Below are 60,948 nucleotides of genomic sequence, written 5' to 3'. Positions count from 1 at the left end.
TAGGGGAGCATGGCTCATGGGTCAGGAGCCTTGGGTGTATATCTTCTAGAAAGAAAAATAAATTCTGCTGCTCCAAACACACTCTGAGCTCTATTTCACTTCAAATATCACCTCGGCCAGTCTCTGCAGCTGACCTAAAACTACTGGCCCATATTTTAATACCTTTTAATATATGTAAAATCTGTCTGATTTGGTTGAGCATCCCCAATCACATCATGACCTTGATATTTACCTCATGCAGTTCATCTTCTGATAGCTGACATCCACATGTACTCACAGCCTTCTGTTTTCCCTAAAGCTCAGAATAGTATGAGTGCCCCCTACTGGCTACATGTCTAGATCCAATTGACCACTAGTTCTGACACTTGGTAAAGGGCCTGAAAACAGAAGATGCTGTTAGTTCTAATGACAAATGATTATTTCCAGCTAGGCCTCAATGAGTGAGAAATCATATAAATCAAATCAAATCAAATAAATGCATCAAAAAATTATTTATTACTACCATGGTTACATTAATGGGTGGCACAGTGGTGCTACAGGTAGTGTCACTGTCACACAGCCCCATGGTCCTGGGATTGTATGTCCAAAGCACACCACAGATCTGTGAGGATTTTGGTGTATTGGTGTGGGTTTCCTCTGGGTGTTTCATTTTCTTCCTATGGTCACATGTTAGCAGGTGGATTGGTTGTGTGAAATTGCCCATGGGGTAAGTGTGTGAGTGAATGTGTGAGTGTGTGGTACCCGATAATTGATAGGCTCTGGACCCATCAAGACCCTCAACAGTAAGGAACAGTTACAGAACATGGATGGATGAATGAATGAAAGATTATATTATTTCTCCCCCTATCCACTGATATATTTCATTCGTCTTTGCAGGATTTATTTTATGCACATGCCTTTAAAAACTAATAGCCTATTACAATTACTTTTTTATATACATTTTAACATGTTATTATACAACGGAAATGAAAGTAGTGTTCTCTTCACAGAACAAATTCTCCAGTGTTAAATCAACACTATTAGTGAGAGTGTTATATTATTGCACTAACCGTGTTAATGTAACACTAATTGTGTTGATTTAACACCGGTGAATTTGCTGTGCAGTGTTCATTTTATAAATAGTAGCACTATCCTGGGTAATTTCTGTCTTTTAAAAAATTTCAAATTAAGTACTTGATATAACGGCAAAGCAGCCTTCATTCAGTCATGGGAACTTCTTCCGTGGTCAGAATGGACATTATGTCATTGGTTAAATTTCAACATGCCTGCCTCAAACACACTGAGGGAATATGCAAGAGTTCACAGCTCTTACACCATTTGGGCTGAATGTCACAGTATATCTTGAACACCAGCAAATTGAATTACTAGGTAATTTATTACTGTATAATAATAAATATTATAAATACTGTTATTATATATTTATATGCTGTAAATTATTCCCACTAAACTAATGGCTGTTTTTCTAATGTCAAACTTAACTCATGGCTTGGTGTTTTGTTTATTACCCTGTTTAAAATTAATTCTGTGATTAAAAAACATAAAGGCTGTTTTTCAAACTCCTCGCCAGACCTGCTGTGTCAGGGGGAAAAGCTGTGAATGTGGCTCGGACTAGGTGTGATTTGAGAGACATTTCAGGATTGGAGGCAACGCTCCACACCAGATGGAGGACTCTGACACAGACGAGTCTGCCGTAGCAGGAGGGAACCGAGCTGAGAAAAAGGCGTCACGCACTCACAGGCAGGTTATTTCAGGCATGAATACCGTCAACCGTTAGCTTGGAATCATTGCACAACTCAATGGACCACAACATGGACTATCTCTCTGACTTATGACTCTCAAAGTGCCTGTGGCAGACTGACTCCACTCTTTAGAAACGCTCTGGGCCCACATGGCTGAATATTCTGGAAGAGCAGTGAGATGTTACAGTCATCTGGAATTTCAGAATTATCAGGTAGGCGTAAAGTAGGCTAAGATGCTGGAGGACAGGTGAAGCTGAGTACAGCTGGAGAGGTTTTGGTGTAGGATTATAGAGGTTGTAGGGCTTTTCTGTGCCCTTGACAGAATCTACTTCAGAGTTAAGTAACAGCTGGAGAGACTGAGTCAGTCTTTCCACACACAGATCATTACAGTAGCTCTTATAGGACACAAATTTTGCATGTATAAGTAAGTACATATGTCAGCTGTCAAGAGAAAGACTAGGGAACAGATTAGTCAGGTATGATGTACCCCTAAGTTTTACCCATCAAAAATGAGCTGAGGGTGCGCCATCTTGTTTTTGAAAATGACAGTTTAAACAATGGCATGTTTTTATAACAAACAAAATACAGTCTAGATCTGAGTACTAGTTAGCATTAGCAGCAGTAACCAGCAGCTACCCACCAGTACATTACTAGCAATGTACATTAATACTAATAATAATCTTTATGTGTATAGCACCTTTCATATATAATGCAGCTTTAAATGCTTTAGAGAAATTCTATATCATTCATTAATTATTTTTCTTTTAAACATCATGCTGTACTATATTTTACAGCACTTTTACTGTAGTGATATAGCTTTCTGACCACATCAAGAAGGAAAAATATGTGGTGTATTCATTCATTTATTCATTCATTCATTTTCTGTAACAACCTTAATCTGTTCAGGGTCACGGGTGGGCCCAGAGTCACAGGCTGCAAGGCAGGAACACACCCTGGTGCGCCAGTTCATCACAGGACATCACACACACACACCTATGGACTCTTTCTCCATTTCTGTGTTTTTGAATTGTGGGAGGAAACTGGACCACTCAGAGGAAACCCACACAGACACAAAGAGAACTCTTCACAGAAAGTTACCCAAGGTGAGGATAGACAGAGGACCCTGGAGCGGTGTAACAGTCACGCTGCCTATTGGGCCAACATGCCGACATATTTGATGAACTTTTCTATATCGAAATACAGAATTTACAGCTCAAATTCTAGAAACAGAAACCATGCTATATTAGAAATATTAATAAAATTACAGCAACTGACCATAATTGCTGGGATGTTCATATATAAGTGTCAGTACTGGACACTACTAGGTGGTGTTTACTCACGGTACCTGAATTAATCCCTGTAATACTGATAGTAGGGAGGCCATATCTACAGAACATATTGCAAATGAAAAAGTACTCATCTTGTAGATTCAGCATTAGATTCCTTCTCTATTGCTATTGGTAAAAGAAAAATGTATGTACAGTCTATGGCCAAAAGTTGGTGAAATTAAATCAAGGATATTAATATGGGACTTCTGTAACTTTTGCTGCAGCAACAGCCTCTAATCTTTTTGGCTTTACACTCAATGTTTTGTACATTGCTGTGAGGCATTCTGCCATAAGCTCGGGTACTCGAAAACATTACTTCATCTCATCCCAAATGTGTTGGATGTTTATCCGTCACTCTTGAGAATGAAGTTCCACTGCTCCACAGCCCAGTGCTAGGAGGCTTTATACCCTTCTAACCCACATTTGGCATTGAGCGTGGTGATATTATGCTCATGGGCAGCTTTGCTGAGGATCAAGCTGTGTTTGCACACTTTAACATCAGGGTTCACAGTGGGTGCACCCTAAAATACGGTGGAATTTGTTCATTATAAGAGGTGTCTACAAACAAGGTGTATCCTAAATAAAAGTTTGAGCTGTATAACACAAACAGTGAGTCATAGAAGCTGAGACAAAAACAAACTACAATGCTTCCCTGTTCCTCCTATGAAAATATTGGCTACAATTTCGCATATGTCTTCATGAGTCGTGTCTGTGATGATTCATGTTCTCCCTTGGTGATGGTAGGTGGTCTTATTTTGTCCATTTCATCTCCAGCTCCTGATAGAGGGAGACAGTAGACAGAGCAGTGATCAAACACAAAGTGACACCTTCATTCTGCTGATCACATCAAGGCCTTGTACCGAAGTCAGAGAAATAGTCATTTCACTCATTTTAATGCAGGGGTCTCATTCCACACTGATCACACAAAGATCTACTGACACTGAAAGGAAAAATGATCTCTACGTGTATTTTAAACGCCCGCCTTCATTCTCCATACACACATTGATCCATATCTATCTATGTATTCTGTAACCTGCAGAACTGCAGTGGCGCTTACAGGGTACAAATGATGACATATTTTTCCAGTGCATTAGCAGATTAATTTGGGGATCTGTAGTGCTTACCAACCCACACACTGTCAGAAATCATGGGATGAAATGAGGAGTTCTAATATTGTGCTGCTACTCACACAGAGCACCTCCTCGTCTGAGCCTCTCCAATCATAGCACTGGACTAGTGTTTATGTGAGAGCACGAAGGCAAGGTTAAATGGAGCAAAACAAACACAATAATCACAGAGAAACAAGAGTACTGATTAAATAGCTTCTGAGCTTCTGCTCCTCACTCCTCACTCCTGGACTCTCGTGCTGAGCTGAGCTGTGACTCATTCTCATTTAAAGGAAAAGACTGAAACTGAAGACTTCAAACAGAACAAAGACTGAAACTGAAACTGGTCATTCTGACCAGGGCTGGTTAAACAAAGAAAGAATGCTGATGTGTTGTTTGATCCTTGTGGTTTGACCTAAGTCTATCACATACCCCAGAGAACTGTGTTAACATGGGGGAGAAAAGGAGTAGAACATACCTGCTTTAATATGCTATTTGCCAAACACATGCTCATCTATCATTTATCATCAGACCATTCTGTAATAAATAGTATGAATTTTGTTGATGTTTTTAAATCTGAAATAATCTGAAATGTAAAACCAAAGGCTCTCTCCTCACTTTAATCATTATGATCAGTGATTGGATGAAGTCTCAACACTGTGGATTTTGTGGTTTTGGCTTGTGCCAAAAACTCAGCTTGGCTGTAATCTGGATCATCCTGGATGGAGCATTAAAAGTTTTTTTTTTATTATTTTTTTTATTTGGTGCTATACTTAGAAACTAGGCCTACATTTCATTCTGCAGCATAATACCTATAATCTATAAATCCTCCGAGGTGCTTGTGAAGTGATTCAGCTCTGGCTTGTGCTTTGCTCTCCTTTATAGAAACTGAAGATTCAAACTGAGCGGCTATGGGAAGTGTGTTTGTGGGTATATTTTTTAATATTTCTGCCTGCAGAGCCAGGCCTTCTCTCATGGCACAGTGGGTATTGCGTGGGTGCAGCCTGGTCTCTCATGCTGAAACAGTGCCATGGCTCCACCATCTGCCGCACTCTATTTTCATCCCTGAGCTAAGAGTCAAAGGATACATTAAAGGGCCTTTTATGGGTTTAATGGCTTACATTTACATGCTTTGAGTCTGAATAGATTCCTACATGTAAAACTAGAACTGATGCAAACTGCAAGGGTATAAGGGAGTAAGTGCCCCTCTGAAAACTTCCCAAAATCCCCCATTAAGCACAGTTACATTTAGCCTCTCAAATGGTGAGTTCATGGGAACTGTTCTTAATGTAGGTTTCGCTATTTTATTCCAAATTCTGGAGATTTAACACTGAGCCATTCTTCAAAAAATGTCAGCACAATTAGACAAATGTAGGAAAATAAAAATTTAACAAGTGTTAATTGACTGTGACATGACAGTAATGGAATCAAAATTTCGACACGTGCTAAACAAGTCCAAAATCAAGGGGTATCAGTAAAGTTTGAGGGTGCTCAATCACTCTAGAGAACACAGGTCCACTGCACTCTGGCTCCACACTGATGCAGACTGTTTTCATTGGTGTTCGTTGTACTTTGTTAGCATTTTAAGTTTATTAAATATTATTTTACATAAATATGTTTTATTAGGTGTTTAAACGAGATTTGAAGCCTTGTGTAAGATATAATTGTAATTCAAACTTCAAATAAGTGTTGCATAGTATTAAACATGAAGACTTTTTTTTTTTTTTTTTTAAATGTACCTAAAAAATGAAGTTATTTTAAAATGGCGAACAAGAAGAATGTAGGTGCACATAAAACGGATGATGAGTGTAGAAACTAAGAGATCGTTTTAATTAAGTGGCTAGCAAGTGCATCTATATATTGTTGCTGGCCAATTAAAAACTTAATTCCAATGGAAGTCAAAGTAATAAGATTTTATTCCAAGTAATTTTGGAGCATTTCTATCAGTCCATTCATCATGATATTTTCACACAATGTGAAGGACATCTGCTGTGTTCAAATAATGTAGTAAACTAATAATCCACAAAAAATGGACGTACATGTTTTTAATTGAACTATAACCAAATATAAACTTCTTATTTCTGTGTAACATTTGTGTACGGGTATGGGTGTACGTGGCCCTTGCAGCCACATACAGCCAATTGTGGCCCATTGTAGCTAGCTAGTTAAGCCAGATGACTATCTTTCACAAAAATTTAAAATTAAAAGTTTTAAAAGTTAAAATTTTCATATGAAAGTGTCAGTCAATGCTGTGTTCATGAATATTTGTCTTTGTTGGTAAGCTTATCCTTATTAATGAGGAGTGAAACTGTCAGGCTCACTTACCAGACTAACCTTGTCCCACCCATCTTAGCAAACTTAGACCAGTGTGTGTTAACAAGTGTTGTAGCAACCGTGCAAGATAAGTTATTGTGATTGGCTATTAAATTTTAATGAGATATGACGCTCTAACCTTATCTGGCCCATTTTACCCGATGGCCCACTTTAGCTGACACCACCCTATTCATCACTGAATTTGTTATGAGTTCCATTAAGGAAAAAGTGCTGCAAAAGCATGTGCATCGATTTGTTCTGTCCTTGGGGATAATATTGTATCCAAAAGAATATGTGAGTTATGGTTTTGACAATTAAAATAAGGTGATTTTGATGTTAGTGTATGATAATACTACAGAACAGTTACCATAAAATGATAAATGAGTAGAAGAACGTTGGAATATTTAATTACAATTATAAATCACACAAAAATGCTTTATAACTGTTCTATCTGTATTATTATTATTATTGTTATTACTGTAGTCAGCTCATGACATTGAGTTTTGTGGACTTTAAGTTCATGCAGTGTGGCTCTAGAGTGTAAGTAATTAAATGCTTGCGTAACAAAAAAGTCTCCCTGCATTGACTTTATTTAACATTATAAGAAAAAAACATACATTATGGGGGTCTTCATTTTGGACACAACTCAGGATGAATGGCAAAATAAAAAAATACAAAACAACACTGAATTGCCTCAGAGAAATACTGTCTAAAAGAAAATCTGCACATGGTACACTGAAGAGCAGGTGGGTGGAAACGCATGTCAAAATCAATAGATATCTCAGAGGCACTTTACAGTTGATGCTCCTGTGTCTGGGTGAAGTTTCACAGAACTATTTCTAAGGAATTTCACGTTCCATGACATGACAGATCATTTATTAAGAAACTACTATCCACTCTCTAGAAACTCATTTCCACATGTAGCTCTTCATTCCACCAATACTGTTAGGAGTGGCAAATCATTTTCAAATGAGGTTAACCTAACTGTTTTTACGCCTTGTTAGAACGCCTCAGTACACAAGGACCTATAGGAAGCAAAGCAGTTTGCACATAAAAACATGTCTGTTATAAACCAAGAACACAGGGACGTTATTCTGGCTAAAAATGTTGGCCTAACAGGAAGGGTTGCTGTCACACAACTCCAGAATCCTGGGGTTGTGGAGTCAAACCCTGCCTTGAGAAACTCTTTGTGAGGAGTTTGATGTGTTCTCCCTAAATCTGTTTTGGGGTCCTCCAGCTGTTTAGACTAGAAACACCTCGGAAAGGAGGAGTAACACAGAATACATATGAAGAGGAAACCTTAATCAAAGCTATAATTAGACCACATGGTCAGAAACATGAAGTATACACATGTAATGTGGTCTTATGTTAATATGTCTTTTATTAAGCAATTTTTTAGATTAAATTTCAGCATTACGAAGCAATTCTTAAAGATCACTACAGTTTCTCACAGAGGGAGATTTTGGCTTTTTCAAGCATGGTTCGTAATCTGCATTTAAATATTCTAAAAGCTAGTGCATATAGCCTTTACTGTCAGAATCACAGCAGATAAACCAGTCTCATTACACCTGTACATCTGTGGGGCTTTTCTCTCACAACGGTTCCCGTCTGCCACGGAGTATGAGGAGGACAGGTCTTCACTGTCCAGATTAGAGCAGACACACATGAGCCGTGTTCAGCTGTGATTGTGAATGTGGACAGGTTGTAATCCCGTTATCTGCATATTCACCTGGTCTTCTTGTCTCCAACCTCTCCAACCTCAGCAGAGAAAGCAGACACAGCTCCTCTGTGCCTGGCAGATTGAAGATAGAAAACCTAGCAGAGGAAACAGCAGACAGGCAAAAGCAGCAAATGCAGCAAAGAGAACATAACAGCAATGAGAACACAAACTAGAAATACAGCAGCAGAAAGAATAGAAACACAGTAGTGAGAACCAGGCAGAGGGAACACAGCTGAGAGCACTTCAAACAGAACAAAGTGCAGAGAATGTAGCAGAGAAACACTCAAGACTAATCACAGCAAAGTACACAGCAGTGAGAACACAGACAACAGAAGCAAAGGGAACATAGCAGATAACACAACCTAGAGGACACAGCACAGAGAACTCAACGGAGTCTAATTGCATTTCTTACACTGACCTTAGCATCTTTTTTCAGCAAGTATTCTAAAGTGTTAAGAAATTGTGCTGTCACTCAATAAGGTGAGCATTTAGAACTTGGCACTTGCTGCACAGCAAATGTTTAAGAGTTCTGAACTCTTTCTCACCAACAAGCTTTTCTTCCCGATGAGGCCAAATTAGCTCCTGATTCAAGGCAAATCAGTTGGCTTTAAAATGTGTCTAGAGCCTGTCATTTGGTGGAAGAAAAAACAATTCTTCCCATGCAGGAGCATTTGAGTATATGAGTATTTGGACAGTAACATCTATTACTGGCTGAACTTCATACTCCTGCACATTGAATTTGTTTGGAAACACATTATATAAAGTTGAAATGCAGAAACTCATTCTCTTATTTTTAATGTTGAAGGCATTTACATTTATATTGGGTGAATTATACAGAAACCAAACTCATATGACTCACCTGGCATTTGATAATTCATGAGACCACAAGTAATCTGAGTTCAAAAAACACTTCCTTAACATGAACTTTAAAAAATCTAATTAGAATGTTCTTTTAGCACTGATCATGTAATAATTGGTATTATTTCGTTAGAAAACCTTGACACCTGAGAGACAAGAGACTCTGCTGCACAAAGAAAGAGCACTAAACACACCGTGGTTTCGGATGTAGATGAAAAATAAGTAATTTCCCTGTTGTTTATGTTCAACCACCCCCACATGGTGATGTGTCTAAATAGTAGTAATAACGTAAGGTTTTGTGAGAAACGAGTGACAGTACTGGGCCTATGGTGACAGTGTAAGTGTGTAAAAATATGTCAGTTTTCATTAGGCCCCCTTGAACTTTTCAACCTTTTGCCACATTTCAGGCTTCAAACATAAAGATATAAAATTAAATTTTTTTGTGAAGAATCAACAAGTGGGACACAATCGTGAAGTGGAATAAAATTTATTGGATGTGTCAAACTTTTTTAACAAATAAAAAACTGAAAAGTGGGGCGTGCTATTATTCAGCCCCTTTACTTTCAGTGCAGCAAACTCACTCCAGAAGTTCAGTGAGGATCTCTGAATGATCCAATGTTGTCCCAAATGACTGTAATCAAGTCTCTGTATAAATGCACCTGCTCTGTGATAGTTTCAGGGTACTGTTCAAAGCGCAGAGAGCATCATGAAGACCAAGGAACACACCAGGCAGGTCCGAGATACTGTTGTGGAGATGTTTAAAGCTGGATTTGGATACAAAAAGATTTCCCAAGCTTTAAACATGCCAAGGAGCAAATCTGGCCTTTTTGGAAGAGTGGCAAGAGGAAAGCCATTTCTCAAAGATATCCATAAAAAGTCTCGTTTAAAGTTTGCCACAAGCCACCTGGGAGACACACCAAACATGTGGAAGAAGGTGCTCTGGTCAGATGAAACCAAAACCAATGCAACAATGCAAAACGATATGTTTGGCGTAAACGCAACACAGCTCATCACCCTGAACACACCATTCCCACTGTCAAACATGGTGGTGGCAGCATCATGGTTTGGGCCTGCTGTTCGTCAGCAGGGACAGGGAAGATGGTCAAACTTGATGGAAAGATGGATATGGCCAAATACAGGACAATTCTGGAAGAAAACCTGTTGGAGTCTGCAAGAGACCTGAGACTGGGACGGAGATTTATCTTCCAACAAGACAATGATCCAAAACATAAAGTCAAATCTACAATGGAATGGTTCATAAATAAACATATCCAGGTGTTGGAATGGCCAAGTCAAAGTCCAGACCTGAATCCAATCGAGAATCTGTGGAAAGAGCTGAAGACTGCTGTTCACAAATGCTCTCTATAGAACCTCAAGCTGTTTTGCAAGGAAGAATGGGCAAGAATTTCAGTCTCTCGATGTGCAAAACTGATAGAAACATACTCCAAGCGACTTGCAGCTGTAATTGCAGCAAAAAGTGGCGCTACAAAGTATTAACGCAAGGGGGCCGAATAATATTGCACGCCCCACTTTTCAGTTTTTTATTTGTTAAAAAAGTTTCACACATCCAATAAATTTCATTCCACTTCACGATTGTGTGCCACTTGTTGTTGATTCTTCACAAAAAATAAAAATTTTATATCTTTATGTTTGAAGCCTGAAATGTGGCATTTCCTTTAAAAAAAAGAGAAAGAATTCTGTAAATTGCTTTGCTTTGAAAATGATAAAAAGATATTCTGATGAAGCAATTTTTACCCATCACTTATGGTTACATATAAATGCAAAATAAATAAATAAATAAATAACCAGGAAACCTATATTAACTATTACAATCTGTATTTTTAAAAAATTGAGGCCAACTGAAAGGCTGAATCAAAGACGTGGCCTCATTTCAAGAATAAAAAAAAATGGAGTGACTGCTGACTGTGCTGATCTAAAGGATTGTAAACTGTCAGTCAAAGCACTGGCATCATAATTAAGAATTAGTCAGTGCACTGTCACAGAGACGGACAACTGTAGCTCACTGGGGAAAATCAAACTGACAACTTGACTGCTCAGGGAGATGGGAGACAGGTCTTCACTGCAGTAGAGAACCTGATATACCCCATATTACTTACAGAAAACAGAGGGGTAAGAATGTATGTATACTATATATGTCTAAATGTCTGTCAACACCTGCTCATCCAACACCTCTTAAATGAATACTATCAGTAAGATGTTTATACCCCCTTGGCTGCAGTTACAGATTCTACTGTTCTGGGCAGGATTTACAGACACTCACATACTGAAGATTCCTGTGAAAATTTAATAGGATTCAACCACAAAAATATTTATTCTGGATCAAAACGCCATTCCATATTATCCCTGTTGTCCTCAAGACTCAATTTCATTTCTCTGCAACCCAGTGCTGAGGGCAGAGGCTTTATAGAACACTAGTTTTCACTTAGCATTGAGCACTGTGACCACTGTAATCTGCTTTTCTATGGAAAGTCTACAGTGCATCTGTGAAAGTGAAAGTCTGTGCATACACAACTGATACACCAGAAAGTAGCAGAATTCACATGCAGGGTTATATTTATGTTATCTGAATAAATGTTTTAAGAAACTTTCTTATCCAACTTTTCTTCTGATATCAAGGGTATGTAACAGTCTCTCTAGTCTAGACCAAAACAGAAATTTCACACACATGTGAGAACAGACCCAAAGGTGCAAACAAGGCTCACACCTTTAATACACCTTAGGTGAATGAATACATGGAATAATATCTCCCAGCTTTCAGAAATATGTTGTACTCTGGTTTAACTGAGGTAGTGAGTCGAATCGGTCTGTGTTTTATGGAACTCCACATATTTGGTGCACAAAAGTTCTTGTTTTATTGAAACACAGTGGGTTTATTTTAATCAAATCAAAACTGCCAAGTGTAAACACGCCCTAATCAAGAGTTTATCTCTCCTTATGCCCCCACTGTTTTGTTTTACACTAGATGCTGGAATACTGCTGTATCGATATCATTCAATATTGGTGAGGTTAGATACTCATATCAGCTGGAAGATAGGTACTGGATCACAAACACAAAACATAAATGAATGAAAAATGCAGTGCCACTCCTCAGTTCAGTGCCAGGTTTTTTTTCTTCTGTAGCCTGATTAAAACAACAGGTTTCAGCATCTGTTCCTCTAAATGAGAAAGAGCCACAGCTCAGCTCACTGTGAGAGTCCATGAGTGAGAAGCAAGGAGCATAAGCTCTGAATTTTTACTTGGTTTTCTTTGTTCAGTTATGATTTTCATCATATTAATCAGTTTTCTTATTTCCATTTTCTTAAGACGTACCACAACATTAGAACATTTTTTGTTCCGTGTTTTTAGCATTTAGCAGGTCACAAGAAACTCTGTTTATATCTTTCACATTGTGTGGGGATTGGCAGAGGCACAGGTCCCCAAATGAATGAATATATACACTGATAAAGAGTTTTTTTCTCCCTCTTATGTCCCCTTTAATATTCCATATTAGAAAGTAATACCCAATTTGTGACGTGGAGAGATGGACTGATGTGAATAGTGGAAGGACATACAGGAGTGAAAATACAGTAATGTAAATTCCCCGAAGCAGTTTTATTTCACAGTGGACTAATGAGGTTCATTTATGAGCCTATGCAGGGGTGCTCAACCCTGCTCCTGCAAACCTAACCTCCTACTGAGCGTCAAAAACTATTTATAGCGATTCCATTTTAGTTCCAAACCTAATCACCAGGCCTGATTTCAATATTCTGATGCTCCTGAAGAACCTGATTAACTGGATCAGGTGGGTAAGATAACAGTTGGAGCTTAACTTTGCATGACAGGCTTTCAGGAGCAGGGTTACACACCTCATCTGCTTTTCTCATCCTACTATATTCTCTCTGGTCCCTGGCCTTTCTCCATAGGTTAATTTATTTCAATTATTATCAAATTACAAATTTGAAAAAAGTTGTAATTGAAATTTGTAAAATACCTTATGAGGTTGCAATCTAGCTTGCCCAACTCTGCTATACTCCAGATATCTGCACTTGCAGTCAATGGTAAAACATTCCTTCATTCATTATCTGTAAGCGCTTATCCAGTTCAGGGTCGCGATGGGTCCAGAACCTACCTGGAATCATTGGACGCAAGGCGGGAACACACACACACTAACACATTCACTCACACCTACGGACACTTTTGAGTCGACAGTCCTCTTACCAACGTGTGTTTTTGGACTGTGGGAGGAAACCAGAGCACCCAGAGGAAACCCACGCGGACACTGGGAGAAGACACCAAACTCCTCACAGACAGTCACCCGGAGCGGGAATCGAACCCACAACCTACAGGTCCCTGGAGCTATGTAACTGCGACACCACCAGACCACCATGCTGCCCAATGGTAAAACAAGCATGTAAAAAAAAACTCCATATCTTCTCTCTTGGGGAGCTATTAATTCCCTCTACAGGCCACAAGTGGTTGGCTGGGGGGAAAACTAAACACTTTCTTTTAGTGTCTAACACAAAAAAAAAATAAAAAATAAAAAATAAAAATACTGTAACATGCTAGCTATCTAGTCAGGACCCTTGAACACAACTATGTATTCTGGCAGCCAAGAACCTAAGGAAAAGAAATCCAAAACAGAAATCTTGGTAAATTTCACCAACTAAGAATTGGTGAGCATCCAAAAGAACTGGACACAGCTAAGTTGTCAGGTGAAAAAGTTGCAATGTATCTGATGCCACTGGTGTTTCTCCCATGACATCCCAGTCACAGTAGTCAAACCATTACATAACAATTTTAACCCAAAACACTATTTATAAAATTTTGAAAATGTTTCCACACCATTTACTAGCTGTCTGGAACGGCATCAGTTGTTTAGACAATGGAGAGAAATCAGAATGTTGAAAAGCATGAAAAGAAATGAGGCTGTTGCCCTCTTTCTGCTCCACGGGTGTGTAACATTGACTTGTTCTTGCTTTTACAGATTACTCAAATTTGAACTGACTCAAAATACAGTGACAATTGGATTATTACTCAGACATACTGTTCCAGCTTAAAAGAATGAACACAAACAGTGGGGGAAGTTTGTTTTGCTGTGAGAACAAAAGATCTCCAGAATTGTCTACATTACATTTTAGCGCAGCAGAGGTGGTAATCAATACTAGCACTCATATTCCTCCAGATGACTCAGTGTCTTGACCAGAAACACTGACTGACCAACAGCAATGCGAAGTTGTCAAATGTGGACCAGTTCAAATAAAGGATTTTGATTTTCCTCAGAAAGATGACAAAATCCTTTGTTGATATACTGTCAACAGTTCCTACATGAGAATGAAAAACAGGAAATGCATCAAAACTGGTTTGTTTGTTCACTGAGCAGAAATTCAGTATTTTGCATTCATGGCACAGTTTTTGAAAAAGGAACCAGCACTGTTCAGTTCTGACTGCAGGAAGTTAAAAATACAGACTGTACAAGGTGAATAAATATGGTATGTTGATATGAAATATAATAATAATAATAACAACAATAATAATAAAGGCCAAAAAGTCTTTAATTAGGGCTCCAAAAACACCCAGTCCTTCCCTTCATTGTATGATTAGTCTAAGTGTCAGATATATATATATATAATTATGCAAGGTGCATTGTAAAAGGTAGAAAGTACATATTCTGTAATAAAGTACCAGAATTCACTAATATAGTGCATTACTGAGGCTACATTGGTGTACATCAGATGTCAGTGATATTTTAATCTGTTTTACAGCTACTTTTGTAGCAAGTTTAAATGCCACTTTTCTAAAGATTTTAATGTTTTTTTGTCACTTGCTATTTACTGCCACTTTGGAACAGGCATTCAAGAGGACCTGACAGGTCTAAACAATCACTGACAGGCAATCAAGGCCATGGTTAATTAAAATCAACAATGCTCAACCACCTGGCTTCTTATGTGAGCAAATTGTAATGTGCATGTGCATAAATAAATTTAATATTATTTTAACCATAAGCATTCATTTCTTTCCTTAAAGGAGTTTACTCTAATCCCTTCTTATCTGAGATTCAAAAATCAACTTGGCCAAGAGATATATTTTGATATGTATTAAATTATGTCAGATGTTACTGATGTCCAAGGAATAACTTCAAAATGAAAAGCCACTGAAAGCTTAATTTTGATGGCCACTGATCTGAATACATTCCCTAAGCTAGTTATTTTATTCACTTCTTGTTCTGCAGTTTGCTTGAGACTAAAAGAAACCCGTTTTTAGACCATGACCAAAAAAAAAAAAAAAAAGACATTTACACAAAAGAAGAAGAAGAAGACATTTACACAAACACAAGACCATCACAGGGCATAACACACTTACACGTTTACTCGCCTTTGGGACACTTTGAATAGCCAATCCCCCTACCTGCAGGTGTGTTTTCAGACTGTGGGAGGAAACCGGAGCACCCGGCGGAAACCCATGCAGACACAAGGAGAACACACCAAACTCCTCACAGACAGTCACCCGGAGCAGGACTCGAACCCATAACCTCCAGGTCCCTGGTTTTTACTAGTCACATTCAATGAATCATAACTTTCATGTCTGACATACAACTACTGTTATGTGATTACATGACAAAATTTACCACAAAATTCAATTTGCAATAATTGTATTGGTAGCATGATAGTATCTCAAGCCATATCCTCAACTTTGTACTAAAATATTGTGCAAATTTCAAGGATGAAAGGAAAGAAATAATAATTGTGGCACAGAATGCCTGAAAGTAAATGGGGAGCCTACTTAAAACGTATTCAGCCTGAAATGATAATGCTTATAGCATCTTTCTTTTACATTAAAATTGTCATTTTTAAACACAATTCAATACACCCAACTATCCAATCTATGTGGATGTCAAATAAGAAAGAACAAAAGCAAGAAAGTAGTTCTGGTCTGTGACATTACTTGTAGTGTTAAAAGGCTGTCCGATTTTATTATTTTTATTAAGTTTGCAAGAAATATATGAGGGGCTTATTTTTTTACACAATAATGAGATTCATCAGTATTACAACCTACAAAGAACTTAAATCTTACTTGGCTCTAAACAACATGGATAGGCAGCAACATGATGCAAAAAAACAAACAAAACGTATTTAAACATGTAGCAAACAATGTGAACAGTTGATACATAGCCAATAATTGTATTTGTATTTTAAAAGACCAATGAACAGTTACATTAATAAAACCCTGCCCTGAATGTCTTCAGTGTTGAAATACAAAGAAGGAAATTAACATTTTCAAACATTGACACATTAATCCAATTCAAATATGCAGAGTACATAGGAGTAAACTCTGGCCTTGAAAGCTGGCAAATGCTTTAGCCAGAATGGATGCCATTACTCCACAGCAAGGGTCTGTATATGGGTGGGCTGGTACACCCAGAGAAATCTGCCCATCTAATTAAATAAAAATTAAATTGAAAATGTTACAGTCAGGGGTGCAGCAGGTAGTACCGCAGTTGTGGGTTCGATTCCCGCTCTGGGTGACTGTCTGTGAGTAGTTGATGTGTTCTCCCTGTGTTCACGTGGGTTTCCTCCGGGTGCTCCGGTTTCCTCCCACTGTCCAAAAACACACATTGGTAGGTGGATTGGTGACTCAAAAGTGTCCGTAGGTGTGAGTGGGTGAGTGAATGTGTGCGTGCGTGTGTTGCCCTGTGAAGGACTGGCTCCCCCTCCACTGTGTATTCCTGCCTTGGGCCCAATGATTCCAGGTAGGCTCTGGACCCACAGCGACCCTGAACTGGATAAGCGGTCACAGATAATGAATGAATGAATGAATGTTATAGCCATGGTTGTCCTTGTACCTGTCCCTTGTTACCCCTGTCTTAAGATTTTGACTAAGCTATTTGACCAGCTGAAATAACTGGTTTCCATCCTTAAAGATAGCCACAAGATTTTTGAAAGAGAATTAAATATAATCTGTATTACTAGTTTAAACCTGTAAGTAACACAAAATACAATATAGCATGTCCAGTAAAAAAGAAAAAAAAAACTAAGAGGGGTCTGGGTATTTTCAGGTAACATTGAAACGTTCTTGTACACAAACACTCAAGACATTTTATCATCTTCAAAATCACTGACTCCAGGCTGTTAAACTAAGCTTGTGATCCTATGGACGTTCGATAAACCCTATGTGTTAGATTGAATTACCCACGTCATCTATTTGGAGGAAGCGGGCCTCGCCTCGCCTCACCCATATCCCTGAAACCACAATGGGCAAATATAGTGAATGCGAGGTTTTAGTGAATGTTTATATATATGATATTCGTGTCGCTTTATCGCCATCTGGCGGTGTGCCAAAGTCAGGGCTGTTCAAACCGGAACAAAAATCATTTTGATTTGACTCATTCAAATTAACACACTTCCCCAAAACTGTTCTGAAAAACCTAACATCTAACGCATACCACATATTGTACACAACTTCAAACAATTGTGAAAAGGCAAACTTTCAGACTGCGGCTTCGTGTGCTCTCGTTTTTGTTAGTGATGATAAAGTATCAATACCTCAAAAAAAGTGTAGATTCTTCGGTTGTATGATTCTGATATTCGAAACTCTTGGAATCGATTCTGACACAGCGTACCAGTGCATTCAGAATCGCATTTTAACTTATTTATATAGATTTTATATCTCGTAATATATAAATCACTCCAGGTTCAACCATATAAAATATAAAATGGCTAAAACCTCTGTTTACTGCTAAACATTTAGCTATTTCTCTAACCGTTTATACAAACTTTGGATTCAATAGTGTCGACTCCCTCAAATCCAACTGCAAGAGTCGAATCAAATTCTATTAAGAAATTGGGTTTGTGTGTGTCGTCTGCATTAGGGACCGTGTGGAAATGACGGATTTAATTTATTTTATAATTTAAATATATTTGACCTAAGAACAAAATGTAGTTTGGTTACACGAAATCATAAGAATGAATCAGTCAGTGGGTTACGTCTTTGTTTTACTGATCACGTAAAAACAGCCTAGTCCTCATTGGTCTCCCTGTGCGTGTCTCCGCCCCTCGTGGATCCCCACAATGCATTGCGCAGCAGTGAAGAGTTGTTTTAACGGGTTTATTAATAAGACACAGCGACTAGAAAAATGTCATTTTTCTACAGAATGATTGTAGATGAAGTAAACCCGTTAATCCCTCTGTGGGCGGCAGCACGAGGCTCCTCACCGTCTTCGGGAAGCGGAGCCGCTGTGCTGTGGAGCTCGGGGTCGCGAAGATGAGCTCCAGCTTTGCGCAGTGGCAGTATCGTAGCCTATGAGGTTTATCCGAGGCGCGATTATTGCTAGTTGAAAACTTTACCCAATACCCCGCCGTGACGACTTGAAATATAGTCGGCACTGGCAATTTTTGACGGTCTCTAAGGAGACTTCAAACCGCTGTGAAAAAAATTAGATCTCTGAGAACTGTCTTAAGCAATATTTAGTAAACTTTGTAGAAGGGTTTCAGATATACCATAGCCAGTGTCAGCTATGAAACAGCAGAAAATAATATTTTACTATAAAAATAAAAATGTAATTTAATAGAGACTATATCACAGACATCAATTAAACACTAGAAATGTGCCGATTTACATGTCTAATGTATAGCGTTACATATTGTATAATATTTGTGTGTAGAAGACATTTTCAATGACCAGTGTATTGAACTATGTATTTGTTTCTAAGTAATATGCGTTTGTGTGGTGAGTGTGCGAACACTAGAGGACGCCACTGAGCCGCTTTTAAGGATCACCATTACACCACTTGACCTTCTATTCAGATTTTCCTTTTACCAAATTCACTAAAAATAGTGAAATACATGTTTTTTAACAACATTAGAATATTTCCCAAATTACAGGGGGAAATCCGGAAGAGTGAGGTATTTTGTAGGAAACAATTGTGGACTCTGATGACCGTCAGAAGCACCTTCAAATTACATGTTAATTTAGAAGAAAAAAAAAATAATAATAATAATATATATATATATATATACATTTATACAAAATAACATTTTTAATTGGTGGGCCAATTTTTGTTTACATGCAGTTTGCCAGTACCATAGGGCAACTCTGACAGGAGTGGCTCACGTCCACATGCTCTCTTGTTCATTTATGAAATATCATGTAAAACATCATAGATTTAATATGTTGACAACACATACACATCATACCAGTCATTACATTTGTATGAAAACAACAACAACTTTATAAAATTCTTACACACATCAATTCATTAAATAATTAAAATGATGCACATTCTGCCTATTGGTCAATTTATTTTACAATTTTTCAAATAATATAAAATATAAAATAAGTGGGATAGATATACAGGCTTTTGTGCTACGTATTTTTATGTATTTCTCTCAATCTTTCTTTTTTGTTTTCTAATTAGTGATTTCCAATATTTAATTGGGCTCCATCCAATGAACAAATTAACCTTAGGCCATACCTAACTCAACATACAACACAGCTCCTTGTTCAGACGTTAGTAATCTCCCTATTGCAACGCCCTCCTGACAGGTCTTCCGGCCTGTGCTGTGAGACCGCTACAGATGATCCAGAATGCTGCAGCACGCCTGGTCTTCAACCAGCCTAAAAGAGCACATGTCACGCCCCTATTAGTTGAGCTGCATTGGCTACCCTTAGCTGCTCGCATCGAATTTAAATCACTAATGATGGCCTTCAGAGTATTCACTGGTTCTGCTCCCATCTACCTCAATAGACTCTTAAAACCATAGGTTAGCGCCCGCCCTCTCTGTTCCTCAAAGAAGCGCCAACTAACACGACCAACCCCCCGTAAAGGTCAGTTGAGGCTATTCTCATCTCTGGTACCACGCTGGTGGAACGAGCTTCCAAGCACTATCAGAGCAACAGAAACCTTCTCCGCATTCAAGAAATCATTGAAAACCAAGCTTTTCCGAGAGTATCTTTTGCATTGAAAGTCTTTCTTTAATGCACTTATTACTTCCTGGCATATTGCACTCAATGTAAGGTGTAATTGTATAATTTGTGCTGTAGTTTGAATGTTAGATCCTCTTTTGTAAGTCGATTTGGATAAAAGCGTCTGCCAAATGCATAAATGTAAATGTAAATGAACCTGCACTGTGCATAAACAGGCTGTGGTTCTTCTTAGGGACTAAGAGAGTAAAAACGGTTTTAATTACATAGCTAAAGCAGTGGCTGCTTTATTCTCGAGTTGACTATGAACAGTGGAAGGAGGAGGTACTGTTTGAGTCACAACGCATCTTCGCGGAAACTCTCCATTCTTACTTTTCTTCAGAGCCCAGTCCTGACGGGCGGAGAGAGAGGCCGTAGACATAAAGTATAATCAGGTTTACAGAACAACACAGCCTCGTCCTCATTGGTCTCCCTGTGCGTGTCTCCGCCCCTCGTGGATCCCCACAATGCACTGCGCAGCAGTGAAGAGTTGTTTTAACGGGTTTATTAATAAGACACAGCGACTAGAAAAATGTCATTTTTCTACAGAATGATTGTAGATGAAGTAAACCCGTTAATCCCTCTGTGGGCGGCAGCGCGGGGCTCCTCACCGTCTTCGGGAAGCGGAGCCGCTGTGCTGTGGAGCTCGGGGTCGCGAAGATGAGCTCCAGCTTTGCGCAGTGGCAGTATCGTAGCCTATGAGGTTTATCCGAGGCGCGATTATTGCTAGTTGAAAACTTTACCCAATACCCCGCCGTGACGACTTGAAATATAGTCGGCACTGGCAATTTTTGACGGTCTCTAAGGAGACTTCAAACCGCTGTGAAAAAAATAGATGAACATTGTCAGCTTTTTAAACGTTAGTCGTGAACTTGCTGAGCTGTTAAAGCTGGGGACTGATCTGTTCAGCTCCGGCCGCTTTCCTTGCTTAATTTCACCTCTGCAGTCTCTGAAAGGGTTCGCTGATCCGTTGAATCAGGTCAGGAGTGGGGAAATTAATAAAATATACGGGACAGTGTCCGACCAGGATCTAGAAACACAGTATTTCCCAGTTAACGCTGTTAATAAAGTGTCTCAATGAACGAGAGTAAGACAATTTTGCCGTGGTTTTCTCTGAGACTAGGTCATGAAATAACAGCCTGTTCTGAACGTGAAGCGGATTTAAGATATAGTGTGAAAGCAGAGGTAGAAAGGCTCCTAGAGAGATCAGTGACCAACGGCTGCAACCTGAGTGATCCCGTAAGAGCACCTTAACAACAGCACTGATATTTAAGATTACCACAGTTCTTTAAACCCCTACATCAGCACATTTTACCTGACAGGAATCCAATAATCAAACGATTGACTAAATAATTAGGTAATTAAAAGATTCATAATTTGATTCAAAAGCATTTCAGAGGATGTTTACTCACCAATTGCTAGCTCCTCATTCGGTGTTGGTAATAAAAAATAAAATAAAAATCAAAAACAAATTTTATTCCACCTCCAAATGTTGAAAAGCATGAAAAAACGAGGATATTGCTCTATTCTTGAGCCATAGGTAGGTCATTTTGACCAATTTTTGGTCTGTAGCTGGAACTGACTATAAATTTAGGAGAGCGCTAACTACATGAAAGTAAACAAAGAGTGAAAATGCAACAAAACTAAACTTGAGTTTCAAATGAGTTTCTGTGGGAAATCAAACAGTGAATAAAAATTTACAGACAAAGATGGAATGGTTGAAGAAAAAAACGATATTGTTTATAAATGGTTGAAGTTTAATAATCGTGGCGTTTTTGAAAGTTAACAAACAACCCAAAGAATAACAATTAATAACAATAATAAATAATATTAACAAGATAATACATTAAAACAATTAAATAATAATAAAATTAATTGTGGTTCTTCACAGAACTGTAAGAACTCTGGAGAACAGAGCTTCTGTGGTTGTTACTCTAGCGCAAACCTGGGCATTGTACGGCCCCCGGGCCGCATACGGCCCTTTGATTGACTCTGACCGGCCCGTGTAACGTTAATTGGAAATGACAAAAACATATTTTCTTATTTTACCTGATGCATGGACTGAAGCTGCATTGCTTTTATTTTGAAGTTGTTTTTTATTTACGTACATGATGACGCAAAACGTATATTGAGGCATGAGCGTGTCACTAGCAAGTCACAAGACGACTTTAGCCCTCAGAAATGTTTGCTCATGCTAAAAAAAGAAAGGTAGATGCCGAATGCAGGGTTTTCAACAAAAATTGGACTGCTAAGTATTTATTTACTGAAGTGAGAGGTAAAGCCGTGTGTTTAGTTTGCGGGGAGCAGATCGCCGTGTTTAAGGACTACAATTTGAGTCGGCATTACGAGACGAAACACGGGGAGAAATACAAGAACGTGACTGATGCTGAAAGGGCGCGGACATCGGAAGCTTTGCTAGCTAAACTGCAAAAGCAGCAAGGCGTTTTTTACCAAGCTTCTTTTTTTATTTTTATTTGCATGTTTAGCGTGTTTTTATGATGCCGTTTTAGTGATTAATTGCCTTTCCCATTGTTTTGTGAAATTCGCTTGAATAAATTACATTTTTTGGAAGGCAACCTCATGTTTTCATTGCTTAATTATAACATATACTCTTACCAGCTTGTCAAAACAATGCTATTTACTGCTTTTTACAACGAAGTACAGTTAATATTATGCAGAATTGAGATCAGCCTTTTGGCCGGCCCTCCACAATATTTTCTGTTTCTCATGTGGCCCCATGGAAAAAATAATTGCCCACCCCTGCTCTAGAGTCAGCACTGCAGAAACAGGACAATGCTGTAAAAAATGAATTACATTCTGCAACAGTAAGAGGCGACTCAAAGCAAAATACCAAGTTTTACCTAGTGTTCCTTTAAGATAATTATATACTGAGATTAAAATCATAATATTCTGAAAATAAAAACACTGGGCTTTGAGACTCCAGATTCCTACAGTAAAAATATATGCCTGTCATTCCCTGTGAATCAAAACCGTGCTCTTTAGTATGGAGTCAAAAAAGGGTCAAAAAGATTTTGAGTTTGCAAAACAATACTCACAAATGTAACGGACTTTGTAACTGCGTTTGAGCAACTACATTCACGTAAAACTAAGATCCACAAATGTATTGGAATGCAAAAATTTAAAACAACAACTACAATAATAATAATTTAAATTCACAAATGTGTAAAAAAGATTTGCATTTGTAAATCAAGTGTCGTGAATGTGTGAATCAGTACCTTCTCAAACGGCTTAAAATGTGCAAGAGCAATCCTTTTTAAGGTTCCAGATGTGACAGTGGGAGTTCTTGAATGAGGTGGAAAAAATCCACACATTCGCCTTCTCTGCTGCGTGGGCGAATCTCTTTTTTCAGTTGCGGATTTAAGACCCTGTTTTGACGACCAATTGATGGACCAATAGGAAAGCTTTAACTTGACCAATCAGATCGCGAGGTTTGTTTAATCAATCGGAGCACTGATTTGTTGCTGTTAATTATAGTGCTTTTTTAAAAACCCGTATGCATATTGCGAAGCGAAATATTTAGAGGTGGAAATCTGAAGACGTAAATTCAAAAGCAATAAAATTCAGATGCATGATTTCAGTGCAAAAAAAAAATCAGTGCTACAAATTCAAAGGTAGTAATATTTCAAAGCCTGATGACAAAGATTGGCTTCCATACAAGTATTTCTGGGAGTATTGCTGTTGTAGACCTTCAAGTCGATTCTCCTTTGTTGAGGTTATGCCGTTGCACGTGCTCTCTCACTCGCTTTTCTCTCTGATTCAAAGCAGGAACTCGACTCAACCTCCGACTCTGACTCAGACTTTATCGCTTACCCTGACTCTGACTGTGACTGTACTCTCACTGTAACTACCGTATTGGCTCGATCTACGCGGGCTTTTCACGGGTTCCTTAGGTCCCTCCTCAGGGGGAGGAGCCTGCGCTCTGATTGGACCCTGAGGGTTTGGCTGAGCAGCTGGTGATTGGTCCACAGTGTTTCAGTCACAGTTTAGTCCTGAGGCTCTGACTTCTGGATTTGGTGGGAATGGAGACAAAGGCCCTTAGACCAAGTCACTAATTATTCATTCCACTTATTGAAAATTTGTGGATAGAACATATTTGAGTAGATTGATATATAGTCTTTTGGTGTGTTATTCCACAGAGCGTTGTACATAGCGTATACACAAAACAGTTTTAGCACAAATACAAGATAATACAAGAAGGGAAGGGTTTCTTCCAGTTAGGATCCTCATCCAACTGTTTCTAACCAAGCGTCGCTCGTGAAAACAGAAATAACACACATTCATCTTTACAAATCTAGGTTAGGTTATATCAGGGATTTCAAGAATGTAAGGGGTTTGTGAAATGCTCCGACCTTGATTAACAAGTTCAAAAGTCACAGGAAGGAAACTGTTTTAGGAAATTGTTACAGACAACAGAGTACCAGACTTATTTTGATGTTGCGTTGCGTTGCAGTTCAGAGCGGCCACTGGAGGGTGCTCTTGTTCCATGTGGGAGCACAGTTGTCCTGGATGCTTCAGTCAGGAAACTCCTTTTGACTTTTATGTATTATCCCTGTTATCAATTTATTTGGAAAGTCTCAGTGTCTGCTTGTAATATCCTTTCCATATAGAACATGGGAAAAGAGATTTAATTTCTTTTTTAATATAGACATTCCATGGTTTGATCAGAAAGACAGGCTGTCTTGATCAAGTCCTTGTGAATAACAGTGGTGAGTGAGTCATCTGGCAGACCCCTAAGTGACGAGATTATCTCGGATGTATTTCGCGGTGTGAGGAGAACAGTTCTTTGTCCATTAATATAGACTGGTTCCATTCAAAGGGATTGGGGGAATGTCTCCTCTTTGATGTTCTAGAAGGCAGCAGATGGTGGCTTGGCCACATGATCTGTTTGTGATCTTGGAATAAACAAGAGGTCCTAGCTGGAGACATCTTAATTAACTTGAGAGAGATTTAATAAAAAAAAAGAAAATCAGGACCTGAGTCCACTACAACTATGACTCTTTCCTGACTATTCATATGGCTTTTGCACTGTCCTGGTTAAAACATACAGCAGATCTGAAGTGATGTAGCCTTGGTTCCTTACGCTGCCTTGTGACTAATGTGTTTAACTATCAGTACTTTACTGCTTTTTACACAATGTAATCTGTTTTAGTTTAACACCACTATAATATTCGAAACCTACTTTTGTGAAAATAAATGAATACAAATAAGTTACATTTTACTTATTTTATTCTAATTAATTTATCAAATTATTTTTTAGGGCCAGTCCATCAAAGGACTATTTGTTACATTTGTGAATATATATATATATAAATAAAACAATTTGGGAACAAAATTAAACAGTGCTTTAAATAAGTAAAACCAACACATATAAATGACATAAATTAGCTCATAAATATACAGGATATAGAAATAAAACAAGACATCTTGTAATAACGATATACTATCTCACAACGGCAAATTTCTCAGTATGTCATTACTGAGCTCTTATATATTATCATGTGTGGTAGCAATATGCTTCCATTACTTTTATCATTATTGTTATTATTTTTGAATTCATTAACTCATTTTCCATTTTCTGTTAATGTAGGGTTAATACATTTATACATTTGAATTTGAGAAGGATGAATATTTCTAAGAGGAAGAGGAAGAACAATGTGTCACGTGTCTTTTGTATACAATCTTGAAACATCTGTGCAGTGTGCGGGCAGAACATTGGAGGCCTATGGATTGTCATTGTAGTAAGCCTTTTCAGCGAGTGTCAGCTCGGTAGTGTGAGGATCTCAGATTACAGGATCAAAGTCTAAATATTAATGCATAATCAGTGTTGAAGATACCTGCCGAGTTTCAAGTTTGCCCAGGAAGAAGAATCGGGGGCTCCAACCCCTGTTTTCTCATCACAGAGATCGGTCAGAATCATCAAAGAGATGATTAGAAAGGTATTGTAACATAGATGTATTTATTTTCCCTTTAAGACTGTAATAGGACTGAAACTAAATGTGACTAGTGATTAGAAATGTAGAAACATACAGTCTATTCCCAGCAGGTACACAGTTTTACATATTTCCATCACTGTTTACATCAGTTTAAAATGACCTGCTTACAGTAGATACAGTCAAATATGAAGACACCATCTTGTGGAGTCTGTTATAAAGCACAAAGTCGAAACACAAGACACACTGTACTCACCCAATGTTTTTATTGAATGGAATATAACTCCATCTCCTGCCTGCTTCCAGTCATTAATATAGAGCAATATGACGACATGCAACTCCTAAACTGTCTCAATTTTTCCTCTCCTCCTCCTCCTGTTTAATCCATCTATTTTTCAACCCTTTCCTCTCCCTCCTCTTCTCTCTCTGCTGTTCCCGCCCTCAGGCGTGTGGGGTGGACTGTGTGAAGTTTCAGAAGAGTGAGCTTGAACACAGGTTCACAAAGCATACTCTAGAGCGCGCATACTCCTCTCCTCACTCCAGGGGTAAACACATACGGGGCCCATAAGCGCCATCTTGAGTTCAGCCATGAACAGTACAGAGAGCTGCAGCACTTCTCCGCAGAGGAGGGCATCTTTTTCACTGCATCAGCAATGGATGATAAATAATAATTATTATTTATGGGCAATTATTAGTGAGCAATTAATAATAATAAAAATACATCTATAAATAACGTATTAGGCAAATCAAACATTAATATAAAACGTTATTATAAATATGCCAGCTTTAATACTTAAGCATATATATAGTACAATCCTGGTCAATAAACCATGAGAGCAAAATCAAACATCCCTCATTATTTGTAATTGAGGTAAAATGTTCAGTTAGTCGTGATATTCAGTTGCCGTCATATCACCCAACACAAACCAAAATGTGTTAAGGCTTTTGCAGTCATTAAGGTACCAAGGTTTGCTTTGATATATTTCTTTTAGACAAAGTTTCAAACATGTTTCCTGGGAAAACATGAGATTTTGTTCTTATCTTCAATGGCAAATTCGTTTATTTTTTCTGTTTTAGGTTTTTGCCATGGTATCATATTGGTGTCAGGATATTTAGGCATTACATAGACGTCATAATTTTGGTATTGTGAGAACACTGGTATAAATTACTACAACTAGGCACTATATTTTCAAATATTTTTATATAATATAAAATGAGACAAAGATGTTCTGTACTAAAGGTGTATCAGAGCACCTCATCTGCTCTGTTTCTAGCTCGACCCATGGTGATATCTAGTGGTATGCAGACAATGGAGACCATTAGCTGTTTTTATGACATGTTGAAGCAGCACAACCCAAACCTTACCTTCCTGCAGTGCACCAGTGCCTACCCACTTCCTACAGAGTATATCAACCTCTGCATCATCACAGTGAGATACCTTTACTCATTCCTGATAACATACACTTCATTCCTGATAACATATGCTTCAGACATACACTGTTCTGCACTTCCTGGAAGGGCCCCAGTGTTTTTATTTTAATTATTATTCCCTAATTAAGTACCAGATACTTTCAAACCAGGTTAAACTTGTATTCCCCCAATTATTGCTGTTGTACCACTGACCAAACTATTTATAAAGCCAAGCACCAAATTCTGAAGGCTACAAAGGGAAACACATAGAAAAGAATACAACAGATGAGCAAAGAATATTGCCAAACATTAGAGTACAGCAGAGTAGAACAGAAGAATATAGTACAGAAATATATAATCTAACAGAACTGAACCAAACCAAACAGTAATTAATGTCTCTGGAACGTCATTCTCTTTATCAGTACAGGAAATCCAGAGGGAATTCCCTGACAATCTGATCGGCTACTCCGGTCATGAAGAGGGAACCTGTGTATCTGTGACTGCTGTTGCCATGGGGGCAAAGGTTGTGGAGCGACATGTGACCCTAGACAAGAGCTGGAAGTGTAGTGACCATGCAGCGTCTCTGGAGCCGTCAGAGCTGGCAGTACTAGTGAGAGAGATCCAGACAGTGGAACTTGCTCTGGGTTCTCCAGTTAAACAGATGTTGCCTGGCGAAGCTTCCTGTCACAGTAAGGTCAGATATTTCACTCTACACTCCAGAGTCCAGTATGGGCCCTCAGAGCACACTGTACACCAATGCTGTCCACTTCTACCATTTTTCTTGTTTCATATCCCAAACAGGCCTTATTCATATACATCTAAAGTTTCAAACAAACAGGCAGCTTATGCTACTGTGCTTTTAGACATGTCAAAGCATTTGACCGTTAGTTTCCACGTAGTGTACTGAGAATATCTTCAAACTAGTGGGTATGAAAATCACAATGGAGTTACAGAAGGATGACACCATCACTAGAGACATATTTGACTTTAATTGGGTTTATCTATGATTAATAAATTTGTCATTCTTTGATGTATTTTTTAAATAAGATTTAAAATTGTTAATTCTGTTTTCGATTGAAATATATAAGTACCATTAATTTTTATATTATATGGACAACTGCATATTTATGATTAATTTGAGATTATGGAGCTGATATTTATGTAATTTGTGCTTGGATTTATGACACTGTACAGACTTGATTTTGCAATAGAAATGCCACTACACTTGTTTATCCTGTAATGTTGCGGGCTAATTAATAGACAACCTTTGGTTTGTGCTAAATAAGTTTTCCTTGTCTTATTTTTAAGGACCTTTCTTAAAATGTGTACATTTTTACATTTACACTTTTTTAATTCATGATGTTGGTTTTGTACCTGATATGTAATAAATAAAAATGTGCTTTTTGAAAGCCCTTTTGGTTGCAGACTGTGTATTAAGTAGCCTCAAAAAACAAATAAATAAATAAATAAATAAATAAGTATATAAAAAAAATGCTCATATCAGACTGAGATTCTAAAAGTTTCATAGTTCCATTTTGTCAATTTTATTCTAGTCTTTCCTGAGGTGCAATAATAGACTATTTTTTATATGGTTTTGTGTACAAAAAAGCTTTTATTGCATAGCAAGCCTTAGCTCTTTTGGTTGCTTTGTCTTCCTATTAGTAATGATCTCTGATGCACAAGTTGTGTGAAATGGAACAAAGTTCACTGCAAGCTGGTGTCAAAACAGTGACAATACACAATGCTCATCAACTAGAACATTGCTAGCAAACTTGTCTTGCATTGCATAGACCTGCTTGATGCCATTTGCCACTAAACATGGCCAAGAACCACCTACTGCTGTAGGAAAAGAGATTTGACACACAAAAGGACCAATCACAAGTCTGCTCTTTTGGCATGACATATAGAAGGAGGTGATTCACTTCAGCCCTATACCAGTACAAAACAATAACAGAGAGCCAGTCAGAATGCAACTGGCAGAATCCTGACAGTGAGGCCAGGTTTGTGTACTGAAAGTATCAGACTCTTAGTCAACTTGTGGGCAGAGCATCTGTGGCTGAGACTAGTAGCAAGCTAACAAGGCAAGACAGTGAATCTGAACTTCAGTGTTTTCACATGACAAAATAAAATTGAAAAAAGTTGCAAAGTATAAATCACCTTTACAGCAGAGTCATAAAACCAAGTCAACATATTATCATACGTTAACATAGCTTTGCAAAATTACAATTCATAAGATTTTTTTTTAAATTTGCAACTGACAAAAACTGACCAAACATCGTGTATAAGATTTGATTGCAAATCCAAACTGAAAGACTGAGGAAGGAATAAAACTGATATGATTACAGTTTACATTACAGTTTATAAATAACTTTGACATGTACGCCTTGAAATAAGCATGCTTGTTTAGTCTGTTTTGCTGGAGAACTCAAAAGAAAAGTTGAACAAAAAGGTTTATGTATGTTGGTCATAATTCTTAGAAAGAAAACAGCCAAATCAGCCAAAATAATTCCAATTGATGCATCTCTACTCAGCATCTGTCTTGTATCCTTAAATCTCTTTCAGCTCATTTTAGTGAGTAAAGCTAGTCCAAAATTAACTTGTACAGCCTCTCAGTCTGTATTTGTACTACTTTACTGCAGTTACTATTCTAGTTGGTTGCTTTGGTGTTACGATAACCAATTCTGTTGCAAATGTGCAGACATAGTATGAACACTTGTTGCTAACATGGTGCTGGACAGTTGCTATTGTATACCATGTGGTGGCTAAGATATGGCTAAATTGTTGAGGTGCTTTCCAAGGTGACAATTAAGGTTTTGCTAAATTATTGCTGTGAAATCTGAGATGGTTGCTTATGTGTTGGTCTTGTATCCCAACTGGTTGACAAGGTGTTTCTTGGTAGCTAGTCTCACACTTCCAGACTCCAGGGTGAGTCTGGTACCTTTTAAGTGGTCTGCTATTTTGGCATGATGTGTAGAAGGCATATAGCCAATCAGAATGCAACAGACAGATGCCTGACAGTGAAGCCATCCTAAACACAGTGAAAGCATCAGACTCTCCATCAACCTGTGTGTGGAGCCTCTGAGGCAGAGTACTTGGCAGCTGGTGTGGTATCCCAGTTGTCTGCTAATGTGTTGCTAGGCTGTTGCTGTGGTGTCGCAGAAGATTACAAAGTTGGTAGGTGGTTTCAATGGTATCCAAAGTTGTTGCCGATTTGTTCCTATACTGGTGCCTGACTGATGGTTGCTAAGGTTGTTACAGTATCCAAGATGGCTGGTAAGTTGGTGCAAGACTGTTGCTATGGTATCCCAGGAGGCTAAGACGTTGCTAGACAGTTGAATGGGTTTTTAAATGGAGGATGTGCTGGCATCTCAACGTTTTCTCAACTGGCATCTCAAAATTGCTAAGCCATTGCTAGGCCACTGATTTGGTAATCAGGGAAAACCATGTGCTGTAAAATGTGTTGTTTTTTTTTTTGCATGGTGGTTGTGTCTAATCATATTTGTGCTGTTGAAATGGGTGGTGTGACATCTGAATGTTTCGCCATTCATATCCTATCCTGAAGGGTAGCCAAAAACCTAGCAAAATAGTATTTTTTGTAAATTTGAGAAGGAGAAAGAAGAGGAAGAAACAATGTGATTTGGCATGGCTTTTACTTTTAAGGAAGGAGTGTTCCAAGTGATGATAGATGTGTAAATATCATACTGACAGATACAATTCTCATGAACTTTTTAAAGCTAGTATTAAATTCATCCATGAAATTTATGGAAGTTCACCAGGAGATGACCCACCCAAATATATTAAAAAATAAACATTTCCTTGAACTGGTATTTGATATAATAGAGATACACATACGAATGAAGAAGCCAGAGGCATGATTCAGTTCTTTGGTTTTCTGCTTGCCTCTGATGTGGATTGAGCTGTGAACAGCTTTTAGAACTCCTGAAATGTTCACCAAGTTGTACACTACCTTCTGCTAGGCTTTGAAAGCAACCCCCTGCAGGTTTGAAAGTGATGAGCATACGGTTATCTTTCTTTAAACGCAGAGACAGGGGGCCTTGTAAACAGTGGGAATCACTCTATAGAGGAAAGAACTATTTCTGTAATACAAGCTAGCTCCAAGCTTTACTGGCTCCCACTATTATAATGAATCATAATTGCTGTTCCTTTAGCCCAGTCACATAGTCTGTGCCTGAACTTAACTGTCTTAAATTATGCAAAATAACATCCATGTTCTGCAGTTCTTCCCTGATTGCTTGTCCATGTTTACAGAAGAATATGGTCTATTTAGATGAAGACCAACAGGCTCTGACCTGTAAAACAATTTAACAAACAAAGATGCAAGAGTAGTTTTTCATCTTGTATCATCTAATATGCCATCTTGTAACAGTGTGCCCTCTTGTCATTAATAGAACTGTCATTATTTCCCAAAGCTTGTTTATCATGAAGGGAGACATCCTTCCTGAAGTGATCCTCTTACATCAAAACAGCACTATAATCTATACACTGTACTTTTATTCCATCCTTGAGGAAATTATACATAAACATAAAAATAGCATTAAAGCCTCCCCCTTGTTTCTACGCTCACTGTGCATTTCATCAGCTGCACTGACTAACAAATTAGCAGTACAACAGATGGACTACAGTCTAATTGTAGAACTACACTGTCATTCTGTACTTCAAATGGACAGGAGCCCCAGAGAACCAACACAGAGGAGGTATGATTTTGGCAGTGGATCATTTTCAGCAATACAGTGACACTGATATGGTGGTTAGGTGTTCTGTTGGTATGAGTCATTCCACTAAACACATACAGCCAACTGAATCCTGTTGGTGATGGACATGGATGATAAGCTTTTAAGCAAAAGATGTCCCTGAGTTTACATCTACAAAATGGTCCAAGGTGGTAGATGCGCCTAATATCAGGGACCAAGTAAGCACATCATTTTTAAAACCCCTGCAGCATTGCTGTGTCTGATCCACTCGTACCAGCACAACACATTTACCACAACACATCAGTATAACTCCAGTGCAGCGAATGGCTGATGGCGGTCATGTGCTTTACAAAAAGTGCAATAAAAAATTATATAAAACATGATTAAACTGTAGGAATTCTGACTACTGAAGAAAAGGGTGAAATGGGGCAAAGTAACTGTGCATTACACCAATATGTTAATATTGTCATATTGTCACCGTTCAAAATTCCCAGAAAATATTAAGAAAATGTGATACTGAAATATATAAGTACTGCTCAACACTGAGGTTAAGAGTGAGATGCGTTCCCCCAAAGCTGCTGTACCTCAGTAACACCACCTGCTGGTGTAAGTTAAACACAACACAAATTGAAGCTCAAAAACAATTACATTTATATGTCAAAAACAATTTTAAATGTGCAACAAGCTGTTCAATTCAAAGGGTTCCATACACTCAAGGTTTTGTTAAAAAAAAGGCATAATTTTCAGTTCCTGTGCTCACAAATGCGGTCTGTATTAAATTCCATTGCAGTTTTCCTTTTCTCTTCTTTTTTGTTCTGCTTACCGGATAATTTGGACTCACACTGTAAAGTGAACTTCTGAAAATCTCCCAGCAGCAATTTATTCTATGGCATTTATAGTGGACCTCTGTGCCATTTGTGTCATTTCCATGGCTGATTGATAGAATCAGACTGACATAATTGGGTGAGCAGTGTTGCTTGTTAAACATGAACTCAGTCCACAAGACACCATTCCTTCACAGAATGCTCCCAAGCCGTCCACCACAGGGCTTTGTACTCTTCCTCTAACCTCCTTTAAATTGCTTTCAGTTTGTTTAACTCCTCAGGCACTGGTGTCTGACACGAAACTCATCACCACCTCAGCAGTCCTCAGAGTTAGAGGGTGGTGGGCATTTTATGTAGCACTTTTGCTCTAGTTAGGAAATGCAGCTATGTGTTTCTGATCTAAGGAAAAACAATTTATTAGATGTCAAGAGTAGAGCTCCTTGTCGAGGATCACCTTGAAACTCACTTGGCTTTAGGAGAAAGCAAATCCCAGCCACAGATTTAACATCCACCCTGAAAAGGGACTGGCGTTTAGTAGATAAGGAGTCCAATACAGAGCGTCTTTTCCAATGTAGAACTCATTAAAATGTTAGAAAACAGGGAAAGATCATTGCTTTTTTAAAAAGCTTATCACAATCAAATCAAAAGCTATCTCATTGTTTCAGCTGTGTCGAGTACATTAATGTTACAAATTAAAATTGCAGTTTTTTCATTTTTAGGAAAACAAGGTGCATATGAATGTGGCATGGTTGTGCTGCAGGTAGTGTCACTGTCAGATAGCTCCAGGGTCCTGGGTTTGTGCCCCACTCCAGGTGACTGTGGTAAGTTTAATGTGTTCTTGCCTAGTGCTGGGCGATTTTCACAACGAATTTGGTTAATTTAAATGAACATTTTCACTTGATTTTTGACATGTAATAATCGAGCTTGTACATGTTTACTTACCTTACGATTTAACTAAAACATCCATAAATGCTATTCAAATATTCACACATTATGAACGAAAGCACAGCTTAACTGGATCAACGCCACCTCCCAGATCTACACACTGACCCCAGTCACGTAAAAGTGAAAATAAAAAAACATTTTAAGGAGGAGACAGGCAGCATTTTGTTGAGGGGTTTTTTAGCCCATTGGAACCTGGAGTGTTGTCCGCGTGACACAAACTAATTCATCTTACCACCTGATAATCACCTATTTGCTCATCATTAGAGTGAACTTTATTTTATTTTTTTCCCCCAAACTAGAGAAATTGGGCTTTCCATCATATCAGAAGCAGTAGCTTGATTTTTCTCCTGTCTCTCATTCTTCCATTACGAGAAGAAACTACTATGGGTCTGAAATGATGTGTAGCTGTCTGAATGGCTGTTACAGAGAAAATGAAATGGACAATAGAGAACATTTCCACTAGAACTAAATCAAACTAATGTCAGTTGTAGGATTCTTTATAGGTCTTAAAAGTTACAGAACCATAATGTGTGTACAATAAAAGTCTATTTTACAACCATCCAACAAGCAGTATGCACTTTTAGGGACAATAAAAATGGCTGCTGCTGAGTGCTAGACTTCATCTTGTTCAGAGTGAGCAAAAGTCACAAATTGTGTGCTGAGAAAGACACCAGTGTGTTGGTTATCTTTAATTAGAAGTAAAAAGTAACAGGAGCTGTTAAGCAGCCATCGTTTATTAGTGCCCCCCCAAGGCCAGATTTCTAATCCTTGAACGTGTGTGGGCTACCAATAGAGGGCAGACCAGAGAAAGACACTATGGACTTTGCTCTGACACAAGCTGCATCTCAATTCAGGGGCTCAATTCACAGTCTTGTTGCATCCTTCGTTTCTTGGGAAAATAAGGATGCATTTGTATGCCGATTACCTCACAGTGGCGCAAGTAGGCTGTCCCATTTCAGAGGTTCCTCTCCTGAGAAACAAAGGATGCAACAGGACTATTCTTCACCAGCCAAGATATCCCATGGTGCATTGCATGCCACGGGGATTTCTGAATATTGTGACATCAGCAGAAGAGTAAACAGGGTTTTAAATGCACGGTGCTTATCCACTATAATAAAACTATAAAAAAGTAATAAAACACTTTTATCTCCAGCTGTGTTAATTTAAATGTAAATAATTCAATGAAAGTTTCTGGCTCCACCTTTAAGGTGCAAGAGAAGTCATGAGTGAACAGGAGCAACGTTTAGTGACGGCAACAGCAGTCAAACAGGAAATCCACTGTAGAACATCTCATTTCAGTTTAGCCTTCAAAAGACACTCAACAGCCTTCAAAGTACAGGCCTCTGTAGACCACACCCTTCAAAGGATGCAGCCCCTTAACTAAGACGCAGCTACAGACGTCATCAAAACTTCCCCCATTGTGATGCTTTTGATCATCTGCACTGCCACTACTGTTTGTGTGTACTGTACTAAATGTAGTGTTTATTTTGAACGACACACCAAACAGAAAAAAGCACACACAAGGCAGCCATGAAGTGAATGTGTAGATAACAGCAAGCATATCTCTACTCTTAGTTGGAGCATGAGAAACCTTGAAGTTGTAATGAAATACTAACGCACATCAATGTGTGTGATCTCTCTTTTGCATATTACTGTGCATACTATAAATCTTCCTCTACAGCCTACTGAAATCTAGGCCCATGAGAGAAATTACACTTCTGCTTTGTTTGCTATGTACTGGACAGCCACTCAAAACAGAAATGATTTAAATATACCTGTACAAAGCCCTGTACATGTGGGAATATTTTTAATGGGGTGCTCGGTAAGGGACATTTTACCACAAAACGTCATTAAGGTTTATGCTGGATTCACACTGCATAAGAAATCTTAGTGTACATAAAAAATGGCAGCGGCTTCTCAGTTACACATTCCCGTCACAGCAAAGAACTGAAGTACTAATGGAGTTTAGACAATCACTACTATTAGGTTGACCATATTTTAGAACACTTGGGGCCACACTGGGGCTGTGTAAAAAGCTGACAAATACATCCATAACTATTCAGTTATATTGCTGAACATTATATACAGATACACTTTAACAAGACGATTAACCTTTGTGGCCTGATTTCTTTTCACTCGACATTTGGGCATAAACCAAAATAAATAAAAATGTTCAGTTTCTAAAAATTGACAGTTCCTAACACTTTTAGGGTTTTTTCTGTTCATACTAAACTGCAAAACCTCCTCGCTCTCCAGTGTTTTGGATTTCACCTGTTTTCCTGCAAAGTAAATGTTATACAAAATGCACAGATGTAAATAATTCATCAGGAAGTTTGTAACTGTCAGATGTGTTTGTGTAGTTGTATCGTTATAGGGACAGGGGTATTCTAGTGAAACGCTACTGTTGAGCGGAGCTATAGCGTACAAACATGAAGATCAGCGAAGCAAAGTATGTCCCAATTCTGCTCTCAGCTCGCTGGCTCCTTGGACACTTGACGTTCCTGACACATTTTGCTAACTTAAAACAATGTTACGAAACAACTTCAAAGTGCACACTTCATGGAAGGGTTGAGGATTTATGTCAAGGATTGGAATGGAGGAAAGAAAGCCTGTAGAGAGCAAAATTTTTGCATTTTTTATATTAAAAAAATGTCTGGCAAAAAGTGATCGTCTGATCACACTAACTGTCTGTTTACAGTTTGTATATTTCTACCAAAATATATATAACCTTCAATTTAATATTCTAGACCATCATAACAAATAATTGGCAAGATGTCAAAAAACTTCATTCACCTTCCTGCACAATATCATATCTGCAGTAATTGCAGTAATGAACTGTTTAACACTAAAAGTGTGAAAGGCACGATTTTTCTCGTAAGGCAAAGATGCCCCGCACCCCTGCTGTGAAGCAGTTAGTGCCTATTGTTTTTCTAAATAGGAGCATTAAGTGGGGGATGGGGTGGAGAGCGACAGGCTGTGCTCTGTGCTTCAGACGAGAGTCAGAGTTGACCATGAACTGAACGGTGGAACAATATTTATTTAGTTAGTTATTTATTTGTCTTATTGCTTGTATAATTTTTTAACATACATTTGCATGATGGCTAAAATACAAACAGCGCCCAAACACTAAAACATGTCATATAGACTTTCTCTCATCCAAAGCTGGTATTTGGCAGGAGATACGCTCTTGTAATAATATGGTGCAAATGCATGGTGCTTGAATGGCAGGATATAGGCATGTTTGTGAATGCTTGTTTGCGAGATGCAGAGTTCAGTAAAAAATGAAACATTTTCACCAACAAAGGGCAGAGAAATCAACCAATAAAGCAAGATACAAAATACAAAGAAACTAATTCTAAAATAAACTATAGCCAAGTAGTTTAGACTAACTTCTGTCTCTCTCTCTTTACCTGATGTGGGGTGAGTAGTGAGTAAACAGTGATATTCTGACTTCTTTACAAAACTACGACATTCTGTTACCAATAATATGACATATGTTCAAATGTATAAGTAATTTAGGCGACAGTGTCAAGTATGGTGGAAAGTACAAAAGAGCTGGAAGAATTTGCTCCAACATAGGAGTGTCGTGTGGAGGTGATTTGGTCATAAAATGTCTCATGCACAATAAACCACAGTAATGTGTAAATAATGAAACAAGCCTGTAACAAGAGAAGGCAGAAACAACTAATCTGTTTCTTAACCTCAAGCAGAAGCACCTGGTTGAGAAAGAGGAGAATCAAAAATGCAGTTAGAAGATTTCTAACCCAAGCAGACAGACTACACTCATATACTCAGACTCAGAATAGCAACTGTTCAAAAATTTTTGTTATTTATTGTTTAGCTTTGAGGTTACGTTTTGTACAATCGTTTACATTTATTTACATGCAGACTAAAATATCTGCTCTTTGTGTGGTAGATTTATATGCTACATGGTTTTATACAAAATCAGAAACTTAAGTTGCTGTTTTTAATATAAGCAAGTGTTTAGTTTTTTTTCTTCTGAATGTTTCATTTGTAGTAAAAAAAAAATAAAACCAATTCATAATCATTCTTATATAATTAATATAACATTTATGTTGTAATAGTGTATTCTTAAATTTAATAAAAGTATTTCAGTGTATTGTCATATTAGCAAGAATATAATTATTGCCAAAAGACCCTGAAATTTAATAAGATTTTAGGGCCATAATCACCCACCCCTACTTCTAAACATTACAGAATCCTTTAATATTATCCACCCCTATGTCTGATTTGAAACCAAATTGAAACCAGAATTTTGACCAAATTGAAAACCAGAAAAACTCCTGGAATTTTGCCAGTTTGCATACAGAAAAATTTGGGGGCAGTCATGGTCTTGTCTCTTGGAGGAAAAAACAAAGATGGGGAGGGCTAAAGCTTCCACCAGACAGGACATTTAGCCTTCCTAAAGGTGAAAACAAGTGTCTGAGAACACTAAAACACAGCAGTAAGCAGCTTTCTCTGCTTAGGCCTCCTTAACTTCCATATTTACACTGAAACTGTTTGCTGCTATATTAATGCTAAATCTGAGAGCTCACATTTAAACAGATGTCACATGCCAGTTCTTTAACCCGCTTGTTGTATTGGACATTTGTATGAAAGTGCACTTCAGATAATCCAAAGAGCGCTGTAGTGACTTGGAGCTTGCCACACTGCTCTACTGATTACAACGCTAAGATGAGGAGTAGGCGACGAATAGTGTGAAATTCTTATTATGAAGCACTAGTTGCTAAGACACCCAGAGGAGCTGGTGATATCCATCTGTGCAGATGAATAATTATACCACATTGGCAAAAAAAGGAAAAAAAAAAGTCACTCATGAACGATTTGTAGAGAGGGTTGGAGGGTGAGGTGTGCCTGGGACTGGTGCACTAGACTGTCACAAGCATATGCATATCATTCAACAAATAAATAATTGTAAATAACTTAAGTTAGCTTTGCCAAACTTAAACGTCTCAGTCAATTATGCAATCTGAGGGGAGAGAGGAAAATAAATAAATAAATAAATAAATAAATAAAAAGCTACACAGAGTGGGATGCTAGTCTAGTTTGTGTTTTGACCATATACTCTTAAAATAGCAAAAGCCATACTGAATTAAATTTTTCAGTTGGATGGGAGAAGTAGTAATTGCCCTGCATGACTCAAATCTGCTTGTCAGCAGTAATGTCACAGATCCATCAGTCCTGAGGCTTGCCCTCTCATGTAGATCAGCTGTACAGAACCTGAATAAAGGCAAAGTGACCCTGCCATGAACTGACCACAGCTCTGTTAGAGTAGAGTGAGGTCATCAGTGTTCAGACACGTCTGAATCTCCAGACTGAGCTAAGCAGCCCTGAGGAATGGTGTCTTAAAGCACCTGAGCACTTGTTAACAGTTGTCACAAATCCCTCTCTGCTCTGGAGCATACCCTCTTCTTCCTTCAGCTGTTCGCGTTAGGAGTCGTCACAGCGGATCAACCGATTTGCATTATCGATTTGACAGTTTTTGCTGGATGCCCTTCCTGACACAACCCTCCCCATTTATCCGGGCTTTGGGATCAACAATACAATGCGATGCATTCCAGTGGCATACTTATTGACAAAAGTCACCAATTCACCTACCAATGTGTGTATTTTTTTATTTTTTTTTAATGAGTCATCCCGAATGAGGAAGTAAATGGAAAATGGATAGTGAGACTTGTCCAGCAGGGTCTTCACAGCCACATGTCAAGAATGGAGGAGCAGGGTGATCTTTCAGGTACAGCTCACTTGGTGCTCCCCAGTCAATGCAAAGGTTGTACAGAGGTTTGTCACTTTGTTTTACAAAACCTGACCCTAGACTCTAGTACTGTACAATATAATGACAGCACTCAGCTGAAGTAGTCTGGAAATCTACTCAGTACAGCTTGCCATAGGTACATGTGCTACACTAGTATGTTTACTGTATTTTTGATAGACATTTCAGAGAATTAAAACCACAAAGTGAGAATGAGAAAATCCAGAATGGTACCTAGTCACTGATTTTCGAGAATTTGGATAAAGCATGTTTTAATTTTGAAAACAAAAAGTTAGTTAAAATTAGTTATAAATATTATATAAATTTATAAAATTGTAACTAAAATAGTTACAAAATTTGAAGGTATATCATTATAGACTAAGGTCTTGACTGTTTAGCAATGTACCGGTGCAACCTCCATATATATATATTTTTTTTATTTTTATTTTTTTCAGGAAAAAAGGCATTTTTCTAGTTATAACTTTGTTTTTGTCAATACCTTCAGACACAATAAGAAGCTAAATATTTTTTATTTATTTTATTTATTTATTTATTTATATATATATTGTAATTTATTGTAATATGCATTCTTAGTAAACAAATATGCAGTTAAATGTTGAATTTTTATATTTTTTATACTCTTTGACATGTACTCTTTTAAAAGAGCTAACATCATACAATGTTTACTTTAAGCCTAAATAGAAACACTAATGTTTTTTATTTAACTAAAATATATTTGTATTAAAAGAGAAAAGAGACTATTACTTTAATAGCTCAACAGCACTGAAGAAACATATTGTAAACATATTCATTAAAGAAAAAAAAAAACTCCCTCTGATGGTGGTGAATTTAGAACTGACGGTGGTGACAGTGGCCTCATAACAAAATAACAAAATAATAACCAAAATTCATACCACTCAAGTCAATGGCTTCTTGCTTAACAAATTTATTTAACTATTTGTTCCAAAAAAATAACAATCCTGGGCACTGTGATAAACATTTTTCAAGGAATATAAGATCCAATTAAGCAATTTCATTATTAAAAGTACCCCATCCCAATATCCTCACATATTAAATCACAATAGTAAAGAGACTATCATTACCAGTAAAAATAAGATAACTCTGCTACTGCTGTTTCTTCTCCTTCTCTCCTCCATAGATTTTTGCTGCCTAGCCATAACTTTCTAACGTACATAAAGTCAAAGTTGAGTGTAATCACTATGAAATTGCGGAGAATTACAGTGAATGGTAGATTTGGTTAAATGTTGTCATGCCATTTTCATTTGGCTTTAGTCATTGGAGATGCATAGCCTACAAGGGATATTGTATAATACGTGCTGTGACGTAAGCCAAATGAACATGGCATAATAGTGTCTGACGTTGGTGACAAAAAATTACTCTTTCACATGATATGCATGAGTTGTTCACATTAGCCATCTTGTTTCCCCTCTGTTGCTAGCCACTTTAGATATCTACTTAAAAAGTATACATGTATGTCATAATCTAATCTAATATTTTCTTATACAAAAGAAACAGAGTTGACATGTTATGGTTGTGACAGTAGCAGTGTCCAAAAATATGAACATGTTTAAGAAAAAATAGCAAAATTTACGGGAGCTTGATTGATCTTGAAATATGCAGTAGACCTGAAGGTTTGAAAATGGGGTGCTCATTGATGTAGTTGACTTTATAGTTGCCAGATTTTTATTGTGTTTTATAAATAAATACCTGTTGGTGGGGACGAATATGTGGGACACATTTTGAGCAACCACAAAATAATAAATATATAAAAATATTTAATTAAAAAAAAGATTTTATTATTCAATTCAATTATTACTTTTTTTTTTTACTAAAGTTGAAATGATTATCCAAGGACAACTGATTGTGTAGGCAACAGGCCATCATATAATCTTTAAATTAATAAAAATTTAAAATAATCTTATAAAAGAAGCTTAAATAGGATCCCCTGATTATAACCTTGATTATTTTTATTCATGAAAATATTATTAAATTCCAACAGAATTAGCAGTTTTCTTAGTGGGACAAGTTTTAAGAATCACTGTAATATATGTACAGGTTAAAAGGAGCATTATAGAAAAACTACTGCAAACAAACTGACCAGGCAAGGGGACACAGCAGCATTTCAGTCATTTAAAGGAAGTGAAGGAGGTATACTATGAGGTTTAAGGAGTACAAGTATTCTGTGGTTATAGCTGAAAATGTTTTAATGTCCATGTGGATGTTGGGGTGTGGGAGACATACAGCAGTCATCTTTACATTGATATTCAGTACATAAAGAATAATCAAACAATGCGATTCAGAGGTACCATATACTGAGGAAAAACTGTCACTGTGGTGTACAACACTCAGGTTGTACATATTCTGTACCTTTAATTAGTGAATGTAATTGTACCTTATTCTATTATATTTGCAAGATTTTAAAACTGTGTTGTATACATAGTTCTGTAATAAAAGTTTACATTCTCCTCTCCAGGAGAGTTGAATATTTGTAATGTACCTTTAAGGAAAAAAAGCTGGACATTAACACCCCTGTGTTACATTTAAAAATGTACATTTACAATGTTAGTACCTTTAGTGACAATATGTACCTCTAATGTACCTTTGTTTTCCAGAATGTACCATTCATGTCCTGGAAGAACTCTTGGCCCCTGCTCTGAAGAAACTGCAGGTGTGACTGATGCCTTCTGACACATGAGCAGCATGACATGATCTCAAAAGAAGGTTTGTTCTGCTGCACACACGGGAAACATCCATGGGCACTGCAGCCCACAGTGTCAGCGCTCATGATGTCATTCATCCTGACCACTGGCAGTCAGGAATACAAACAAATCCTTCAGGCATCTGCTAAACAGACTGTGGATAAACTCCAAAAGATCACTTTCATCAGTTACATCTCAGATCTACTGCTGCAAAAGCAACTTTCATATAATATTCAGACCTTTATTCATCCATTCATTGTCTGTAACCATTTTGGGTTTGCGATGGGTCCTGAGCCTACCCAGAATCACTGGTGGGAACACACCCTGGAGGGCCACCAATCCTTCGCAGGGTGACACACACATTTCACTCACACCTATGGATACTTCAGTAGCAACATGCGTTTGTTGGATTGTGGGAGAAAACCGGAGCACCCACAGGAAACCCATGGGGAGAACACACCAAACTCCTCACAGTCACCCACCCGGAGCAGGGCTCAAACCCACAACCCTAGGATCCTGGAGCTGTGTGACAGTGACACTACTTGTTGTGCCACCGTGCCGCCCTATTCAGACCTAATTATTAAATTAAAAATTACAAATGAAACACAAGGAATTTAATATAGTTTATAAACCGTTATACAGACTTAAAATGAATGCCTACCATTCTGTGCTCTGTTTATATTCTGAGGCTCTTAAGATGGAACAATATGTTGAGGGGTTGAATGACGGTACATGGCTGGAGTTTAACTGGTATGTACATATTTATGCACTGTTTGATTTACCACAGAAACACTTTTGGTACTCAAGTTGTTTAGTTTTGTAGAATAACTAAACAACCTTGAAAGGATTATTAAGAAGAGACCATTTAACAAGGAGTGGACTGCTGCTGGAGTCAGTGCTTCAAGAGCCACCACACACAGACGTATCCTGGACATGGGCTACAACTGTTTCATCTACTATGAATTCTTCACTGTATCAGAGGCTGCTTGAGGAAAATGTGAGACTTATCTTTCCAAAAACTGAAGCTGAAGTGGAGGTGGACCATGCAACATGACCATGAGCCAAAACATTCCAGTACATTCACAAGGACTGGCTCAAAAGTAAAAAATGGAGAGTTCTGGAATGGCCAAATCAGAGCCCAGATCTTAATCCTACTGAGATGCTGTGGGGTGATCTGTGCATTCAAGAAATCTTTCAAATATCACACATCTGAAAGAATTCTGCATGGAGGAATAAGAAAAACGTTCTCCCAGTTGATGTCGGAGACTGGTAGATGGTTACAGGAAACATCTAATTGAGGTTATTTCAGCCAAAGGGAGAAATACCAGCTACTACCAGACACTAGGGTGTCCTAACGTCTTCCTCACAAGAAATGTAAATTTTTGTTCATTACATTTTACAACATATGTTTATAAATAATTTCTTCAGTTTTATTTGTTTAGTTATATAAGCTCCATCTCTCTACTGTTCAAATGAAGCTCAAATGTTTATGTGTTTAAATATGTTCAAAAAGACAAAGATTATCAATGAGTGTCCTAACATTTTCACATGACTGTACATGACAAATACCAATATAGAACACTGCTGATCCAGGTATTTTTACTCAACTCCTTATATTCATATATAAATATTGATATAGGTTATTAGAGCAGGAAAGGATATTTAAAAAAGAAAAAAAAACCTGCTATGGGTTTTTTGATCTAGACTCAATTCATCCAACATCAGTAACCAGTCTCACTAATGATGAGGCAGATTTCCACCAAAGACTCACAAAAATGTTCCAACATCCAATTAAAAGACATTCCAGAAGAGAAGGAGCTAACTGGAGCAAAGGGAAACATTGACTAATTCATGTATTTTATTTCTGAGGAAATCCTGAGTTGAGCAGGTGTTCACAAACATTTGGCCATGGAGTATGTTGCTGTAAGAGTGAGGAACTAAAATGTGGGTCTACAAGTGAACCCTCAGGGCTTTGGGGGTTAACATGTCATAAAACTCTTAATCAATTAATAATCTTTCAGTTTAACAAACACTGAGGATGAAGTGGGGGCATATTTAGCTTGCTGCTGTTTGTCATCTGTGCTACCTGGCTTTTGTTGTTTATACGTACCCCAATTAAATGAATCTGGGCCAGAGGCACAGAGGCAGAGATCTCAACCAGCCTGATCACAGTGGCCTCTAATCCCATTAGAGTGTAGGGAGAAGGAGAGTCTTCCACAGCACTTCCTCTCCACACAGTTAGCTCAGTGAGAGTTCTTTAATTGGGGTTTGGGGCTGTAGTTTGTTGTAGAAAGTTGATTTTATCCACTGTGGATCTTTCATGGTGGTTAATTGCCAGTACAGATGCTCTCCTACCTCTGCAGACTCTGATGATTTTTAAATGGTACTGCCTCTCAGATGTTTGTATGTATGAGGCAGCCCTTCAAGAACGTAAACAGGATACTTGGCAGGGGCTTGTTTAGAAAGTGTTATAAACCACTTCGGAAAGAGCTTTTCATTCATCTTCAGAACTTTTATATGTTATAGAACAGCTGAATAACCAATTCATACCAAGTCACAGTGCCATAATAAAGCTATTATTAAACTCTGGGATAGTTCTTGAATGATATGGTGTTGGTTTAGAGAGGTGCTCAGGTTCACCCTCTTAAGAAAACAAGTGGAGATGGAGCACTTTGCACACAAACACGATAACACCCTCCCAGCTAACAGGGAATGTTCCCATAACTTTGGCTAACATTATATAAAGGTTCTCCTAATGTTAGAAGCAACAGTTCTTACAGTGATGTCAATGGAATGTTCCATAAACGTTACTTGACCTTAATAAAAGTTCTCCTAATGTTAGTGTGAAATGTTCCAGGTGAAAGTTACGTGAACTTTATTTTAACGTGTTTTATATAAATAGTCTAAAGGAGTATATGTATGGTGTTCTTTAGACACATATTAGATAAGAGTCACCTGTTTTACATCAATGTTTGAGATTAAGGTACACCATTGAATGACATGAATATACTTTTATTTTGTCTTATCATTTTTAATTCAATAATATATTTAAGGTAATCTATTACTGCATGAAAAACTGCTGTTAGGAGAAATAACATGTTTTCCAGAGTACAGCTCATTTTGCATAACTTTGTCAAGGTTACAGAGATGGATGGAGCCAGTTTTGTTAGGTTTTCTAGATGGGACTACTCTACTGACAAGGTATTTTTTTTATTATTATTACCTGTTTTCTAAGGTTTGTAGAGCATTAAATAAACACATCCCATGGATTTAATACCTTTTAGTTAGAGATAGCTAACTGATTTTAGTTAACAGAGCAAACAATAGCTAACAGATATTTAATGTTACCTAAGATTAGCTAATTTAGCTAATTCTAACTAGTTAACTCACTCTGCAGTATCATGAGGTAAAACTGATTGTACAGGCTCATATATATTAGGTTATCATGCTATCACTCTTGGCATCACTCTTTAAACTTCTGCTTTACAGTGCAAATTTATCACACCTGAGTAATTTAATCATGAATAAAGAAGGAATAAGAAGCCACAGACCCCCCTTTCACACTTACTACTTGTAAGTAAAAAACTGCAGTATAGCTCAAATAAAGCTTTGTGTTTGAGCTGCCCCAAATGCCTTGGATAGACTGGAACAATTCTTTACATGAATTGATAGATACGAAGAAATACTTAATAAACCTGTTTGTTTACTTTGCAGGTGAAGCATACAGAGACCCCCTAAAAAGTTTGGATTGTTTTACTTCATTTAAATGTGATGAATAAAATAAAAATGATCTTAAACAATTATCTTATTAATTCACCATAATAGTCTGTGTGTGTTTAAAGACTTCGGAGCTTGTTTTAATGGTTTAGTCTATGTTTAGTAGCTTTAATGGGCGTGAAGGTTTGGACAGAAATGGTGCAGTGAGGAGCACCTTCCAGATGCTCCATGTGGATGCAACTTTTCTTCTCTCCAAGCACAAATAGACAGAATGTCAAGCAACCTGGGAAACAGGATGCTCTTTCAGAATTGCCACATCTTTGAATTCATGAACAAAGTAATATTTTAAATGAAGCCTGGCTACCTGAACACTTCAGCAGTAAACAAGGCATATCATTGGTTTCATTCCTTTGACATGGTGTATAATTTCTGAAAATTAAATTGTAGTGTGTCCTTAATTAGGAGATTCTAATGCATTTGGACACATTAATTTCCAATATTTGTTAATTTACTTGGTGTCCACTGAGCCTTGCCTTTACAGGGTTAATTAAGGTTGTTAATTATCCTGTTGATTAAGATAGATTTGATTGTCAGATCAAATTGTCTCATTTAAACAATCTAGGTAAGAATTAGCTTTTTTTTGTCTCCTGCTTTCCCCTACAGTTACTGAGTATAATTCACACCCAAACTGAATGAACATTACATAAGACAATGTTGCTGTACATATGCTGAATTACTATGTTTCCAACCTCTTTAGACGGCAGGGTTTGCTAAAGGCATTTGAATGGTGAGCCTAGAGAATATGTGAAATCGAATGAATTGTTAACTACAAGTAAGCTCTCTCCAAATATACACCGGACTGTGTTATTATTAGAGACGGGCCTGATCTGATGTCATATTGGTCTGATATAGACTCATTCTGGGTCACAAAGTGCGCCATTTAAAGTGAATCAGATACATAGCTTAATTTTTGGGATGATGCTGGGAAGTTTAAGAGCTTAAATTCCTGTCTTAAACATTCCAGCATCCAAGGAGCCAAGCACAGCCAGCATCTGCACAGGTTTGGGAATAGCTCTTGCTGAGCTCTCTGCTCAGCTCTTTTTAAAGCTGGCTGTATATTGTTGCAATTAAGAAAATTTGCAAGTAAACAACAGTAAACATCAGCTAACCAGCAAGTGATCACTCAGCTAATAAACCTGCATCGTCTCCAAAGACTCCAATTTTTTTGATGTAGAGCTCTGTCTTAAATTTAGCAAATCAAATATCACAGAGGTGGGTGATATGGACTCTAAACACTTATTGCAATGATTTCAATTTAGCGACAAAATTTAGCAAACAATTGTCCTTTAGCTAATGTTATTTGCTCTGCATAATAGGCTGTATTTAGAACATAAGCATTGTTAAATTTTGTTATATTTATTTACTTAGTTCATACATTTTAATATTTAATTACATGTAATTAAAGTTCAGACATGTCTTTCAAATTTTACACACTTCATGTATTTTCAGGAGCAGGTGTAAGTTTTCTTTGTACCTACGAACCTCTTGATGAATCCAGGTATTTATGTAAAAAGTGATTTGCAAATGATGATCGCCAGTGTGTGCGGATTGAGTGTTGAGTATAAAGTGTCATTGGGTTCATAGAAAGGTGCTATGTAAGTGTTATGTTAAATAAATTAATCATAAAAAAAATTACGCTTATATTAATTCTGCTAGCATTTCATGAATGAGGCCCAGTATGTGTATATTTTGTTTTTCTAATAAGAGCTGTGTGGTCTGTTTCAGCCTCTCGATGAACCCCTAAACACAAAACCACTCTTAACGATAATATTAAAGTAAAAAGAACTCATATCGTAATCAGTATCTCCATTTATGTGTCTGTACTTGATCAGAACTGGCGGTGATAGAAAAAAATTAATAAAAACAGCCCATCACTAGGAAATTGAAATATATCACTCTGCTTGTAATGAATCTGACTTTACCATTCTCCATCAAGGTATGACATACGTTTTTCAAAAGAAGATAATGAACAAATAGAACAAAAACAAGTTACTACATTCAAAAAACAATTCCATCCATCCATCCATTATCTGTAGCCGCTTATCCAATTCTAGGGTCGCGGGGGGTCCAGAGCCTACCTGGAATCATTGGGCGCAAGGCGGGAATACACCCTGGAGGGGACGCCAGTCCTTCACAGGGCAACATAGACACACACACACACACACACCTACGGACACTTTTGAGTCGCCAATCCACCTGCAACGTGTGCTTTTGGACTGTGGGAGGAAACCGGAGCACCCGGAGGAAACCCACGCGGACATGGGGAGAACACACCAACTCCTCACAGCAAAAAACAATTCAACAAAACTAATTCAGAGGAGGATTTCTTCATCATTTGCTAGCTCTCCATTCTGTTTGCATGCTGGAAACAAATCTGAGTTTGCAAAGTCCTATGTCTGTAAACAGATTAAAAGCAAAAACCATGCACTTTCACCTTACACTTTGCTATGCCAAATTAAGATAAACAAAACACTTTGACATCTCCCTATGTCTGGGAGTAAGGTCTGTGCCCAGGCCCTCTTGACACTGATCCTGCACATTGTTACACACTGCATATTATACACATTACCTCTTTTATTGTATTATTGCTCCATTTCTGCTACTATGAATGCTGCTGTGTAGATCTTCTACAGATAACACTGCACATTTTTGTTTGCATTTTATAGGTAGTGTCGCAGTCACACAGCTCCAGGGGCCTGGAGGTTGTGGGTTCGATACCCACTCCGGGTGACTGTCTGTGAGGAGTTGGTGTGTTCTCCCCGTGTCCGCGTGGGTTTCCTCTGGGTGCTCTGGTTTCCTCCCACAGTCCAAAAACACACGTTGCAGGTGGATTGGCGACTCAAATAAGTGTCCGTGTGTGTGAGTGTGTGAGTGAATGTGTGTGTGTGTCTGTGTTGCCCTGTGAAGGACTGGTGCCCCCTCCAGGGTGTATTCCCGCCTTGCGCCCAATGATTCCAGGTAGGCTCTGGATCGACTGCGACCCTGAATTGAATAAGCGGTTACAGATAATGAATGAATGAATGAATGTACTCTCTGCTTGTGTGCACTTGTGTTTCTGTCTGTACTCATGTGTTGTGTTGCGCCATGGTTCTAGAAGAAAGTTATTTCATCGCACTGTGTACTCTATATTGTGGAAATGACAAAAAATTCTTGAATCTTGAATCTTGCACTCCATTGCTTTGAATGAACTGGGCCTCCACCTCCAGACAAGCAGGTCAGAACAACCCATGGCTGGACTTTTGCCTGTCCCTGACACTTTGTTCCTCTTGTTGGTTAGCAGAGAGGCAGTCAACCCTAACTCAGAGCAGCAGTATCTATCCCAGAGACGATCATGGCTCAGTGGCCAGAAGATGTGGGAGTCCACTGTTGTGCATGACTGATTCCAAACACAAGACTTCATTACATTTTCTGCCAAAAGAATGTCATACACAACTATTGACAGATAACTAACAAATCTCTTCAACAAATGAATCACTTCAGTTAATTGACAGTTAAAATACCAGTCTTTACTATTCCCACAGGCATAATTTCCACCCAAAAAATGTTTCAACTGAAGCAATATGATCTTGTCTTGAGTGGCGTATTGCTATTATAAAACCACAGCCAACATATAATACACCAATTGATGTATTTACAAAAATCATTCAAAATACACTACTTCGCAAAGAGCTTACCACACAATATAGACCTTTTGTTTCAAGTTTATTTGTCATTTGCACAGGATGTCAAGACATTTATGCATTGAAATGCATGTGTTATAGTAGCAATTTAGAATGTTCATGTAGCTCCTTTTTTTCAACTTCACTTTTTACCAATGTCAGCATACAATTTAAACCAATGAGAGTGTACTTTTTTCAATTATTACTAAATTGTCAACATTCATGTTTTTGAAATAAGACAGGGGATTAAATGTATTTGACAAAATAAGCACTCTAACAAAAGTGTATATTTCAAAAACATTAAATATTTTTTATTTTTATATATTATTATATTTATATTATATTATTTGCATGATATAAATATTTTAAAAACAACAACAAATTAACATTACATAAAAAACTATCATTCAAGCTGTATATTTTCTTGCAAATACCTACAATATAGTTCAGCACTATTGAAGAACAATGAACATTGTATCACTCCATAAAACCAACTCTCAAATAATCCAATTCAACAATACAAGAATTGGATAATCATTGAACAATTCAGTAAACAGTTTTGAGGCAACAGGATATGAAATTTCATCTAAGTCATTTTGCCAAAATTAAATACAATTTATGTAATTATTTATTGGGGGGAGATCTTTACATACAGTCTGTCCATGTCCATGATTTTTAATATAATCTGCCCCATTATGTCCCATCAACTGGATACTCAGCATTTGAAATGAGGTGCTCAGTCCCTCTGGGCTTTCCTGAAGCGGTGAAGTGGGAGGAGGTCTTTCCGTTGCTCTCTATTTTCTGCTTCTTCCTTCCAGTTCTCTGATTTGCTCCTCCAGGACTTTAGCATGTTGCTGTAAACATTCAAACAGAGGAGGATCCCTCTGGCTTTCATCCCTTCTACCACTTTGGTGTTGGGTTGAGCTATCAGTGGCTGGGTGGTGGCTGAGGTTAGAGGAGGCTTCATGGCCAGCATTCTCTGGAGGAGGAGGAGGAGGAGGAGGCCAATCATCCAGGGATTCTTTCTGCAAATTAAAAAAAAAAAAAAACTGACCACAGATAACGCTTTCCTTTTTTTGTGGGATGTCAGATGTGTGCCTGGGCTTTGTTTTGTCTGCCTCTTTTGTGTTGCCTGTCTCGACTTCCCATAAGCATGCCAATTTGGTTTCCGTGGGAATTTGGTTATTTTTTTATTTTGTTACTATTTCAATGTTCTTCAGCTTTATCATACCTGTCTTGTTGTGCTTGTAATTTTTGTTTAGAGTTGACTATTTATATTTAATGTCGCCTCGGGGCAAAAGTGACAGTATTTTACCCACTCATTGAACGAAGCTATCTGGTTTTGTTTGTTTCATGCCCTTTATTGATTCACCAAAAGGAGATTCATTGCAATGCACTGTTGCGGCTGGGAAAGGTTTCCCTTTCTCTCCCTTTGAACCTTGACCCATTTCTGAGATTCTCTGAGTGACCAAGAATTGAATACCTTCACTACAGACATTATTCTACAGCTGTCACACGTATAAGCTACTTCTGAAATGCAAGATATTCACCCGGGAATTTTGAAAAAAAAATTCCACCACCAGGTCCCTTCCTTCCGTCAGGGATGGGAGATCGGTCCGTGTCCCGTTCCTCAAACAGGTGAGATGGGGTTCAAGAGGTGATCAGTCCCTTTCCACTAGAAAGCCACACCCCCCCCCCCCTCAAGACTCCAAGTGAAATCCTGCAGACTACGCCAAATTGTGGTGGAGAAAATAAGTACAAGTATTGAGGATTGAAATCTAACCGAGCATTTGCAATCAGAAAGTAGTTTATTTAACCTTAAGGTGGTCAACACACAATAGAACAGAGTACTATGAGAATGTGGACAAAGAAGATGTTTTCACAGAGAGTTTATATAGGTAGCTTATATATCATAAGCATAAGATAATCACTCGATGTTTCTGCAAGCTTTGTCTCCTTAGAGACATCCCAGTTTGATAAACAAGATGAGGTACAAAATGTTTGTTCTGATATAGCACTGACCTCAAATGGACCTAACATACATTTAGTTTGTGGGTTCTGTTGACGATTAGAAATGAATATACAAACAAGCAGACAAGGTCTTTCAACAGAGATATAAAAATTAACATTACAATAAGTATTAAATCAAAGCTTTGCTCAGACCTCTAGTCTCTTCATTTATAATGAAGGGAAAAAAAACAAACCTCAGCAGAATCACATGACCCATTCAGACACACCCAAAAATCTACCATCCACTCTGGTGGCCACTGGGGCTTCCCCGACCTGGTGGAATTAATTTGTTATTATTGAAAAATTTGGAATAAACAAAAATATCCAGAGTCAGTATCTATAAATAAAACAAGAAAACTAACTGATTTCAAGATTACATACATATGCTGAGCAGCTTCCAACCCCAGTGCTGCAGAGTGCAATAGCTCCGCTAGATTTAACTTAGGTTGGTTCACTACTGTTCACTTATTTGTGTAACACTGCTGCATAATTTACAAACTACTAAACAAACAAGACTAAAAAGGTATCTGATAAACTCTCCACACATATTTATTTCTACCTAGATTGACATAAAAACATTACAGTCGATTCAGCTCCTGACTGAACTCAGCACCTGACTGAACACATCTCTCAAAATCACCTCAGCGTCAGCACTAATAATGTTACAGTTTTACCATTAAAACCAAGTTTATTGAGAATTGTAGAAATGAGAAGTAATAACACTAATAAACTGTTTCAAATCCATTTTACCTCATCTAACTGACAGGATTTCTCTCTGTGTTGTTATCATGGTCATAGTGCTGTCCACTCTCTCAGCTGCTTTCCGTGTGCTGGTGGGACGAATGAAAAACTTTTTTCTCTGACTTCTCATTAATTTTCCAAAAAATAACGACACAAACTGTTTGACCAATAACATCACCCTTTAGCCTGGGTTACTGGCTGCATGGTGCAGTTTTCAGATTTGCAATCAGTGATTTGACAGCGGAGATATAAGACTTTAAACCATCAAATTTATTGTTTCGAAATTTGAATGTGCCGGCTTTTAAGGGTTAACTATATTATCAAATCAAATCAAATCAAATTTATTTATATAGCGCTTTTCACAACTGATGTTGTCACAAAGCAGCTTGGGATGACAGCACCAGCGTCTCAGTATACTATAATTCCCTGTGTCCATGGACCCCCCGGATCTGCCGCCTTTATCTATGGGGGAGCATTAGCTACCAAATGATAAACTAAACAAATGAGTTTTTAGCCTACATTTGAAGATTGCGACTGTGTCTGAGTCCCGAACATTTTCTGGAAGATCATTCCAGAGTTGGGGGGCTTTATAAGAAAAGGCTCTTCCCCCAGCTGAGGCCTTCTGAATTCTGGGAACATTTAAAAATCCAGTATTCTGTGATCTGAGTGAACGTGGGGGCTCATAATAGGAAATTGTATCTTGAAGATATTCAGGAGCAAGCCCATGTAGAGCTTTATATGTTAATAACAAAATTTTGTAGTCAATGCGGAATTTAACAGGCAGCCAATGAAGTGATGATAAAACTGGGCTGATATGTTCAAATTTTCTAGTTTTAGTGAGGACCCTAGCTGCAGCATTTTGAACTAGTTGAAGTTTTCTTAAATTGCTGCTGGTGCATCCTGACAGTAGTGCGTTACAGTAGTCAAGCCTTGAAGTAATAAAGGCATGTACTAATGTTTCTGCGTCCTGAAGGGATAAGGCATTTCTAATCTTAGCAATATTGCGAAGATGTAAAAAAGCTGTCCTAGTGATACTACCTATGTGTTGATCAAATGATAAATCCGGGTCAATTATGACACCAAGATTTTTTGCTGCTGAACCAGGTTTAACTGGAAAGTTAGCTAGATTTAAAATTAAGTCTGATAATTTATTTCTTGTCACTTTTGGACCCAAAAGCAGGACCTCTGTTTTGTTGCTGTTTAGGAGGAGGAAGTTACGCAACATCCAGCCTTTCACGTCTTTTACACAGTCCTCTATTTTCTTTAATCTGTGTTTGTCATCGGGCTTGGCTGAAATATACAATTGTGTGTCGTCTGCGTAACAGTGAAAGTTAATGTCATGGTTTCTTATAACTGTGCCTAGCGGTAACATGTATAATGTAAATAATAATGGTCCTAAAATAGAGCCTTGTGGAATTCCAAATCTTACTTTAGAATAATTTGAATTTAGATTGTTTACTTTTACGAATTGATAACGTTCCGTTAAGTAAGATTTAAACCATAATAGGGCTGTCCCTGTGATTCCAACCATGTTTTCTAACCTTTCTATGAGAATATTGTGGTCTATTGTATCGAAGGCTGCGCTTAGGTCAAGAAGCACCAACAGGGATACGTGGCCTTGATCAGAGGCAAGAAGAAGATCATTTGTTATCTTGACTAGAGCTGTCTCTGTACTATGATGTTGCCTGAATCCAGATTGGAATTTTTCATATATATGATTCTTATGTAGATATGAACTAAGTTGTTGGGCCACAGCTTTTTCTAAGATCTTAGACAGAAATGGCAAATTAGAAATAGGCCTGTAATTAGACAGTGTACTAGCATCAAGATTTGGTTTCTTGATCATAGGTTTAATAACTGCTAGTTTAAAAGCTTTGGGTACATGGCCCAGACTAAGCGATGAGTTTACTATAGTTAAAAGAGGATCAATAATAGCTGGTAGTACTTCTTTGAGCAACTTTGTGGGAATTGCATCAAATGTGCAAGTTGTACAGTTTGCGGAGGTGATAATCTTCTCTAGTTCTAATTGTGGGAGTGGGCAAAAGGTTTCAAGTCTTTCTTTTACAGTTATATTATGTTTTATTTCATTCACATCAGGTGGCAGCCAGGATGGATTTGATCCTGTGGCTAGAGTTTGTTGTCTAATATTCTCAATTTTATTATTAAAAAAGTCCATAAAATCTTTACTGGTGAGAGTTGCTGGAATTAGTTGTTCAGAACCTGCTTGATTTTTTGTAATTCTAGAAAACACACTAAACAGTGCTCTCGGATTATTTTTATTATGGGAGATCAGCGAGGCCAGATATGCTGAGCGAGCTTTAGTGAGGGCATTTCTATACTCTATAAGGCTGTCCTTCCAGGCAGAATGGAACACTTCAAGCTTGGTTGATCGCCATTTCCGCTCTAGTTTTCGTAATGTTTGTTTTAAAGTACGGGTCTTATCGTTATACCATGGTGCGAGCTTTTTCTGTCTTATACTTTTATGTTTAAGTGGTGCTACCTTTTCTAAAGTAGATCGACAGGTATTTTCTAGGTAATCAGTTAGTACATCTAGGTCCATTGGGTCTGATGGAGTTGGAACTGGGGTCGATAGTTCTGGTAGGTTTTCTATAAATTGTAGGGCGGTAGATGGTTTTATCATACGCCTTGTAGAATAGCGAGGGTTCTTACATATATTATGGATAAAACGTAGCTCATATGAAATTAAGTAATGATCGGAGATTGCTGAGGATTGCGGTAAGATATTAATTTTGTCAATGTTAAGACCTAGTGTCAGAACTAAGTCTAAAGTGTGGCTGCAGTAGTGTGTAGGCCCTGTTACATTTTGAGTAATACCAATAGAGTCTAAGATTGAGGTAAATGCCTTTTTTAGTGGGTTACTTTCCTTCTCAAAATGGATATTGAAATCTCCTACAATTATAACTTTATGATTGCACACCGCTAGGTTTGTAGCAAAATCGCTGAATTCTTTCAGAAATTCTAAGTAAGGCCCTGGTGGTCTGTAAATGTTGCATAATAAAAATGCGTCCTTTTTTGTGACCGGATTTGTAATAATAGTGGAGAGAACCTCAAAAGAAGAGAAGGTGTCACATTGTTTAAGACTAATTTCTAGGGTATTTTGGTAAATTACACATACTCCACCTCCTTTGCCTGATATTCTTGGGCTATGTGCATAATTATAGCCTAGGGGGGTGGCTTCATTTAGTGCTAAATATTCATTTGGTTTAACCCACGTTTCCGTGAGACAGAAAACATTGAATTTATGATCACTTATAATATCATTTACGATGAGTGCTTTTGAGTTTAGTGATCTTATGTTGAGTAACCCAAATTTTAGTTCTGAGGTGTTGCTGCTAGGTGTTGTGTATGATTTAATATTGATTAGGTTGCTGAAATAGGCTGATTTTGTTTTTCTACTTTTACATTTAGTTCGGGGGAAAGACACAGTCTCAATACAGTTGAACCTGGGTGACGTCTCAAGACAGTTCGCAGACGGTCAGTTTAGCCTGTCTGTCTGCGGCCTGGTCCCGGCTCTGGATTGTCAGCAGCTATCTACACTACTCTGCTGACTAACTAAAAGACTATGTGCTATACTGCAAGAAAGTAAGGCAGCACCCTCCCGCGTGGGGTGGATACCATCCCTACCTATAAGACCAGGCTTGCCCTCAAAACGTAACCAATTGTCTATAAAGCCCACTTGATTTTCGGAACACCACTTGGACATCCAGCAGTTTAACGCCCAAAGTCTGCTGTAAGCTTCGTCGCAACGCCGCATTGGTATGGGGCCAGAGCAGATTACGGCATCGGACATTGTCTGGGCCAGTTTAATCACCTCTCTAATATTACCCTTAGTTACCTCAGACTGCCGCAGATGAATATCATTGGCCCCTACATGAATGACTACCCTCGAATATCTCCTATTAGCTAACAGTCTAAGGTTGCCACTAATATCCGGCGCTCTGGCTCCCGATAAACAGCTAACTGTTACTGCCGGCGCCCCTAAAGGAGTAGCTAATTTCACGTGCCGAACAATAGAGTCTCCTATAACCAGAGCACTCTTAACAGGCTCCTCAGCGGGTGCTTCGCTGAGCAGGGCAAACCTGTTTGACACGCGAATCGGAGGAGCGTGGTGTCCCGGTGGGCTAGCTTTGGCCTCAGCGTTAGCATCAGCCTTAGCTTTCCGGCTATGACGCCGAGACGTCACCCATTCACCCCGCTGTGAGGGCTCTAACGCCGGAGTCGTGGGGGTGCTAACTCTCCCTAAGGCACCCGGAGTTGCTAACACTGAATCTCGCTGTTTATCCCTCAACAATAATAAGCTCCGGATGCGCACTTCTAGCTGGTCCACTTTATCCACCAGGGAGCTAACTAGCTGACACTTACTACAAATACAACCACTATATTTATCGCTAGAGGTGGAAAAGGGCGTTAAACTAAACATGCCACACTCTGAGCAGGCAAAACAGCCAGTAGTAGCCATGGAATTGCAGGTACTTACCGCTTTTAGTGAATTTTAGTAACTTACACCAAGAACGTTACTCCAGGGTCCGGTGGCAGTTTTAGTGCCTCTGTAATGAATATTCCTGCGGAGACAATCTAAAAGATAGATCTATGGATGGTTAGTAGGTTATAAAAACAGATATAAATATAGAAATAACAATGGAAACGAGTAAACAGGAAAACCCGAGCGATCAAAACAGCTTCCAAACGGGTACAGAAACAGCCAAACGGTATATTAAATGTGTCATAACCACATTATTTAAATTAATAATAATAATAATAATAAAAAATAAATAAATAATACAAAACCTGGATACACATGAATGTATTTTCAGTAAAAATGCATTGATTCCTGGCCTCTTTCTGAAGGGACTCTAAAGAAGAAGTTGCCTTAAGGTAATCATCAGCCAGCTTCTTGAGCTTATCCAAACAATCTTTCTGCCCTGATATCAAGCTGTTTGGGACACTGCCATTGTTAGACCTGTTCAGCGTTACTGCAAGCCCAGCCCCACCCTCACTCAAATCTCATGTGTGGGAGGAGGTCAGAGGACATGTAAAACGACTTTCAGGTTGGTTCCAAGAAGATTCTGGCAAACCGTCAGTCAGCTCAGGAGAGGAAAGCAGTTTTCCACTAACACCGTATATGGTGGGAGTTGCTGACCTCGACTAGGGAAGTCACTAAGCTGTGGAAAGAATATTTGGAGCATCTTCTCAATCCCACTGGCATGTCTTTTACAGGGGAAGCAGAGTTTGAGGACCCTAGGGAGGGTTCGAACATCATGTTCTCTCTATCAAAACTGCTATCTCTGAAATAAAAACTTGGTAACACTTTATAATACAGACTGCGTCTTAGTGTGTACTTAGACAGAACTTACAATGTACCTTCATGCGTTTTATGGTATATTTTCCCATGATTTAAAGTGCATTTACCTGGTACTTACAGAGTACCTTCCCATAACTTCATTATATGCGTCAGTGCATCTAAGACACTTACCTGCCCGGGTTTTAAGGTGTACTTTCCTGGCACTTACAGTGCATCTCCTCGCTTTTTTAATGGCGTACATTCCTGCGTTTTAAGGGAAAATTACCTCATACTTATAGTGTACCTTCACATAACACATGGATTCTTTATATGAATTGGAAAATATCAAATACTTACGGGTTCTTTCTGATTCTTAAATATTGGGGACTATAAGTGTAATTTCAGATATTTTACCATGTAATTTCTTCGAATTTATGGTGTACATTCTGTGTATGACAGTCATTGTTTTATGTTTTTATTCAGCAGGCAAGCTTCACTCACATTCCAGGGTGTCATGCTTTTGCCCTGTCTGTGTTCCTGCTCTGTGTTCCTGTTGCATTGCCTTGTTTGCTACTACCACATGGCTCTGTTATTGTTTTGTTTCTGTCTCCACCTTAGTCCAATTGTCCCCAGGTGTTCCTTGTCTCTGCCGTGTATATATAGTCCCTTTGTTTCAGTGCTTCCTTGTCGGTTCTTGTGTGTGTACATGTGTGTTTCTGAGCCACTGTGTCTTTCTGTTTACATGCATCTACCCCAGTTCACGGTTGTTTCCTGTCTGTCCTTGTTTTATTTTGTTCAGTTTAATCCTGTCTTCATTCAGTCTGTATTACATGTGTTTATTTTGCTTCTATTTTGTTAATAAATTCCTTGCATGTTCGTCCGCCTCCCTTGTCTGCCCTGCCCAGTCGTGACACAGGGGCTTATTATTTTTCTAATAATTATATCTTGTATTTCACTTAGCAGACTAGATAATGTAGTTCACCACAGTGAATAAATAAATAAAAAGCTTATTAGAGAAAGTTGTCCATAGGGGTGGAGTTTCCCCACTCATCTTTATAAAACCATGTTGAGAGAAGGTATGGCGAGGCTCCTTGATTTTAGGCCTAAAAATGTATTATATGTTCTAGTTGTCGACATAAATCACCTTAACCCACTTATCTCCAACATCTAGGTATATACTGAGTATGTTTTATGCAATTAAATTGGTGTTTTATATGAGTGAGATTATAGATACTGATTGTTCGTAGAACATTGTTTTATGTTTTTTGTTGAATATAATTATCTTAATTATCTATTGGTACTTGTTGACATTGTTTAACCATCTTTTGTGCACTTTATGTAGACAAGGAAAAGAAATGCTCCACATTATTACGATATGTGTGTGTCTTCAATCCAATGGCAGAGCTAATCTTGAATAACACAACACAGAAGTAAAGCTCACTCCCTGTTGTTTTTGTGTATTTACAGAGTAAACCGGGATAACAGTTGTCCACTGCATAATCCAGCCCGCTCCCTGTTGTTTCCCAATTCTTAGTGTAAGAAGCAGAGAACTGTGGGGAACTACATAATCCAGCCTGCTCCCAGTTGTTTCCCTGTATTAATCGTGTAAGAAGGAGAGAACAACACTTTGTGGTTTCTTTATAATTATTGAATAAAAACATGTGTATAAAACTTTGCATGTCTTATTATTGTGTTATGAATATATTGGTCTTTGGATGACAAGCCTTCCATAGCTGTGCACTTGAAAGGTAACTTCTTTCTATTCATCTTGTCATGAGCTGTTGTAGAACTGAACCTCCAGACCTGGGAGGACATTTCAAGTACGAAATTTCAATATATATTTTAGATGCACTGAATTGTAAGGGAGTTATGGGAAGGTATACTATAAGTACCCATTAAATACACTTAAAACATGGGAAAGTACACCATAAAACATGTGAAGATACGCAGTAAGTGCGGGGAAAGACGCAGGCTGTATTATAAAATGTTACCAATAACTTTACAGAAAGAAAACACCTTAACTTTCAACAAGTGAATGTGAAAAGATTTTATACCAAGTAATTTGAGCATTTCTATTAGTACATTCATCATGAACATTTCACATGATACAAATTAATTTAGCTGAATGTATTAACTGGACAGGGAAAAGGTTTCAATGATTTAAGCTGTAAATCGGGTGCTACAAATACACATCAGATTTACAGCTTGAAAATAACTGATTCTTCCCTGACCTGTAATAAAGAATAAAGAAACTGGCTAAGCACAGAAATGGCACCAATTTCTGATGGTGGGCAGGTCCTGTAAGTGAGTGCGCTGTAAAAGTGAATTACACTGGGCCACTGCAGGGGGGACCCAGGAGAAAAAAAAAAACTAATTCTTACCTAGTGTACCTTTAAACTCCTCCACATTTTAATACAAGCTTTTGTACAACTTGTTTATGCTGAAATAAAATCATATTGAGGGCAATGGGGCAAGACAAAGCAGCATTATATTTCACTGAGCTACATAAAGTGCACATTTTAATAAAGAATGTATGATTTATCACAATGTAGTAAGAAGAGACAAAAAAGAACCTCAAAATTCATAGAAAGAACCAATGAAAACTTTAGCAGTAGGTGGCTTTGCACAGTTTAGTCCACACAGTCATAGAGATTTTAATTTCCCCGGTTCAATTAAAATAGCCTTTGAAACAAGGCTCCAGAGCTATTAATGAGCTCAATGCTTAGGTGTTGCCCTGGGGAACCTTTTACACAGGGCATCAGGACCAATGATTTCCCTGCTGCTCTTCCTGTGTGTGAGTTTAAGAGAAATACTCCAGTGGCCCAGGCTGCTGTTTGTTTTGTATTTATTGCCTTATTCCAGCCCTGATTGGAAAGAATGCTATTATTTCTGGCCAGGTCTCAAAGGACCATTAAAACATACAAACAGGTGGTAAAAAGTATATTAGCACAGCTTTTTAATCGCATTTATTTTTTTTTCACTGCGTAGGGTTTTTTCTTGGTTTAGAGTGTATTACAAGTAGGGCAGAAATCAATTTTTTTTTAAATGGATTAATCACACAATTTGCTACAATTAATAATGACTAATCTCACTGTCCCTTCTTA

At 38.0% G+C, this 60,948-nt stretch overlaps 1 protein-coding gene and 2 non-coding genes across 3 annotated transcripts; all 3 read left to right on the top strand.

Moving 5' to 3' along the window:
- Positions 1–9,770: 9,770 nt before the first annotated feature.
- Positions 9,771–28,388, top strand: nansb (N-acetylneuraminic acid synthase b). Its single transcript, XM_066668839.1, is given in 7 exon segments — positions 9,771–10,143; positions 25,864–25,970; positions 26,417–26,518; positions 26,520–26,636; positions 27,212–27,400; positions 27,809–28,204; positions 28,290–28,388. Coding segments are annotated over 7 exon segments (1,383 nt in total).
- LOC136695775 (U4 spliceosomal RNA) lies at positions 18,332–18,472 on the top strand. The gene has a single exon (XR_010802367.1). It is a non-coding gene; the product is annotated as a U4 spliceosomal RNA (small nuclear RNA).
- LOC136695774 (U4 spliceosomal RNA) lies at positions 20,690–20,830 on the top strand. The gene has a single exon (XR_010802366.1). It is a non-coding gene; the product is annotated as a U4 spliceosomal RNA (small nuclear RNA).
- Positions 28,389–60,948: the final 32,560 nt, after the last annotated feature.

This window comes from Hoplias malabaricus, chromosome 4, assembly GCF_029633855.1.
Source record: "Hoplias malabaricus isolate fHopMal1 chromosome 4, fHopMal1.hap1, whole genome shotgun sequence".
Taxonomy (NCBI): domain Eukaryota; kingdom Metazoa; phylum Chordata; class Actinopteri; order Characiformes; family Erythrinidae; genus Hoplias; species Hoplias malabaricus.
This window is presented reverse-complemented; position numbering and strand designations above follow the sequence as displayed.